We start from the raw sequence: 71,049 nt of genomic DNA, 5'->3' as shown, positions 1-71,049 counted from the left end.
TCCAGCTCCAGACCTGCTCTGCCTCTGCCTTCAGCTCCGCCTCCAGCTCCACACCAGTCTCTGACATCAGCTCCACCTCCAACCCTGACTTCAGCTGTACCTCTGACTCCAGCTCCACACCAGTTTCTGACTTCAGCTCCACCTCTGACTTCAGCTCCACACCAGCTCTGCCTCCAACTCCAGCCCCACACCAGCTTTGCATCTGACTCCTACTTCATCTCCGCCTCTGACTTCAGCTCCACACCAGCTCTACCTCTGACTTCATTTCTGCCTCTGACTCCAGCTCTACACAATCTCTGCCTCTGACTTCAGCCGGGATTTGAACTCAGGTCGCTGGGGTGAGAGTCCAGAGCACTATCCACTATACCATGAAGACTTCACTAGTGTTGCAGGGAAGGAATGTACACTATATGGTTTAATGGAGCATTCTCTGACTCCACCACCAGCTCTGCCTTTGACTTCAGCTCCACCTCTGACTTCAGCACCGCCTCCAGCTCTGCCTCTGACTTCAGCTCCGCCTACAGCTCTGCCTCTGACTTCAGCCCCACTTCCGCCTTTGACTCTGCCTCCAGCTCCAGACCTGCTCTGCCTCTGCCTTCAGCTCCACCTCTGACTCCAGCCCCACACCAGCTTTGCATCTGACTCCAACTTCATCTCCGCCTCTGACTTCAGCTCCACACCAGCTCTACCTCTGACTCCAGCTCTACACCATCTCTGCCTCTGACTTCAGCCCCACTTCCGCCTCCAACTCCGCCGCCAGCTCCACACCAGTTTCTGACTTCAGCTCCACCTCTGACTCCAGCTCCACACCAGTTCTGCATCTGACTTCAACTTCAGTTCCATCTCACACTACAGCTCCTCCTCCAACTCCAGCTCCACACCATCTCTGCCACTTACTTCAGCTCCGCTTCCAATTCCGGCGCCACACCAAATCTGCCTCTGACTTCAGGTCCGCCTCTGACTTCAGCTCCGCCTACAGCTCCAGCTCCGCCTCCAACACCTTTTCCATGATGACATATTTTCTTTGGTCCCACCGGGATTTGAACTCGGGTCGCTGGGGTGAGAGTCCAGAGCACTATCCACTATACCATTAAGACTTCACTAGTGTTGCAGGGAAGGAATGTACACTATATGGTTTAATGGAGCATTCTCTGACTCCACCACCAGCTCTGCCTCTGACTTCAGCTCCACCTCTGACTTCAGCACCGCCTCCAGCTCTGCCTCTGACTTCAGCCCCACTTCCGCCTTTGACTGTGCCTCCAGCTCCAGACCTGTTCTGCCTCTGCCTTCAGCTCCGCCTCCAGCTCCACACCAGTCTCCGACTTCAGCTCCACCTCCAACCCTGACTTCAGCTCTACCTCTGACTCCAGCTCCACACCAGTTTCTGACTTCAGCTCCACCTCTGACTCCAGCCCCACACCAGCTTTGCATCTGACTCCAACTTCATCTCCGCCTCTGACTTTAGCTCCACACCAGCTCTACCTCTGACTTCATTTCTGCCTCTGACTCCACAACTCCAGTTCCATCTCTGACTACAGCTTCTCCTCCAACTCCAGCTCCACACCATCTCTGCCACTGACTTCAGCTCCGCCTCCAATTTCGGCACCACAACAAATCTGCCTCTGACTTCAGCTCCGCCTACAGCTCCAGCTCCAACACCAACGCCTTTTCCATGATGACATATTTTCTTTGGTCCCACCGGGATTTGAACTCGGGTCGCTGGGGTGAGAGTCCAGAGCACTATCCACTATACCATGAAGACTTCACTAGTGTTGCAGGGAAGGAATGTACACTATATGGTTTAATGGAGCATTCTCTGACTCCACCACCAGCTCTGCCTCTGACTTCAGCTCCACCTCTGACTCCAGCACCGCCTCCAGCTCTGCCTCTGACTTCAGCTCCGCCTCCAGCTCTGCCTCTGACTTCAGCCCCACTTCCGCCTTTGACTCTGCCTCCAGCTCCAGACCTGCTCTGCCTCTGCCTTCAGCTCCGCCTCCAGCTCCGCACCAGTCTCCGACTTCAGCTCCACCTCCAACCCTGACTTCAGCTCTACCTCTGACTCCAGCTCCACACCAGTCTCTGACTTCAGCTTCACCTCTGACTTCAGCTCCACACCAGCTCTGCCTCCAACTCCAGCCCCACACCAGCTTTGCATCTGACTCCTACTTCATCTCCGCCTCTGACTTCAGCTCCACACCAGCTCTACCTCTGACTTCATTTCTGCCTCTGACTCCAGCTCTACACCATCTCTGCCTCTGACTTCAGCCGGGATTTGAACTCGGGTCGCTGGGGTGAGAGTCCAGAGCACTATCCACTATACCATGAAGACTTCACTAGTGTTGCAGGGAAGGAATGTACACTATATGGTTTAATGGAGCATTCTCTGACTCCACCACCAGCTCTGCCTCTGACTTGAGCTGCATCTCTGACTTCAGCACCGCCTCCAGCTCTGCCTCTGACTTCAGCTCCGCCTCCAGCTCTGCCTCTGACTTCAGCCCCACTTCCGCCTTTGACTGTGCCTCCAGCTCCAGACCTGCTCTGCCTCTGCCTTCAGCTCCGCCTCCAGCTCCACACCAGTCTCTGACTTCAGCTCCACCTCCAACCCTGACTTCAGCTCTACCTCTGACTCCAGCTCCACACCAGCTTTGCATCTGACTCCAACTTCATCTCCGCCTCTGACTTCAGCTCCACACCAGCTCTACCTCTGACTTCATTTCTGCCTCTGACTCCAGCTCTACACCATCTCTGCCTCTGACTTCAGCCCCACTTCCGCCTCCAACTCCGCCGCCAGCTCCACACCAGTTTCTGACTTCAGCTCCGCCTCTGACTCCAGCTCCACACCAGTTCTGCATCTGACCACAACTTCAGTTCCATCTCTGACTACAGCTTCTCCTCCAACTCCAGCTCCACACCATCTCTGCCACTGACTTCAGCTCCGCCTCCAATTTCGGCACCACACCAAATCTGCCTCTGACTTCAGCTCCGCCTCTGACTTCAGCTCCGCCTACAGCTCCAGCTCCGCCACCAACGCCTTTTCCATGATGACATATTTTCTTTGGTCCCACCGGGATTTGAACTCGGGTCGCTGGGGTGAGAGTCCAGAGCACTACCCACTATACCATGAAGACTTCACTAGTGTTGCAGGGAAGGAATGTACACTATATGGTTTAATGGAGCATTCTCTGACTCCACCACCAGCTCTGCCTTTGACTTCAGCTCCACCTCTGACTTCAGCACCGCCTCCAGCTCTGCCTCTGACTTCAGCTCCGCCTACAGCTCTGCCTCTGACTTCAGCCCCACTTCCGCCTTTGACTCTGCCTCCAGCTCCAGACCTGCTCTGCCTCTGCCTTCAGCTCCGCCTCCAGCTCCACACCAGTCTCCGACCTCAGCTCTACCTCCGACTCCAGCTCCACACCAGTCTCACTTCAGCTCCACCTCTGACTCCAGCCCCACACCAGCTTTGCATCTGACTCCAACTTCATCTCCGCCTCTGACTTCAGCTCCACACCAGCTCTACCTCTGACTCCAGCTCTACACCATCTCTGCCTCTGACTTCAGCCCCACTTCCGCCTCACACTCCGCCGCCAGCTCCACACCAGTTTCTGACTTCAGCTCCACCTCTGACTCCAGCTCCACACCAGTTCTGCATCTGACTTCAACTTCAGTTCCATCTCACACTACAGCTCCTCCTCCAACTCCAGTTCCACACCATCTCTGCCACTGACTTCAGCTCCGCTTCCAATTCCGGCGCCACACCAAATCTGCCTCTGACTTCAGGTCCGCCTCTGACTTCAGCTCCGCCTACAGCTCCAGCTTCGCCTCCAACACCTTTTCTATGATGACATATTTTCTTTGGTCCCACCGGGATTTGAACTCGGGTCGCTGGGGTGAGAGTCCAGAGCACTATCCACTATACCATTAAGACTTCACTAGTGTTGCAGGGAAGGAATGTACACTATATGGTTTAATGGAGCATTCTCTGACTCCACCACCAGCTCTGCCTCTGACTTCAGCTCCACCTCTGACTTCAGCACCGCCTCCAGCTCTGCCTCTGAATTCAGCTCCGCCTCCAGCTCTGCCTCTGACTTCAGCCCCACTTCCGCCTTTGACTGTGCCTCCAGCTCCAGACCTCATCTGCCTCTGCCTTCAGCTCCGCCTCCAGCTCCACACCAGTCTCTGACTTCAGCTCCACCTCCAACCCTGACTTTAGCTCTACCTCTGACTCCAGCTCCTTACCAGTCTCTGACTTCAGCTCCACCCCCACACACGCTTTGCATCTGACTCCAACTTCATCTCCACCTCTGACTTCAGCTCCACACCAGCTCTACCTCTGACTTTATTTCTGCCTCTGACTCCAGCTTTACACCATCTCTGCCTCTGACTTCAGCCCCACTTCCGCCTCCAACTCCGCCGCCAGCTCCACACCAGTTTCTGACTTCAGCTCCACCTCTGACTCCAGCTCCACACCAGTTCTGCATCTGACTTCAACTTCAGTTCCATCTCACACTACAGCTCCTCCTCCAACTCCAGCTCCACACCATCTCTGCCACTTACTTCAGCTCCGCTTCCAATTCCGGCGCCACACCAAATCTGCCTCTGACTTCAGGTCCGCCTCTGACTTCAGCTCCGCCTACAGCTCCAGCTCCGCCTCCAACACCTTTTCCATGATGACATATTTTCTTTGGTCCCACCGGGATTTGAACTCGGGTCGCTGGGGTGAGAGTCCAGAGCACTATCCACTATACCATTAAGACTTCACTAGTGTTGCAGGGAAGGAATGTACACTATATGGTTTAATGGAGCATTCTCTGACTCCACCACCAGCTCTGCCTCTGACTTCAGCTCCACCTCTGACTTCAGCACCGCCTCCAGCTCTGCCTCTGAATTCAGCTCCGCCTCCAGCTCTGCCTCTGACTTCAGCCCCACTTCCGCCTTTGACTGTGCCTCCAGCTCCAGACCTCATCTGCCTCTGCCTTCAGCTCCGCCTCCAGCTCCACATCAGTCTCTGACTTCAGCTCCACCTCCAACCCTGACTTCAGCTCTACCTCTGACTCCAGCTCCACACCAGTCTCTGACTTCAGCTCCACCCCCACACCAGCTTTGCATCTGACTCCAACTTCATCTCCACCTCTGACTTCAGCTCCACACCAGCTCTACCTCTGACTTCATTTCTGCCTCTGACTCCAGCTCTACACCATCTCTGCCTCTGACTTCAGCCCCACTTCCGCCTCCAACTCCGCCGCCAGCTCCACACCAGTTTCTGACTTCAGCTCCACCTCTGACTCCAGCTCCACACCAGTTCTGCATCTGACTTCAACTTCAGTTCCATCTCACACTACAGCTCCTCCTCCAACTCCAGCTCCACACCATCTCTGCCACTTACTTCAGCTCCGCTTCCAATTCCGGCGCCACACCAAATCTGCCTCTGACTTCAGGTCCGCCTCTGACTTCAGCTCCGCCTACAGCTCCAGCTCCGCCTCCAACACCTTTTCCATGATGACATATTTTCTTTGGTCCCACCGGGATTTGAACTCGGGTCGCTGGGGTGAGAGTCCAGAGCACTATCCACTATACCATTAAGACTTCACTAGTGTTGCAGGGAAGGAATGTACACTATATGGTTTAATGGAGCATTCTCTGACTCCACCACCAGCTCTGCCTCTGACTTCAGCTCCACCTCTGACTTCAGCACCGCCTCCAGCTCTGCCTCTGACTTCAGCTCCGCCTCCAGCTCTGCCTCTGACTTCAGCCCCACTTCCGCCTTTGACTGTGCCTCCAGCTCCAGACCTGCTCTGCCTCTGCCTTCAGCTCCGCCTCCAGCTCCACACCAGTCTCTGACTTCAGCTCCACCTCCAACCCTGACTTCAGCTCTACCTCTGACTCCAGCTCCACACCAGTCTCTGACTTCAGCTCCACCTCTGACTCCAGCCCCACACCAGCTTTGCATCTGACTCCAACTTCATCTCCGCCTCTGACTTCAGTTCCACACCAGCTCTACCTATGACTTCATTTCTGCCTCTGACTCCAGCTCTACACCATCTCTGCCTCTGACTTCAGCCCCACTTCCGCCTCCAACTCCGACGCCAGCTCCACACCAGTTTCTGACTTCAGCTCCGCCTCTGACTCCAGCTCCACACCAGTTCTGCATCTGACCACAACTTCAGTTCCATCTCTGACTACAGCTTCTCCTCCAACTCCAGCGCCACACCATCTCTGCCACTGACTTCAGCTCCGCCTTCAATTTCGGCACCACACCAAATCTGCCTCTGACTTCAGCTCCGCCTCTGACTTCAGCTCCGCCTACAGCTCCAGCTCCGCCACCAATGCCTTTTCCATGATGACATATTTTCTTTGGTCCCACCGGGATTTGAACTCGGGTCGCTGGGGTGAGAGTCCAGAGCACTATCCACTATACCATTAAGACTTCACTAGTGTTGCAGGGAAGGAATGTACACTATATGGTTTAATGGAGCATTCTCTGACTCCACCACCAACTCTGCCTCTGACTTCAGCTCCACCTCTGACTTCAGCACCGCCTCCAGCTCTGCCTCTGACTTCAGCTCCGCCTCCAGCTCTGCCTCTGACTTCAGCCCCACTTCCGCCTTTGACTCTGCCTCCAGCTCCAGACTTGCTCTGCCTCTGCCTTCAGCTCCGCCTCCAGCTCCACACCAGTCTCTGACATCAGCTCCACCTCCAACCCTGACTTCAGCTCTACCTCTGACTCCAGCTCCACACCAGTCTCTGACTTCAGCTTCACCTCTGACTTCAGCTCCACACCAGCTCTGCCTCCAACTCCAGCCCCACACCAGCTTTGCATCTGACTCCTACTTCATCTCCGCCTCTGACTTCAGCTCCACACCAGCTCTACCTCTGACTTCATTTCTGCCTCTGACTCCAGCTCTACACCATCTCTGCCTCTGACTTCAGCCGGGATTTGAACTCGGGTCGCTGGGGTGAGAGTCCAGAGCACTATCCACTATACCATGAAGACTTCACTAGTGTTGCAGGGAATGAATGTACACTATATGGTTTAATGGAGCATTCTCTGACTCCACCACCAGCTCTGCCTCTGACTTGAGCTGCACCTCTGACTTCAGCACCGCCTCCAGCTCTGCCTCTGACTTCAGCTCCGCCTCCAGCTCTGCCTCTGACTTCAGCCCCACTTCCGCCTTTGACTGTGCCTCCAGCTCCAGACCTGCTCTGCCTCTGCCTTCAGCTCCGCCTCCAGCTCCACACCAGTCTCTGACTTCAGCTCCACCTCCAACCCTGACTTCAGCTCTACCTCTGACTCCAGCTCCACACCAGTCTCTGACTTCAGCTCCACCTCTGACTCCAGCCCCACACCAGCTTTGCATCTGACTCCAACTTCATCTCCGCCTCTGACTTCAGTTCGACACCAGCTCTACCTATGACTTCATTTCTGCCTCTGACTCCAGCTCTACACCATCTCTGCCTCTGACTTCAGCCCCACTTCCGCCTCCAACTCCGACGCCAGCTCCACACCAGTTTCTGACTTCAGCTCCGCCTCTGACTCCAGCTCCACACCAGTTCTGCATCTGACCACAACTTCAGTTCCATCTCTGACTACAGCTTCTCCTCCAACTCCAGCGCCACACCATCTCTGCCACTGACTTCAGCTCCGCCTTCAATTTCGGCACCACACCAAATCTGCCTCTGACTTCAGCTCCGCCTCTGACTTCAGCTCCGCCTACAGCTCCAGCTCCGCCACCAATGCCTTTTCCATGATGATATATATTCTTTGGTCCCACCGGGATTTGAACTCGGGTCGCTGGGGTGAGAGTCCAGAGCACTATCCACTATACCATGAAGACTTCACTAGTGTTACAGGGAAGGAATGTACACTATATGGTTTAATGGAGCATTCTCTGACTCCACCACCAGCTCTGCCTCTGACTTCAGCTCCACCTCTGACTTCAGCACCGCCTCCAGCTCTGCCTCTGACTTCAGCTCCGCCTCCAGCTCTGCCTCTGACGACTTCAGCCCCACTTCCGCCTTTGACTCTGCCTCCAGCTCCAGACCTGCTCTGCCTCTGCCTTCAACTCCGCCTCCAGCTCCACACCAGTCTCCGACTTCAGCTCCACCTCCAACCCTGACTTCAGCTCTACCTCTGACTCCAGCTCCACACCAGTCTCTGACTTCAGCTCCACCTCTGACTTCAGCTCCACACGAGCTCTGCCTCCAACTCCAGCCCCACACCAGCTTTGCATCTGACTCCTACTTCATCTCCGCTTCTGACTTCAGCTCCACACCAGCTCTACCTCTGACTTCATTTCTGCCTCTGACTCCAGCTCTACACCATCTCTGCCTCTGACTTCAGCCGGGATTTGAACTCGGGTCGCTGGGGTGAGAGTCCAGAGCACTATCCACTATACCATGAAGACTTCACTCGTGTTGCAGGGAAGGAATGTACACTATATGGTTTAATGGAGCATTCTCTGACTCCACCACCAGCTCTGCCTCTGACTTGAGCTGCATCTCTGACTTCAGCACCGCCTCCAGCTCTGCCTCTGACTTCAGCTCCGCCTCCAGCTCTGCCTCTGACTTCAGCCCCACTTCCGCCTTTGACTGTGCCTCCAGCTCCAGACCTGCTCTGCCTCTGCCTTCAGCTCCGCCTCCAGCTCCACACCAGTCTCTGACTTCAGCTCCACCTCCAACCCTGACTTCAGCTCTACCTCTGACTCCAGCTCCACACCAGTCTCTGACTTCAGCTCCACCTCTGACTCCAGCCCCACACCAGCTTTGCATCTGACTCCAACTTCATCTCCGCCTCTGACTTCAGCTCCACACCAGCTCTACCTCTGACTTCATTTCTGCCTCTGACTCCAGCTCTACACCATCTCTGCCTCTGACTTCAGCCCCACTTCCGCCTCCAACTCCGCCGCCAGCTCCACACCAGTTTCTGACTTCAGCTCCGCCTCTGACTCCAGCTCCACACTAGTTCTGCATCTGACCACAACTTCAGTTCCATCTCACACTACAGCTCCTCCTCCAACTCCAGTTCCACACCATCTCTGCCACTTACTTCAGCTCCGCTTCCAATTCCGGCGCCACACCAAATCTGCCTCTGACTTCAGGTCCGCCTCTGACTTCAGCTCCGCCTACAGCTCCAGCTCCGCCTCCAACACCTTTTCCATGATGACATATTTTCTTTGGTCCCACCGGGATTTGAACTCGGGTCGCTGGGGTGAGAGTCCAGAGCACTATCCACTATACCATTAAGACTTCACTAGTGTTGCAGGGAAGGAATGTACACTATATGGTTTAATGGAGCATTCTCTGACTCCACCACCAACTCTGCCTCTGACTTCAGCTCCACCTCTGACTTCAGCACCGCCTCCAGCTCTGCCTCTGACTTCAGCTCCGCCTCCAGCTCTGCCTCTGACTTCAGCCCCACTTCCGCCTTTGACTCTGCCTCCAGCTCCAGACTTGCTCTGCCTCTGCCTTCAGCTCCGCCTCCAGCTCCACACCAGTCTCTGACATCAGTTCCACCTCCAACCCTGACTTCAGCTCTACCTCTGACTCCAGCTCCACACCAGTCTCACTTCAGCTCCACCTCTGACTCCAGCCCCACACCAGCTTTGCATCTGACTCCAACTTCATCTCCGCCTATGACTTCAGCTCCACACCAGCTCTACCTCTGACTTCATTTCTGCCTCTGACTCCAGCTGTACACTATCTCTGCCTCTGACTTCAGCCCCACTTCCGCCTCCAACTCCTCCGCCAGCTCCACACCAGTTTCTGACTTCAGCTCCACCTCTGACTCCAGCTCCACACCAGTTCTGCATCTGACTTCAACTTCAGTTCCATCTCACACTACAGCTCCTCCTCCAACTCCAGTTCCACACCATCTCTGCCACTGACTTCAGCTCCGCTTCCAATTCCGGCGCCACACCAAATCTGCCTCTGACTTCAGGTCCGCCTCTGACTTCAGCTCCGCCTACAGCTCCAGCTCCGCCTCTAACACCTTTTCCATGATGACATATTTTCTTTGGTCCCACCGGGATTTGAACTCGGGTCGCTGGGGTGAGAGTCCAGAGCACTATCCACTATACCATTAAGACTTCACTAGTGTTGCAGGGAAGGAATGTACACTATATGGTTTAATGGATCATTCTCTGACTCCACCACCAGCTCTGCCTCTGACTTCAGCTCCACCTCTGACTCCAGCACCGCCTCCAGCTCTGCCTCTGACTTCAGCTCCGCCTCCAGCTCTGCCTCTGACTTCAGCCCCACTTCCGCCTTTGACTGTGCCTCCAGCTCCAGACCTGCTCTGCCTCTGCCTTCAGCTCCGCCTCCAGCTCCACACCAGTCTCTGACTTCAGCTCCACCTCCAACCCTGACTTCAGCTCTACCTCTGACTCCAGCTCCACACCAGTCTCTGACTTCAGCTCCACCTCTGACTCCAGCCCCACACCAGCTTTGCATCTGACTCCAACTTCATCTCCGCCTCTGACTTCAGTTCCACACCAGCTCTACCTATGACTTCATTTCTGCCTCTGACTCCAGCTCTACACCATCTCTGCCTCTGACTTCAGCCCCACTTCCGCCTCCAACTCCGACGCCAGCTCCACACCAGTTTCTGACTTCAGCTCCGCCTCTGACTCCAGCTCCACACCAGTTCTGCATCTGACCACAACTTCAGTTCCATCTCTGACTACAGCTTCTCCTCCAACTCCAGCGCCACACCATCTCTGCCACTGACTTCAGCTCCGCCTTCAATTTCGGCACCACACCAAATCTGCCTCTGACTTCAGCTCCGCCTCTGACTTCAGCTCCGCCTACAGCTCCAGCTCCGCCACCAATGCCTTTTCCATGATGATATATATTCTTTGGTCCCACCGGGATTTGAACTCGGGTCGCTGGGGTGAGAGTCCAGAGCACTATCCACTATACCATGAAGACTTCACTAGTGTTACAGGGAAGGAATGTACACTATATGGTTTAATGGAGCATTCTCTGACTCCACCACCAGCTCTGCCTCTGACTTCAGCTCCACCTCTGACTCCAGCACCGCCTCCAGCTCTGCCTCTGACTTCAGCTCCGCCTCCAGCTCTGCCTCTGACTTCAGCCCCACTTCCGCATTTGACTCTGCCTCCAGCTCCAGACCTGCTCTGCCTCTGCCTTCAGCTCCGCCTCCAGCTCCACACCAGTCTCTGACTTCAGCTCCACCTCCAACCCTGACTTCAGCTCTACCTCTGACTCCAGCTCCACACCAGTCTCTGACTTCAGCTCCACCTCTGACTCCAGCCCCACACCAGCTTTGCATCTGACTCCAACTTCATCTCCGCCTCTGACTTCAGTTCCACACCAGCTCTACCTATGACTTCATTTCTGCCTCTGACTCCAGCTCTACACAATCTCTGCCTCTGACTTCAGCCGGGATTTGAACTCGGGTCGCTGGGGTGAGAGTCCAGAGCACTATCCACTATACCATGAAGACTTCACTAGTGTTACAGGGAAGGAATGTACACTATATGGTTTAATGGAGCATTCTCTGACTCCACCACCAGCTCTGCCTCTGACTTCAGCTCCACCTCTGACTTCAGCACCGCCTCCAGCTCTGCCTCTGACTTCAGCTCCGCCTCCAGCTCTGCCTCTGACTTCAGCCCCACTTCCGCCTTTGACTCTGCCTCCAGCTCCAGACCTGCTCTGCCTCTGCCTTCAGCTCCGCCTCCAGCTCCACACCAGTCTCCAACTTCAGCTCCACCTCCAACCCTGACTTCAGCTCTACCTCTGACTCCAGCTCCACACCAGTCTCACTTCAGCTCCACCTCTGACTCCAGCCCCACACCAGCTTTGCATCTGACTCCAATTTCATCTCCGCCTCTGACTTCAGCTCCACACCAGCTCTTCCTCTGACTTCATTTCTGCCTCTGACTCCAGCTTTTCACCATCTCTGCCTCTGACTTCAGCCCCACTTCCGCCTCCAACTCTGCCGCCAGCTCCACACCAGTTTCTGACTTCAGCTCCACCTCTGACTCCAGCTCCACACCAGTTCTGCATCTGACCACAACTTCAGTTCCATCTCTGACCACAGCTTCTCCTCCAACTCCAGCTCCACACCATCTCTGCCACTGACTTCAGCTCCGCCTTCAATTTCGGCACCACACCAAATGTGCCTCTGACTTCAGCTCCGCCTCTGACTTCAGCTCCGCCTACAGCTCCAGCTCCGCCACCAACACCTTTTCCATGATGACATATTTTCTTTGGTCCCACCGGGATTTGAACTCGGGTCGCTGGGGTGAGAGTCCAGAGCACTATCCACTATACCATTAAGACTTCACTAGTGTTGCAGGGAAGGAATGTACACTATATGGTTTAATGGAGCATTCTCTGACTCCACCACCAGCTCTGCCTCTGACTTCAGCTCCACCTCTGACTCCAGCACCGCCTCCAGCTCTGCCTCTGACTTCAGCTCCGCCTCCAGCTCTGCCTCTGACTTCAGCCCCACTTCCGCATTTGACTCTGCCTCCAGCTCCAGACCTGCTCTGCCTCTGCCTTCAGCTCCGCCTCCAGCTCCACACCAGTCTCTGACTTCAGCTCCACCTCCAACCCTGACTTCAGCTCTACCTCTGACTCCAGCTCCACACCAGTCTCTGACTTCAGCTCCACCTCTGACTCCAGCCCCACACCAGCTTTGCATCTGACTCCAACTTCATCTCCGCCTCTGACTTCAGTTCCACACCAGCTCTACCTATGACTTCATTTCTGCCTCTGACTCCAGCTCTACACCATCTCTGCCTCTGACTTCAGCCCCACTTCCGCCTCCAACTCCGACGCCAGCTCCACACCAGTTTCTGACTTCAGCTCCGCCTCTGACTCCAGCTCCACACTAGTTCTGCATCTGACCACAACTTCAGTTCCATCTCTGACTACAGCTTCTCCTCCAACTCCAGCGCCACACCATCTCTGCCACTGACTTCAGCTCCGCCTTCAATTTCGGCACCACACCAAATATGCCTCTGACTTCAGCTCCGCCTCTGACTTCAGCTCCGCCTACAGCTCCAGCTCCGCCACCAATGCCTTTTCCATGATGATATATATTCTTTGGTCCCACCGGGATTTGAACTCGGGTCGCTGGGGTGAGAGTCCAGAGCACTATCCACTATACCATGAAGACTTCACTAGTGTTACAGGGAAGGAATGTACACTATATGGTTTAATGGAGCATTCTCTGACTCCACCACCAGCTCTGCCTCTGACTTCAGCTCCACCTCTGACTTCAGCACCGCCTCCAGCTCTGCCTCTGACTTCAGCTCCGCCTCCAGCTCTGCCTCTGACTTCAGCCCCACTTCCGCCTTTGACTCTGCCTCCAGCTCCAGACCTGCTCTGCCTCTGCCTTCAGCTCCGCCTCCAGCTCCACACCAGTCTCCAACTTCAGCTCCACCTCCAACCCTGACTTCAGCTCTACCTCTGACTCCAGCTCCACACCAGTCTCACTTCAGCTCCACCTCTGACTCCAGCCCCACACCAGCTTTGCATCTGACTCCAATTTCATCTCCGCCTCTGACTTCAGCTCCACACCAGCTCTACCTCTGACTTCATTTCTGCCTCTGACTCCAGCTTTTCACCATCTCTGCCTCTGACTTCAGCCCCACTTCCGCCTCCAACTCTGCCGCCAGCTCCACACCAGTTTCTGACTTCAGCTCCACCTCTGACTCCAGCTCCACACCAGTTCTGCATCTGACCACAACTTCAGTTCCATCTCTGACCACAGCTTCTCCTCCAACTCCAGCTCCACACCATCTCTGCCACTGACTTCAGCTCCGCCTTCAATTTCGGCACCACACCAAATGTGCCTCTGACTTCAGCTCCGCCTCTGACTTCAGCTCCGCCTACAGCTCCAGCTCCGCCACCAACACCTTTTCCATGATGACATATTTTCTTTGGTCCCACCGGGATTTGAACTCGGGTCGCTGGGGTGAGAGTCCAGAGCACTATCCACTATACCATTAAGACTTCACTAGTGTTGCAGGGAAGGAATGTACACTATATGGTTTAATGGAGCATTCTCTGACTCCACCACCAGCTCTGCCTCTGACTTCAGCTCCACCTCTGACTTCAGCACCGCCTCCAGCTCTGCCTCTGACTTCAGCTCCGCCTCCAGCTCTGCCTCTGACTTCAGCCCCACTTCCGCATTTGACTCTGCCTCCAGCTCCAGACCTGCTCTGCCTCTGCCTTCAGCTCCGCCTCCAGCTTCACACCAGTCTCTGACATCAGCTCCACCTCCAAACCTGACTTCAGCTCTACCTCTGACTCCAGCTCCACACCAGTCTCTGACTTCAGCTCCACCTCTGACTCCAGCCCCACACCAGCTTTGGATCTGACTCCAACTTCATCTCCGCCTCTGACTTCAGCTCCACACCAGCTCTACCTCTGACTTCATTTCTGCCTCTGACTCCAGCTCTTCACCATCTCTATCTCTGACTTGAGCCCCACTTCCGCCTCCAACTCCGCCGCCAGCGCCACACCAGTTTCTGACTTCAGCTCCGCCTCTGACTCCAGCTCCACACCAGTTCTGCATCTGACCACAACTTCAGTTCCATCTCACACTACAGCTCCTCCTCCAACTCCAGTTCCACACCATCTCTGCCACTGACTTCAGCTCCGCTTCCAATTCCGGCGCCACACCAAATCTGCCTCTGACTTCAGGTCCGCCTCTGACTTTAGCTCCGCCTACAGCTCCAGCTCCGCCTCCAACACCTTTTCCATGATGACATATTTTCTTTGGTCCCACCGGGATTTGAACTCGGGTCGCTGGGGTGAGAGTCCAGAGCACTATCCACTATACCATGAAGACTTCACTAGTGTTGCAGGGAAGGAATGTACACTATATGGTTTAATGGAGCATTCTCTGACTCCACCACCAGCTCTGCCTCTGACTTCAGCTCCACCTCTGACTTCAGCACCGCCTCCAGCTCTGCCTCTGACTTCAGCTCCGCCTCCAGCTCTGCCTCTGACTTCAGCTCCGCCTCCAGCTCTGCCTCTGACTTCAGCCCCACTTCCGCCTTTGACTCTGCCTCCAGCTCCAGACCTGCTCTGCCTCTGCCTTCAGCTCCGCCTCCAGCTCCACACCAGTCTCCGACTTCAGCTCCACCTCCAACCCTGACTTCAGCTCTACCTCTGACTCCAGCTCCACATCAGTCTCACTTCAGCTCCACCTCTGACTCCAGCCCCACACCAGCTTTGCATCTGACTCCAACTTCATCTCCGCCTCTGACTTCAGCTCCACACCAGCTCTACCTCTGACTCCAGCTCTACACCATCTCTGCCTCTGACTTCAGCCCCACTTCCGCCTCCAACTCCGCCGCCAGCTCCACACCAGTTTCTGACTTCAGCTCCACCTCTGACTCCAGCTCCACACCAGTTCTGCATCTGACTTCAACTTCAGTTCCATCTCACACTACAGCTCCTCCTCCAACTCCAGTTCCACACCATCTCTGCCACTTACTTCAGCTCCGCTTCCAATTCCGGCGCCACACCAAATCTGCCTCTGACTTCAGGTCCGCCTCTGACTTCAGCTCCGCCTACAGCTCCAGCTCCGCCTCCAACACCTTTTCCATGATGACATATTTTCTTTGGTCCCACCGGGATTTGAACTCGGGTCGCTGGGGTGAGAGTCCAGAGCACTATCCACTATACCATTAAGACTTCACTAGTGTTGCAGGGAAGGAATGTACACTATATGGTTTAATGGAGCATTCTCTGACTCCACCACCAGCTCTGCCTCTGACTTCAGCTCCACCTCTGACTTCAGCACCGCCTTCAGCTCTGCCTCTGACTTCAGCTCCGCCTCCAGCTCTGCCTCTGACTTCAGCTCTGCCTCCAGCTCTGCCTCTGACTTCAGCCCCACTTCCGCCTTTGACTCTGCCTCCAGCTCCAGACCTGCTCTGCCTCTGCCTTCAGCTCCGCCTCCAGCTCCACACCAGTGTCCGACTTCAGCTCCACCTCCAACCCTGACTTCAGCTCTACCTTTGACTCCAGCTCCACACCAGTCTCACTTCAGCTCCACCTCTGACTCCAGCCCCACACCAACTTTGCATCTGACTCCAACTTCATCTCCGCCTCTGACTTCAGCTCCACACCAGCTCTACCTCTGACTTCTTTTCTGCCTCTGACTCCAGCTCTACACCATCTCTGCCTCTGACTTCAGCCCCACTTCCGCCTCCAACTCCGCCATCAGCTCCACACCAGTTTCTGACTTCAGCTCCACCTCTGACTCCAGCTCCACACCAGTTCTGCATCTGACTTCAACTTCAGTTCCATCTCACACTACAGCTCCTCCTCCAACTCCAGTTCCACACCATCTCTGCCACTGACTTCAGCTCCGCTTCCAATTCCGGCGCCACACCAAATCTGCCTCTGACTTCAGCTCCGCCTCTGACTTCAGCTCCGCCTACAGCTCCAGCTCCGCCACCAACGCCTTTTCCATGATGACATATTTTCTTTGGTCCCACCGGGATTTGAACTCGGGTCGCTGGGGTGAGAGTCCAGAGCACTATCCACTATACCATGAGGACTTCACTAGTGTTGCAGGGAAGGAATGTACACTATATGGTTTAATGGAGCATTCTCTGACTCCACCACCAGCTCTGCCTCTGACTTCAGCTCCACCTCTGACTTCAGCACCGCCTCCAGCTCTGCCTCTGACTTCAGCTCCGCCTCCAGCTCTGCCTCTGACTTCAGCCCCACTTCCGCCTTTGACTCTGCCTCCAGCTCCAGACCTGCTCTGCCTCTGCCTTCAGCTCCGCCTCCAGCTCCACACCAGTGTCCGACTTCAGCTCCACCTCCAACCCTGACTTCAGCTCTACCTTTGCCTCCAGCTCCACACCAGTCTCACTTCAGCTCCACCTCCAACTCCAGTTCCACACCATCTCTGCCACTTACTTCAGCTCCGCTTCCAATTCCGGCGCCACACCAAATCTGCCTCTGACTTCAGGTCCGCCTCTGACTTCAGCTCCGCGTACAGTTCCAGCTCCGCCTCCAACACCTTTTCCATGATGACATATTTTCTTTGGTCCCACCGGGATTTGAACTCGGGTCGCTGGGGTGAGAGTCCAGAGAACTATCCACTATACCATGAAGACTTCACTAGTGTTGCAGGGAAGGAATGTACACTATATGGTTTAATGGAGCATTCTCTGACTCCACCACCAGCTCTGCCTCTGACTTCAGCTCCACCTCTGACTTCAGCACCGCCTCCGGCTCTGCCTCTGACTTCAGCTCCGCCTCTGACTTCAGCCCCACTTCCGCCTTTGACTGTGCCTCCAGCTCCAGACCTCCTCTGCCTCTGCCTTCAGCTCCGCCTCCAGCTCCACACCAGTCTCTGACTTCAGCTCCACCTCCAACCCTGACTTCAGCTCTACCTCTGACTCCAGCTCCACACCAGTCTCTGACTTCAGCTCCACCTCTGACTTCAGCCCCACACCAGCTTTGCATCTGACTCCAACTTCATCTCCACCTCTGACTTCAGATCCACACCAGCTCTACCTCTGACTTCATTTCTGCCTCTGACTCCAGCTCTTCACCATCTCTGCCTCTGACTTCAGCCCCACTTCCGCCTCCAACTCCGCCGCCAGCTCCACACCAGTTTCTGACTTCAGCTCCGCCTCTGACTCCAGCTCCACACCAGTTCTGCATCTGACCACAACTTCAGTTCCATCTCTGACAACAGCTTCTCCTCCAACTCCAGCTCCACACCATCTCTGCCACTGACTTCAGCTCCGCCTTCAATTTCGGCACCACACCAAATCTGCCTCTGACTTCAGCTCCGCCTCTGACTTCAGCTCCGCCTACAGCTCCAGCTCCGCCACCAACGCCTTTTCCATGATGACATATTTTCTTTGGTCCCACCGGGATTTGAACTCGGGTCGCTGGGGTGAGAGTCCAGAGCACTATCCACTATACCATTAAGACTTCACTAGTGTTGCAGGGAAGGAATGTACACTATATGGTTTAATGGAGCATTCTCTGACTCCACCACCAGCTCTGCCTCTGACTTCAGCTCCACTTTTGACTTCAGCACCGCCTCCAGCTCTGCCTCTGACTTCAGCTCCGCCTCCAGCTCTGCCTCTGACTTCAGCCCCACTTCCGCCTTTGACTCTGCCTCCAGCTCCAGACCTGCTCTGCCTCTGCCTTCAGCTCCGCCTCCAGCTCCACACCAGTCTCTGACATCAGCTCCACCTCTAACCCTGACTTCAGCTCTACCTCTGACTCCAGCTCCACACCAGTCCCTGACTTCAGCTCCACCTCTGACTTCAGCTCCACACCAGCTCTGCTTCCAACTCCAGCCCCACACCAGCTTTGCATCTGACTCCTACTTCATCTCCGCCTCTGACTTCAGCTCCATACCAGCTCTACCTCTGACTTAATTTCTGCCTCTGACTCCAGCTCTACACCATCTCTGCCTCTGACTTCAGCCGGGATTTGAACTCGGGTCGCTGGGGTGAGAGTCCAGAGCACTATCCACTATACCATGAAGACTTCACTAGTGTTGCAGGGAAGGAATGTACACTATATGGTTTAATGGAGCATTCTCTGACTCCACCACCAGCTCTGACTTCAGCTCCACCTCTGACTTCAGCACCGCCTCCAGCTCTGCCTCTGACTTCAGCTCCGCCTTCAGCTCTGCTTCTGACTTCAGCCCCACTTCCGCCTTTGACTCTGCCTCCAGCTCCAGACCTGCTCTGCCTCTGCCTTCAGCTCCGCCTCCAGCTCCACACCAGTCTCCGACTTCAGCTCCACCTCCAACCCTGACTTCAGCTCTACCTCTGACTCCAGCTCCACACCAGTCTCACTTCAGCTCCACCTCTGACTCCAGCCCCACACCAGATTTGCATCTGACTCCAACTTCATCTCCGCCTCTGACTTCAGCTCCACACCAGTTCTACCTCTGACTTCATGTCTGCCTCTGACTCCAGCTCTACACCATCTGTGCCTCTGACTTCAGCCCCACTTCCGCCTCCAACTCCGCCGCCAGCTCCACACCAGTTTCTGACTTCAGCTCCGCCTCTGACTCCAGCTCCACACCAGTTCTGCATCTGACCACAACTTCAGTTCCATCTCTGACTACAGCTTCTCCTCCAACTCCAGCTCCACACCATCTCTGCCACTGACTTCAGCTCCGCCTTCAATTTCGGCACCACACCAAATCTGCCTCTGACTTTAGCTCCACCTACAGCTCCAGCTCCGCCACCAACGCCTTTTCCATGATGACATATTTTCTTTGGTCCCACCGGGATTTGAACTCGGGTCGCTGGGGTGAGAGTCCAGAGCACTACCCACTATACCATGAAGACTTCACTAGTGTTGCAGGGAAGGAATGTACACTATATGGTTTAATGGAGCATTCTCTGACTCCACCACCAGCTCTGCCTCTGACTTCAGCTCCACCTCTGACTTCAGCACCGCCTCCAGCTCTGCCTCTGACTTCAGCTCCGCCTCCAGCTCTGCCTCTGACTTCAGCCCCACTTCCGCCTTTGACTCTGCCTCCAGCTCCAGACCTGCTCTGCCTCTGCCTTCAGCTCCGCCTCCAGCACCACACCAGTCTCCGACTTCAGCTCCACCTCCAACCCTGACTTCAGCTCTACCTCTGACTCCAGCTCCACACCAGTTTCACTTCAGCTCCACCTCTGACTCCAGCCCCACACCAGCTTTGCATCTGACTCCAATTTCATCTCCGCCTCTGACTTCAGCTCCACACCAGCTCTACCTCTGACTTCATTTCTGCCTCTGACTCCAGCTCTACACCATCTCTGCCTCTGACTTCAGCCCCACTTCCGCCTCCAACTCCGCCGCCAGCTCCACACCAGTTTCTGACTTCAGCTCCACCTCTGACTCCAGCTCCACACCAGTTCTGCATCTGACTTCAACTTCAGTTCCATCTGACACTACAGCTCCTCTTCCAACTCCAGTTCCACACCATCTCTGCCACTGACTTCAGCTCCGCTTCCACTTCCGGCGCCACACCAAATCTGCCTCTGACTTCAGGTCCGCCTCTGACTTCAGCTCCGCCTACAGCTCCAGCTCCGCCTCCAACACCTTTTCCATGATGACATATTTTCTTTGGTCCCACCGGGATTTGAACTCGGGTCGCTGGGGTGAGAGTCCAGAGCACTATCCACTATACCATTAAGACTTCACTAGTGTTGCAGGGAAGGAATGTACACTATATGGTTTAATGGAGCATTCTCTGAATCCACCACCAGCTCTACCTCTGACTTCAGCTCCACCTCTGACTTCAACACCGCCTCCAGCTCTGCCTCTGACTTCAGCTCCGCCTCCAGCTCTGCCTCTGACTTCAGCCCCACTTCCACCTTTGACTCTGCCTCCAGCTCCAGACCTGCTCTGCCTCTGCCTTCAGCTCCGCCTCCAGCTCCACACCAGTCTCTGACATCAGCTCCACCTCCAACCCTGACTTCAGCTGTACCTCTGACTCCAGCTCCACACCAGTCTCTGACTTCAGCTCCACCTCTGACTTCAGCTCCACACCAGCTCTGCCTCCAACTCCAGCCCCACACCAGCTTTGCATCTGACTCCTACTTCATCTCCGCCTCTGACTTCAGCTCCACACCAGCTCTACCTCTGACTTCATTTCTGCCTCTGACTCCAGCTCTACACCATCTCTGCCTCTGACTTCAGCCGGGATTTGAACTCGGGTCGCTGGGGTGAGAGTCCAGAGCACTATCCACTATACCATGAAGACTTCACTAGTGTTGCAGGGAAGGAATCTACACTATATGGTTTAATGGACCATTCTCTGACTCCACCACCAGCTCTGCCTCTGACTTCAGCTCCACCTCTGACTTCAGCACTGCCTCCAGCTCTGCCTCTGACTTCAGCTCCGCCTCCAGCTCTGCCTCTGACTTCAGCCCCACTTCCGCCTTTGACTCTGCCTCCAGCTCCAGACCTGCTCTGCCTCTGCCTTCAGCTCCGCCTCCAGCTCCACACCAGTCTCTGACAACAGCTCCACCTCCAACCCTGACTTCAGCTCTACCTCTGACTCCAGCTCCACACCAGTCTCTGACTTCAGCTCCACCTCTGACTTCAGCTCCACACCAGCTCTGCCTCCAACTCCAGCTCCAGCCCCACACCAGCTTTGCATCTGACTCCTACTTCATCTCCGCCTCTGACTTCAGCTCCACACCAGCTCTACCTCTGACTTCATTTCTGCCTCTGACTCCAGCTCTACACCATCTCTGCCTCTGACTTCAGCCGGGATTTGAACTCGGGTCGCTGGGGTGAGAGTCCAGAGCACTATCCACTATACCATGAAGACTTCACTAGTGTTGCAGGGAAGGAATGTACACTATATGGTTTAATTGAGCATTCTCTGACTCCACCACCAGCTCTGCCTCTGACTTCAGCTCCACCTCTGACTTCAGCACCGCCTCCTGCTCTGCCTTTGACTTCAGCTCCGCCTCCAGCTCTGCCTCTGACTTCAGCCCCACTTCCGCCTTTGACTCTGCCTCCAGCTCCAGACCTGTTCTGCCTCTGCCTTCAGCTCCGCCTCCAGCTCCACACCAGTCTCCGACTTCAGCTCCACCTCCAACCCTGACTTCAGCTCTACCTCTGACTCCAGCTCCACACCAGTCTCACTTCAGCTCCACCTCTGACTCCAGCCCCACACCAGCTTTGCATCTGACTCCAACTTCATCTCCGCCTCTGACTTCAGCTCCACACCAGCTCTACCTCTGACTTCATTTCTGCCTCTGACTCCAGCTCTACACCATCTCTGCCTCTGACTTCAGCCGGGATTTGAACTCGGGTCGCTGGGGTGAGAGTCCAGAGCACTATCCACTATACCATGAAGACTTCACTAGTGTTGCAGGGAAGGAATGTACACTATATGGTTTAATGGAGCATTCTCTGACTCCACCACCAGCTCTGCCTCTGACTTGAGCTCCACCTCTGACTTCAGCACCGCCTCCAGCTCTGCCTCTGACTTCAGCTCCGCCTCCAGCTCTGCCTCTGACTTCAGCCCCACTTCCGCCTTTGACTGTGCCTCCAGCTCCAGACCTGCTCTGCCTCTGCCTTCAGCTCCGCCTCCAGCTCCACACCAGTCTCTGACTTCAGCTCCACCTCCAACCCTGACTTCAGCTCTACCTCTGACTCCAGCTCCACACCAGTCTCTGACTTCAGCTCCACCTCTGACTCCAGCCCCACACCAGCTTTGCATCTGACTCTAACTTCATCTCCGCCTCTGACTTCAGCTCCACACCAGCTCTACCTCTTACTTCATTTCTGCCTCTGACTCCAGCTCTACACCATCTCTTCCTCTGACTTCAGCCCCACTTCCGCCTCCAAGTCCGCCGCCAGCTCCACACCAGTTTCTGACTTCAGCTCCGCCTCTGACTCCAGCTCCACACCAGTTCTGCATCTGACCACAACTTCAGTTCCATCTCTGACTACAGCTTCTCCTCCAACTCCAGCTCCACACCATCTCTGCCACTGACTTCAGCTCCGCCTTCAATTTCGGCACCACACCAAATCTGCCTCTGACTTCAGCTCCGCCTCTGACTTCAGCTCCGCCTACAGCTCCAGCTCCGCCACCAACGCCTTTTCCATGATGACATATTTTCTTTGGTCCCACCGGGATTTGAACTCGGGTCGCTGGGGTGAGAGTCCAGAGCACTACCCACTATACCATGAAGACTTCACTAGTGTTGCAGGGAAGGAATGTACACTATATGGTTTAATGGAGCATTCTCTGACTCCACCACCAGCTCTGCCTCTGACTTCAGCTCCAACTCTGACTTCAGCACCGCCTCCAGCTCTGCCTCTGACTTCAGCTCCGCCTCCAGCTCTGCCTCTGACTTCAGCCCCACTTCCGCCTTTGACTCTGCCTCCAGCTCCAGACCTGCTCTGCCTCTGCCTTCAGCTCCGCCTCCAGCTCCACACCAGTCTCCGAATTTAGCTCCACCTCCAACCCTGACTTCAGCTGTACCTCTGACTCCAGCTCCACACCAGTTTCACTTCAGCTCCACCTCTGACTCCAGCCCCACACCAGCTCTGCATCTGACTCCAATTTCATCTCCGCCTCTGACTTCAGCTCCACACCAGTTCTACCTCTGACTTCATTTCTGCCTCTGACTCCAGCTTTACACCATCTCTGCCTCTGACTTCAGCCCCACTTCCGCCTCCAACTCCGCCGCCAGCTCCACACCAGTTTCTGACTTCAGCTCCACCTCTGACTCCAGCTCCACACCAGTTCTGCATCTGACTTCAACTTCAGTTCCATCTGACACTACAGCTCCTCCTCCAACTCCAGTTCCACACCTTCTCTGCCACTGACTTCAGCTCCGCTTCCAATTCCGGCGCCAAACCAAATCTGCCTCTGAGTTCAGGTCCGCCTCTGACTTCAGCTCCGCCTACAGTTCCAGCTCCGCCTCCAACACCTTTTCCATGATGACATATTTTCTTTGGTCCCACCGGGATTTGAACTCGGGTCGCTGGGGTGAGAGTCCAGAGCACTATCCACTATACCATTAAGACTTCACTAGTGTTGCAGGGAAGGAATGTACACTATATGGTTTAATGGAGCATTCTCTGACTCCACCACCAGCTCTGCCTCTGACTTCAGCTCCACCTCTGACTTCAGCACCGCCTCCAGCTCTGCCTCTGACTTCAGCTCCGCCTCCAGCTCTGCCTCTGACTTCAGCCCCACTTCCGCCTTTGACTGTGCCTCCAGCTCCAGACCTGCTCTGCCTCTGCCTTCAGCTCCGCCTCCAGCTCCACACCAGTCTCTGACTTCAGCTCCACCTCCAACCCTGACTTCAGCTCTACCTCTGACTCCAGCTCCACACCAGTCTCTGACTTCAGCTCCACCTCTGACTCCAGCCCCACACCAGCTTTGCATCTGACTCCAACTTAATCTCCGCCTCTGACTTCAGCTCCACACCAGCTCTACCTCTTACTTCATTTCTGCCTCTGACTCCAGCTCTACACCATCTCTGCCTCTGAATTCAGCCCCACTTCCGCCTCCAAGTCCGCCGCCAGCTCCACACCAGTTTCTGACTTCAGCTCCGCCTCTGACTCCAGCTCCACACCAGTTCTGCATCTGACCACAACTTCAGTTCCATCTCTGACTACAGCTTCTCCTCCAACTCCAGCTCTACACCATCTCTGCCACTGACTTCAGCTCCGCCTTCAATTTCGGCACCACACCAAATCTAACTCTGACTTCAGCTCCGCCTCTGACTTCAGCTCCGCCTACAGCTCCAGCTCCGCCACCAACGCCTTTTCCATGATGACATATTTTCTTTGGTCCCACCGGGATTTGAACTCGGGTCGCTGGGGTGAGAGTCCAGAGCACTACCCACTATACCATAAAAACTTCACTAGTGTTGCAGGGAAGGAATGTACACTATATGGTTTAATGGAGCATTCTCTGACTCCACCACCAGCTCTGCCTCTGACTTCAGCTCCACCTCTGACTTCAGCACAGCCTCCAGCTCTGCCTCTGACTTCAGCTCCGCCTCCAGCTCTGCCTCTGACTTCAGCCCCACTTCCGCCTTTGACTCTGCCTCCAGCTCCAGACCTGCTCTGCCTCTGCCTTCAGCTCCGCCTCCAGCTCCACACCAGTCTCCGACTTCAGCTCCACCTCCAACCCTGACTTCAGCTCTACCTCTGACTCCAGCTCCACACCAGTCTCTGACTTCAGCTCCACCTCTGACTCCAGCCCCACACCAGCTTTGCATCTGACTCCTACTTCATCTCCGCCTCTGACTTCAGCTCCACACCAGCTCTACCTCTGACTTCATTTCTGCCTCTGACTCCAGCTCTACACCATCTCTGCCTCTGACTTCAGCCGGGATTTGAACTCGGGTCGCTGGGGTGAGAGTCCAGAGCACTATCCACTATACCATGAAGACTTCACTAGTGTTGCAGGGAAGGAATGTACACTATATGGTTTAATGGAGCATTCTCTGACTCCACCACCAGCTCTGCCTCTGACTTGAGCTGCACCTCTGACTTCAGCACCGCCTCCAGCTCTGCCTTTGACTTCAGCTCCGCCTCCAGCTCTGCCTCTGACTTCAGCCCCACTTCCGCCTTTGACTCTGCCTCCAGCTCCAGACCTGCTCTGCCTCTGCCTTTAGCTCCGCCTCCAGCTCCACACCAGTCTCCGACTTCAGCTCCACCTCCAACCCTGACTTCAGCTGTACCTCTGACTCCAGCTCCTCACCAGTTTCACTTCAGCTCCACCTCTGACTCCAACCCCACACCAGCTTTGCATCTGACTCCAATTTCATCTCCGCCTCTGACTTCAGCTCCACACCAGTTCTACCTCAGACTTCATTTCTGCCTCTGACTCCAGCTTTACACCATCTCTGCCTCTGACTTCAGCCCCACTTCCGCCTCCAACTCCGCCGCCAGCTCCACACCAGTTTCTGACTTCAGCTCCACCTCTGACTCCAGCTCCACACCAGTTCTGCATCTGACTACAACTTCAGTTCCATCTGACACTACAGCTCCTCCTCCAACTCCAGTTCCACACCTTCTCTGCCACTGACTTCAGCTCCGCTTCCAATTCCGGCGCCACACCAAATCTGCCTCTGAGTTCAGGTCCGCCTCTGACTTCAGCTCCGCCTACAGCTCCAGCTCCGCCTCCAACACCTTTTCCATGATGACATATTTTCTTTGGTCCCACCGGGATTTGAACTCGGATCGCTGGGGTGAGAGTCCAGAGCACTATCCACTATACCATTAAGACTTCACTAGTGTTGCAGGGAAGGAATGTACACTATATGGTTTAATGGAGCATTCTCTGACTCCACCACCAGCTCTGCCTCTGACTTCAGCTCCACCTCTGACTTCAGCACCGCCTCCAGCTCTACCTCTGACTTCAGCTCCGCCTCCAGCTCTGCCTCTGACTTCAGCCCCACTTCCGCCTTTGACTCTGCCTCCAGCTCCAGACCTGCTCTGCCTCTGCCTTCAGCTCCGCCTCCAGCTCCACACCAGTCTCTGACATCAGCTCCACCTCCAACCCTGACTTCAGCTGTACCTCTGACTCCAGCTCCACACCAGTCTCTGACTTCAGCTCCACCTCTGACTTCAGCTCCACACAAGCTCTGCCTCCAACTCCAGCCCCACACCAGCTTTGCATCTGACTCCTACTTCATCTCCGCCTCTGACTTCAGCTCCACACCAGCTCTACCTCTGACTTCATTTCTGCCTCTGACTCCAGCTCTACACCATCTCTGCCTCTGACTTCAGCCGGGATTTGAACTCGGGTCGCTGGGGTGAGAGTCCATAGCACTATCCACTATACCATGAAGACTTCACTAGTGTTGCAGGGAAGGAATGTACACTATATGGTTTAATGGAGCATTCTCTGACTCCACCACCAGCTCTGCCTCTGACTTCAGCTCCGCCTCCAGCTCTGCCTCTGACTTCAGCTCCGCCTCCAGCTTCACACCAATCTCCGACTTCAGCTCCACCTCCAACCCTGACTTCAGCTCTACCTCTGACTCCAGCTCCACACCAGTCTCTGACTTCAGCTCCACCTCTGACTCCAGCCCCACACCAGCTTTGCATCTGACTCCAACTTCATCTCCGCCTCTGACTTCAGCTCCACACCAGCTCTACCTCTGACTTCATTTCTGCCTCTGACTCCAGCTCTACACCATCTCTGCCTCTGACTTCAGCCCCACTTCCGCCTCACACTCCGCCGCCAGCTCCACACCAGTTTCTGACTTCAGCTCCACCTCCAACCCTGACTTCAGCTGTACCTCTGACTCCAGCTCCACACCAGTCTCTGACTTCAGCTCCGCCTCTGACTCCAGCTCCACACAAGCTCCGCCTCCAACGCCTTTTCCATGATGACATATTTTCTTTGGTCCCACCGGGATTTGAACTCGGGTCGCAGGGGTGAGAGTCCAGAGCACTATCCACTATACCATGAATACTTTACTAGTGTTGCAGGGAAGGAATGTACACTATATGGTTTAATCGAACAGCCTCTGACTCCACTTCCACACCAGCTCTGCCTCTGACTTCAGCTCAGATTCCGACTCCAGGTCCACACCAGCTCTGCCTCTGACTTCAGCTCTGCCTCTGACTCCGACACCAGCTCCGCCTCTGACTCCAGCTGCTCACCAGCGCTGCCTCTGACTTCAGCTCCACCTCCAACCCCACCTCAGCTTTGCATCTGACTCCAACTTCAGCTTCGCCTCCGACTTCAGCTCCACCTCCGATACCAGCTCCACACCTTCTCTGCCTCTGACTTTTGCTTCGCCTCTGATTTCAGCTCCACACCTGCTCCACCTCTGACTTCAGCACCGCCTTCAGCTCTGCATCTGACTTCGGTTCCGCCTCCAACTCCACACCAGTCTCTGACTTCTGCTCCACCTCCGACCCTGACTTCAGCTCCGCCTCTGACTCCAGCTCCACACCAGCTCTGCATCTGACTCCAACTCCTGCTCCACACCATCTCTGCCTCTGATTCCAGCTCCACACCAGATCTGCCTCTGACTTCAGCTCTGCCTCTGACTTCAGCTCCGCCTCCAGCTCCACCTCTGACTTCCGTTCCGCCCCCAACTCCAGCTCCACACCAGCTTCGCCTCCAACGCCTTTTCCATGATGACATATTTTTTTTGGTCCCACCGGGATTTGAACTCGGGTCGCTGGGGTGAGAGTCCAGAGCACTATCCACTATACCATGAAGACTTCACTAGTGTTGCAGGGAGAATGTACACTATATGGTTTAATGGAGCAGTCTCTGACTCCACCACCAGCTCTGCCTCTGACTTCAGCTCCACCTCTGACTTCAGCACCACCTCCAGCTCTTCCTCTGACTCCGACACCAGCTCCGCATCTGACTCCAGCTCCTTCTCCAACTCCAGCTCCACACCATCTCTGCCTCCGGTCCCGGCTCCACACCAGATCTGCCTCTGACTTCAGCTCCGCCTCTGATTTCAGCTCCACACCTGCTCCACCTCTGACTTCAGCACCGCCTCTGACTTCGGTTCCGCCTCCAGCTCCACACCAGTCTCTGACTTCTGCTCCACCTCCGACCCTGACTTCAGCTCCGCCTCTGACTCCAGCTCCACACCAGCTCTTCATCTGACTCCAACTTCTCCTCCAACTCCTGCTCCACACCATCTCTGCCTCTGATTCCAGCTCCACACCAGATCTGCCTCTGACTTCAGCTCTGCCTCTGACTTCAGCTCCGCCTCCAGCTCCGCCTCTGACTTCTGTTCCGCCTCCAACTCCAGCTTCACACCAGCTCCGTCTCCAACGCCTTTTCCATGATGACATTTTTTTTTTGGTCCCACAGGGATTTGAACTCGGGCCGCTGGGGTGACAGTCCAGAGCACTATCCACTATACCATGAAGACTTCACTAGTGTTGCAGGGAAGGAATGTACACTATACTCCAACTTCAGCTCCGCCTCTGACTTCAGCTCCACACTAGTTCTACCTCTGACTCCAGCTCTACACCATCTCTGCCTCTGACTTCAGCCCCACTTCCGCCTCCAGCTCCACACCAGTTTCTGACTCCAGCTCTACCTCCGACCCTGACTTCAGCTCCGCCCCTGATTCCAGCTCCACACCAGTTCTGCATCTGACTTCAACTTCAGCTCCACATCTGACTATAGGTCCTCCAACTCCAGCTCCACACCATCTCTGTCACTGACTTCAACTCCGTCTCCGATTCCGGCGCCATACCAAATCTGCCTCTGACTTCAGCTCCGCCTCTGACTTCAGCTCCGCCTCCAGCTCCAGCTCCGCCTCTGACTCCAGCTCCACACAAGCTCCGCCTCCAACGCCTTTTCCATGATGACATATTTTCTTTGGTCCCACCGGGATTTGAACTCGGGTCGCTGGGGTGAGAGTCCAGAGCACTATCCACTATACCATGAAGACTTCACTAGTGTTGCAGGGAAGGAATGTACACTATATGGTTTAATGGAACAGCCTCTGACTCCACTTCCACACCAGCTCTGCCTCTGACTTCAGCTCAGATTCCGACTCCAGGTCCACACCAGCTCTGCCTCTGACTTCAGCTCTGCCTCTGACTCCAGCTGCTCACCAGCGCTGCCTCTGACTTCAGCTCCACCTCCAACTCCAGCCCCACCTCAGCTTTGCATCTGACTCCAACTTCAGCTCCGCCTCTGACTTCAGGTCCACATCAGCTTCGCCTCCGACTTCAGCTCCACCTCCGATACCAGCTCCACACCAGCTCTGCCTCTGACTTCAACTCCGCCTCTGACTTCCGTTCCGCCTCCAACTCCAGCTCCACACCAGCTCCGTCTCCAACGCCTTTTCCATGATGACATGTTTTTTTTTTGGTCCCACCGGGATTTGAACTCGGGCCGCTGGGGTGAGAGTCCAGAGCACTATCCACTATACCATGAAGACTTCACTAGTGTTGCAGGGAAGGAATGTACACTATACTCCAACTTCAGCTCCGCCTCTGACTTCAGCTCCACACTAGTTCTACCTCTGACTCCAGCTCTACACCATCTCTGCCTCTGACTTCAGCCCCACTTCCGCCTCCAGCTCCACAACAGTTTCTGACTCCAGCTCTACCTCCGACCCTGACTTCAGCTCCCCCTCTGATTCCAGCTCGACACCAGTTCTGCATCTGACTTCAACTTCAGCTCCACATCTGACTACAGGTCCTCCAACTCCGGCTCCAAACAATCTCTGTCACTGACTTCAGCTCCGTCTCCGATTCCGGCGCCATACCAAATCTGCCTCTGACTTCAGCTCCGCCTCTGACTTCAGCTCCGCCTCCAGCTCCAGCTCCGCCTCTGACTCCAGCTCCACACAAGGTCCGCCTCCAACGCCTTTTCCATGATGACATATTTTCTTTGGTCCCACCGGGATTTGAACTCGGGTCGCTGGGGTGAGAGTCCAGAGCACTATCCACTATACCATGAAGACTTCACTAGTGTTGCAGGGAAGGAATGTACACTATATGGTTTAATGGAACAGCCTCTGACTCCACTTCCACACCAGCTCTGCCTCTGACTTCAGCTCAGATTCCGACTCCAGGTCCACACCAGCTCTGCCTCTGACTTCAGCTCTGCCTCTGACTCCGACACCAGCTCCGCCTCTGACTCCAGCTGCTCACCAGCGCTGCCTCTGACTTCAGCTCCACCTCCAACTCCAGCCCCACCTCAGCTTTGCATCTGACTCCAACTTCAGCTCCGCCTCTGACTTCAGGTCCACATCAGCTTCGCCTCCGACTTCAGCTCCACCTCCGATACCAGCTCCACACCAGCTCTGCCTCTGACTTCAGCTCCACCTCTGACTTCAGTGCCGGCTCCAGCTCCAGCTCCACACCATCTCTGCCTCTGACTTTTGCTTCGCCTCTGATTTTAGCTCCACACCTGCTCCACCTTCGACTTTAGCACCGTCTTCAGCTCTGCCTCTGACTTCGGTTCCGCCTCCAGCTCCACACCAGTCTATGACTTCTGCTCCACCTCCGACCCTGACTTCAGCTCCGCCTCTGACTCCAGCTCCACACCAGCTCTGCATCTGACTCCAACTCCTGCTCCACACCATCTCTGCCTCTGATTCCAGCTCCACACCAGATCTGCCTCTGACTTCAGCTCTGACTCCAGCTCCGCCTCTGACTTCCGTTCCGCCCCCAACTCCAGCTCCACACCAGCTTCGCCTCCAACGCCTTTTCCATGATGACGTATTTTTTTTGGTCCCACCGGGATTTGAACTCAGGTTGCTGGGGTGAGAGTCCAGAGCACTATCCACTTTACCATGAAGACTTCACTCGTGTTGCAGGGAGATTGTACACTATATGGTTTAATGGAACAGTCTCTGACTCCACCACCAGCTCTGCCTCTGACTTCAGCTCCACCTCTGACTTCAGCGCCGGCCCCAGCTCCAGCTCCACACCTTCTCTGCCTCTGACTTTTGCTTCGCCTCTGATTTCAGCTCCACACCTGCTCCACCTCTGACTTCAGCACCACCTCCAGCTCCAGCTCTACCTCTGACTCCGACATCAGCTCCGCCTCTGACTCCAGCTTCTCACCAGCTCTGCCTCTGACTTCAGCTCCTCCTCCAACTCCAGCTCCACACCATCTCTGCCTCCGGTCCCGGCTCCACACCAGATCTGCCTCTGACTTCAGCTCCGCCTCTGACTTCCGTTCCGCCTCCAACTCCAGCTCCACACCAGCTCCGTCTCCAACGCCTTTTCCATGATGACATATTTTCTTTGGTCCCACCGGGATTTGAACTCGGGCCGCTGGGGTGAGAGTCCAGAGCACTATCCACTATACCATGAAGACTTCACTAGTGTTGCAGGGAAGGAATGTACACTATACTCCAACTTCAGCTCCGCCTCTGACTTCAGCTCCACACTAGTTCTACCTCTGACTCCAGCTCTACACCATCTCTGCCTCTGACTTCAGCCCCACTTCCGCCTCCAGCTCCGCCTCCAGCTCCGCCTCCAGCTCCACACCAGTTTCTGACTTTAGCTCTACCTCCGACCCTGACTTCAGCTCCGCCTCTGATTCCAGCTCCACACCATCTCTGTCACTGACTTCAGCTCCGCCTCCGATTCCGGCGCCATACCAAATCTGCCTCTGACTTCAGCTCCGCCTCTGACTTCAGCTCCGCCTCCAGCTCCACACCATCTCTGCCTCTGACTTTTGCTTCGCCTCTGATTTCAGCTACACACCTGCTCCACCTCTGACTTCAGCACCGCCTTCAGCTCTTCCTCTGACTTTGGTTCCGCCTCCAACTCCACACCAGTCTCTGACTTCTGGTCCACCTCCGACCCTGACTTCAGCTCCGCCTCTGACTCCAGCTCCACACCAGCTCTGCATCTGACACCAACTTCTCCTCCAACTCCTGCTCCACACCATCTCTGCCTCTGATTCCAGCTCCACACCAGATCTGCCTCTGACTTCAGCTCTGCCTCTGACTTCAGCTCCGCCTCCAGCTCCGCCTCTGACTTCAGCTCCGCCTCCAGCTCCACACCATCTCTGCCTCTGACTTTTGCTTCGCCTCTGATTTCAGCTCCACACCTGCTCCACCTCTGACTTCAGCACCACCTCCAGCTCCAGCTCTACCTCTGACTCCGACATCAGCTCCGCCTCTGACTCCAGCTTCTCACCAGCTCTGCCTCTGACTTCAGCTCCTCCTCCAACTCCAGCTAAATACCATCTCTGTCACTGTTCAGCTCCTCCTACGAATCCGGCGCCATACCAAATCTGCCTCTGACTTCAGCTCCGCCTCCAGCTCCGCCTCTGACTCCAGCTCCACACAAGCTCCGCCTCCAACGCCTTTTCCATGATGACATATTTTCAATGGTCCCACCGGGATTTGAACTCGGGTCGCTGGGGTGAGAGTCCAGAGTACTATCCACTATACCATGAAGACTTCATTAGTGTTGCAGGGAAGGAATGTACACTATATTCCAACTTCAGCTCCGCCTCTGACTTCAGCTCCACACTAGTTCTACATCTGACTTTAGCTCTACACCATCTCTGCCTCTGACTTCAGCCCCACTTCCGCCTCCAGCTCCGCCTCCAGCTCCACACCAGTTTCTGACTTCAGCTCTACCTCCGACCCTGACTTCAGCTCCGCCTCTGATTCCAGCTCCACACCAGTTCTGCATCTGACTTCAACTTCAGCTCCACCTCTGACTACAGCTCCTCCAACTCCAGCTCCACACCATCTCTGTCACTGACTTCAGCTCCGCCTCCGATTCCGGCGCCATACCAAATCTTTCTCTGACTTCAGCTCTGCCTCTGACTCCGACACCAGCTCCGCCTCTGACTCCAGCTGCTCACCAGCGCTGCCTCTGACTTCAGCTCCACCTCCAACTCCCACCAGAGCTGGTGTGGAAGTGGAGTCAGAGGCTGTTCCATTAAACCATATAGTGTACATTCCTTCCCTGCAACACTAGTGAAGTCTTCATGGTATAGTGGATAGCGATCTGGACTCTCACCCCAGCGACCTGAGTTCAAATCCCGGTGGGACCAAAGAAAATATGTCATCATGGAAAAGGCGTTGGAGGCGGAGCTGGTGTGGAGCTGGAGTTTGAGGCGGAACGGAAGTCAGAGCCGGAGCTGGAGCTGGAGGCGGAGCTGAAGTCAGGGGCGGAGCTGAAGTCAGAGGCAGATTTGGTTTGGCGCCGGAATCGGAGGCGGAGCTGAAGTCAGTGGCAGAGATGGTGTGGAGCTGGAGTTGGAGGAGGAGTTGTAGTCAGAGGTGGAGTTGAAGTCAGATGCAGAACTGGTGTGGAGCTGGAGTCAGAGGCGAAGCTGCAGTCAGGGCCGGAGGTGGAGATGAAGTTGAAGTCAGATGTAAAGCTGGTGTGGGGCTGGAGTTGGAGGCAGATCTGGTGTGGAGCTGGAGTCAGAGGCTGAGCTGAAGTCAGTGTTGGAGGTGGAACTGAAGTCAGAGACTGGTGTGGAGCTGGAGACGGAGCTGAAGGCAGAGGCAGAGCAGGTCTGGAGCTGGAGGCAGAGTTGAAGGCGGAAGTGGGGCTGAAGTCAGAGGCAGAGCTGGAGGCGGAGCTGAAGTCAGAGGCATAGCTGGAGGCGGTGCTGAAGTTGGAAGAGGAGCTGTAGTCAGAGGTGGAGCTGAAGCTGGAGTCAGAGGCGGAGCTGGAGTCAGGGTCGGAGGTGGAGATGAAGCTGGAGTCAGATGCAAAGCTGGTGTGGGGCTGGAGTTGGTGGCAGAGCTGGTGTGGAGCTGGAGTCAGAGGTGGAGCTGAAGTCAGAGACTGGTGTGGAGCTGGAGTCTGAGGTGGAGCTTAAGTCAGAGACTGGTGTGGAGCTGGAGACGGAGCTGAAGGCAGAGGCAGAGCAGGTCTGGAGCTGGAGGCAGAGTTGAAGGCGGAAGTGGGGCTGAAGTCAGAGGCAGAGCTGGAGGCGGAGCTGAAGTCAGAGGCAGAGCTGGAGGCGGTGCTGAAGTCAGAGGTGGAGCTGGAGTCGGAGGAGGAGCTATAGTCAGAGGTGGAGCTGAAGCTGGAGTCAGAGGCGGAGCTGGAGTCAGGGTCGGAGGTGGAGATGAAGCTGGAGTCAGATGCAAAGCTGGTGTGGGGCTGGAGTTGGAGGCAGACCTGGTGTGGAGCTGGAGTCAGAGGTGGAGCTGAAGTCAGAGACTGGTGTGGAGCTGGAGTTAGAGGTGGAGCTGAATTCAGGGTTGGAGGTGGAACTGAAGTCAGAGACTGGTGTGGAGCTGGAGACGGAGCTGAAGGCAGAGGCAGAGCAGGTCTGGAGCTGGAGGCAGAGTTGAAGGCGGAAGTGGGCTGAAGTCAGAGGCAGAGCTGGTGTTGAAGTCAGAGACTGCTCCATTAAACCATTTAGTGTATATTCCTTCCCTGCAACACTAGTGAAGTCTTCATGGTATAGTGGATAGTGATCTGGACTCCAACCCCAGCGACCCGAGTTCAAATCCCGGTGGGACCAAAGAAAATATGTCAGCATGGAAAAGGCGTTGGAGGCGGAGCTGGTGTGGAGCTGGAGTTTGAGGCGGAACGGAAGTCAGAGCCGGAGCTGGAGCTGGAGGCGGAGCTGAAGTCAGGGGCGGAGCTGAAGTCAGTGGCAGATTTGGTTTGGCGCCGGAATCGGAGGCGGAGCTGAAGTCAGTGGCAGAGATGGTGTGGAGCTGGAGTTGGAGGAGGAGTTGTAGTCAGAGGTGGAGTTGAAGTCAGATGCAGAACTGGTGTGGAGCTGGAGTCAGAGGCGAAGCTGCAGTCAGGGTCGGAGGTGGAGATGAAGTTGAAGTCAGATGTAAAGCTGGTGTGGGGTTGGAGGCAGATCTGGTGTGGAGCTGGAGTCAGAGGCTGAGCTGAAGTCAGAGACTGGTGTGGAGCTGAAGTCAGGGTTGGAGGTGGAACTGAAGTCAGAGACTGGTGTGGAGCTGGAGACGGAGCTGAAGGCAGAGGCAGAGCAGGTCTGGAGCTGGAGGCAGAGTTGAAGGCGGAAGTGGGGCTGAAGTCAGAGGCAGAGCTGGAGGCGGAGCTGAAGTCAGAGGCAGAGCTGGAGGCGGTGCTGAAGTTGGAAGAGGAGCTGTAGTCAGAGGTGGAGCTGAAGCTGGAGTCAGAAGCGGAGCTGGAGTCAGGGTCGGAGGTGGAGATGAAGCTGGAGTCAGATGCAAAGCTGGTGTGGGGCTGGAGTTGGTGGCAGAGCTGGAGTCAGAGGTGGAGCTGAAGTCAGAGACTGGTGTGGAGCTGGAGTCTGAGGTGGAGGTGGAGCTTAAGTCAGAGACTGGTGTGGAGCTGGAGACGGAGCTGAAGGCAGAGGCAGAGCAGGTCTTGAGCTGGAGGCAGAGTTGAAGGCGGAAGTGGGGCTGAAGTCAGAGGCAGAGCTGGAGGCGGAGCTGGAGGCGGTGCTGAAGTCAGAGGTGGAGCTGGAGTTGGAGGAGGAGGTGAAGCTGGAGTCAGCGGCAGAGCTGGAGTCAGGGTCGGAGGTGGAGATGAAGCTGGAGTCAGATGCAAAGCTGGTGTGGGGCTGGAGTTGGAGGCAGAGCTGGTGTGGAGCTGGAGTCAGAGGTGGAGCTGAAGTCAGAGACTGGTGTGGAGCTGGAGTCTGAGGTGGAGCTAAAGTCAGGGTTGGAGGTGGAGCTGAAGTCAGAGACTGGTGTGGAGCAGGAGACGGAGCTGAAGGCAGAGGCAGAGCAGGTCTGAAGCTGGAGGCAGAGTTGAAGGCGGAAGTAGGGCTGAAGTCAGAGGCAGAGCTGGAGGCGGAGCTGAAGTCAGAGGCAGAGCTGGAGGCGGTGCTGAAGTCAGAGGTGGAGCTGAAGTCAGAGGCAGAGCTGGTGGTGGAGTCAGAGAATGCTCCATTAAACTATATAGTGTACATTCCTTCCCTGCAACACTAGTGAAGTCTTCATGGTATAGTGGATAGTGATCTGGACTCTCACCCCAGCGACCCGAGTTCAAATCCCGGTGGGACCAAAGAAAATATGTCATCGTGGAAAAGGCGTTGGAGGCGGAGCTGGTATGGAGCTGGAGTTGGAGGCGGAACAGAAGTCAGAGCCGGAGCTGGAGCTGGAGGCGGAGCTGAAGTCAGGGGCGGAGCTGAAGTCAGAGGCAGATTTGGTGTGGTGCCGGAATTGGAGGCGGAGCTGAAGTCAGTGGCAGAGATGGTGTGGAGCTGGAGTTGGAGGAGGAGTTGTAGTCAGAGGTGGAGCTGAAGTTGAAGTCAGATGCAGAACTGGTGTGGAACTGGAGTCAGAGGGGGAACTGGAGTCAGGGTCGGAGGTGATGAAGTTGGAGTCAGATGCAAAGCTGGTGTGGGGCTGGAGCTGGAGTCAGAGACTGGTGTGGAGCTGAAGTCAGAGACTGGTGTGGAGCTGGAGTCAGAGGTGGAGCTGAAGTCAGAGACTGGTGTGGAGCTGAAGGCAGAGGCAGAGCAGGTCTGGAGCTGGAGGCAGAGTTGAAGGCGGAAGTGTGGCTGAAGTCAGAGGCGGTGCTGAAGTCAGAGGTGGAGCTGGAGTTGGAGGAGGAGCTGAAGCTGGAGTCAGCGGCAGAGCTGGAGTCAGGGTCGGAGGTGGAGATGAAGCTGGAGTCAGATGCAAAGCTGGTGTGGGGCTGGAGTTGGAGGCAGAGCTGGTGTGGAGCTGGAGTCAGAGGTGGAGCTGAAGTCAGAGACTGGTGTGGAGCTGGAGTCTGAGGTGGAGCTGAAGTCAGGGTTGGAGGTGGAGCTGAAGTCAGAGACTGGTGTGGAGCTGGAGACGGAGCTGAAGGCAGAGGCAGAGCAGGTCTGGAGCTGGAGGCAGAGCTGGAGGGGGAGCTGAAGCCAGAGGCAGAGCTGGAGGCGGTGCTGAAGTCAAAGGTGGAACTGGAGGCGGTGCTGAAGTCAGAGGTGGAGCTGAAGTCAGAGGCAGAGCTGGTGGTGAAGTCAGAGACTGCTCCATTAAACCATATAATGTACATTCCTTCCCTGCAACACTAGTGAAGTCTTCATGGTAGAGTGGATAGTGATCTGGACTCTCACCCCAGCGACCCGAGTTCAAATCCCGGTGGGACCAAAGAAAATATGTCATCATGGAAAAGGCGTTGGAGGCGGAGCTGGTGTGGAGCTGGAGTTGGAGGCGGAACGGAAGTCAGAGCCGGATCTGGAGCTGGAGGCGGAGCTGAAGTCAGGGGCGGAGCTGAAATCAGAGGCAGATTTGGTGTGGCGCCGGAAATGGAGGCGGAGCTGAAGTCAGTGGCAGAGATGGTGTGGAGCTGGAGTTGGACGAGGAGTTGTAGTTAGAAGTGGAGCTGAAATTGAAGTCAGATGCAGAACTAGTGTGAAGCTGGAGTCAGGGGTGGAGCTGGAGTCAGGGTCGGAGGTGGAGATGAAGTTGAAGTCAGATGCAAAGCTGGTGTGGGGCTGGAGTTGGAGGCAGAGCTGGTGTGGAGCTGGAGTCAGAGGTGGAGCTGAAGTCAGAGACTGGTGTGAAGCTGGAGTCAGAGGTGGAGCTGAAGTCAGAGTTGGAGGTGGAGCTGAAGTCAGAGACTGGTGTGGAACTGGAGTTGGAGGCGGAACGGGAGTCAGAGGTGGAGCTGAAGCTGGAGTCAGAGGCGGAGCTGGAGTCGAAGTAGGAGGTGGAGATGAAGCTGGAGTCAGATGCAAAGCTGGTGTGGGGCTGGAGTTGGAGGCAGAGCTGGTGTGGAGCTGGAGTCAGAGGTGGAGCTGAAGTCAGAGACTGGTGTGGAGCTGGAGTCAGAGGTGGAGCTGAAGTCAGGGTTGGAGGTAGAGCTGAAGTCAGAGACTGGTGTGGAGCTGGAGACGGAGCTGAAGGCAGAGGCAGGTCTGGAGCTGGAGGCAGAGTTGAAGGCGGAAGTGGGGCTGAAGTCAGAGGCAGAGCTGGAGGCGGAGCTGAAGTCAGTGGCAGAGCTGAAGTCAGAGGTGGAGCTGAAGTCAGAGGCAGAGCTGGTGGTGAAGTCAGAGACTGCTCCATTAAACCATATAGTGTACATTCCTTCCCTGCAACACTAGTGAAGTCTTCATGGAATAGTGGATAGTGCTCTGGACTCTCACCCCAGCGACCCGAGTTCAAATCCCGGTGGGACCAAAAAAAATATGTCATCATGGAAAAGGTGTTGGAGGCGGAGCTGGTGTGGAGCTGGAGTTGGAGGCGGAACCGAAGTTAGAGCCGGAGCTGGGGCTGGAGGCGGAGCTGAAGTCAGGGGCGGAGCTGAAGTCAGAGGCAGATTTGGTGTGGCGCCGGAATCGGAGGCGGAGCTGAAGTCAGTGGCAGAGATGGTGTGGAGCTGGAGTTCGAGGAGGAGTTGAAGTCAGATGCAGAACTGGTGTGGAGCTGGAGTCAGAGGCGGAGCTGGAGTCAGGGTCGGAGGTGGAGATGAAGTTGGAGTCAGATGCAAAGCTGGTGTGGGGCTGGAGCTGGAGTCAGAGGTGGAGCTGAAGTCAGAGACTGGTGTGGAGCTGGAGTTAGAGGTGGAGCTGAAGTCAGGGTTGGAGGTGGAGCTGAAGTCAGGGGCGGAGCTGAAGTCAGAGGCAGATTTGGTGTGGTGCCGGAATTGGAGGCGGAGCTGAAGTCAGTGGCAGAGATGGTGTGGAGCTGGAGTTGGAGGAGGAGTTGTAGTCAGAGGTGGAGCTGAAGTTGAAGTCAGATGCAGAACTGGTGTGGAACTGGAGTCAGAGGGGGAACTGGAGTCAGGGTCGGAGGTGATGAAGTTGGAGTCAGATGCAAAGCTGGTGTGGGGCTGGAGCTGGAGTCAGAGACTGGTGTGGAGCTGGAGTCAGAGGTGGAGCTGAAGTCAGAGACTGGTGTGGAGCTGGAGACGGAGCTGAAGGCAGAGGCAGAGAAGGTCTGGAGCTGGAGGCAGAGTTGAAGGCGGAAGTGTGGCTGAAGTCAGAGGCGGTGCTGAAGTCAGAGGTGGAGCTGGAGTTGGAGGAGGAGCTGAAGCTGGAGTCAGCGGCAGAGCTGGAGTCAGGGTCGGAGGTGGAGATGAAGCTGGAGTCAGATGCAAAGCTGGTGTGGGGCTGGAGTTGGAGGCAGAGCTGGTGTGGAGCTGGAGTCAGAGGTGGAGCTGAAGTCAGAGACTGGTGTGGAGCTGGAGTCTGAGGTGGAGCTGAAGTCAGGGTTGGAGGTGGAGCTGAAGTCAGAGACTGGTGTGGAGCTGGAGACGGAGCTGAAGGCAGAGGCAGAGCAGGTCTGGAGCTGGAGGCAGAGCTGGAGGGGGAGCTGAAGCCAGAGGCAGAGCTGGAGGCGGTGCTGAAGTCAAAGGTGGAACTGGAGGCGGTGCTGAAGTCAGAGGTGGAGCTGAAGTCAGAGGCAGAGCTGGTGGTGAAGTCAGAGACTGCTCCATTAAACCATATAATGTACATTCCTTCCCTGCAACACTAGTGAAGTCTTCATGGTAGAGTGGATAGTGATCTGGACTCTCACCCCAGCGACCCGAGTTCAAATCCCGGTGGGACCAAAGAAAATATGTCATCATGGAAAAGGCGTTGGAGGCGGAGCTGGTGTGGAGCTGGAGATGGAGGCGGAACGGAAGTCAGAGCCGGATCTGGAGCTGGAGGCGGAGCTGAAGTCAGGGGCGGAGCTGAAATCAGAGGCAGATTTGGTGTGGCGCCGGAAATGGAGGCGGAGCTGAAGTCAGTGGCAGAGATGGTGTGGAGCTGGAGTTGGACGAGGAGTTGTAGTTAGAAGTGGAGCTGAAATTGAAGTCAGATGCAGAACTAGTGTGAAGCTGGAGTCAGGGGTGGAGCTGGAGTCAGGGTCGGAGGTGGAGATGAAGTTGAAGTCAGATGCAAAGCTGGTGTGGGGCTGGAGTTGGAGGCAGAGCTGGTGTGGAGCTGGAGTCAGAGGTGGAGCTGAAGTCAGAGACTGGTGTGAAGCTGGAGTCAGAGGTGGAGCTGAAGTCAGAGTTGGAGGTGGAGCTGAAGTCAGAGACTGGTGTGGAACTGGAGTTGGAGGCGGAACGGGAGTCAGAGGTGGAGCTGAAGCTGGAGTCAGAGGCGGAGCTGGAGTCGAAGTAGGAGGTGGAGATGAAGCTGGAGTCAGATGCAAAGCTGGTGTGGGGCTGGAGTTGGAGGCAGAGCTGGTGTGGAGCTGGAGTCAGAGGTGGAGCTGAAGTCAGAGACTGGTGTGGAGCTGGAGTCAGAGGTGGAGCTGAAGTCAGGGTTGGAGGTAGAGCTGAAGTCAGAGACTGGTGTGGAGCTGGAGACGGAGCTGAAGGCAGAGGCAGGTCTGGAGCTGGAGGCAGAGTTGAAGGCGGAAGTGGGGCTGAAGTCAGAGGCAGAGCTGGAGGCGGAGCTGAAGTCAGTGGCAGAGCTGAAGTCAGAGGTGGAGCTGAAGTCAGAGGCAGAGCTGGTGGTGAAGTCAGAGACTGCTCCATTAAACCATATAGTGTACAGCTGGGGCTGGAGGCGGAGCTGAAGTCAGGGGCGGAGCTGAAGTCAGAGGCAGATTTGGTGTGGCGCCACTTCCAAACTTCCAGCCACGGAGCATGCTGGCACTTGCACACTTCCAGCCACGGAGGTGGCTGGCACTTGCACACTTCCAGCCATGGAGCATGCTGGCACATCCACACTTCCAGCCACGGAGCATGCTGGCACTTCCACACTTCCAGCCACGGAGCATGCTGGCACTTGCACACTTCCAGCCACGGAGGTGGCTGGCACTTGCACACTTCCAGCCACGGAGCATGCTGTTTTCGTCATTCGAGGCCGGCTGCAGAACCGGCGCGGGTCGGACGCACAAGCCCGGCAGAGCCGTGGGAACTTAGAAAATATTCCCCAAGTTGGTGGGGACTTCCAGGCGAAGACTGACATTTTTCATCATCCGGGTTCGACCCGGGAACCGGCGTTGGACGGACGCCGTAGCCACGCAGAGCCGGTGGCACTTAGAAACTTTTCGCCAAGTTGGCTGTGAGCTCCAGGCGGAGACCGTTCATTTTCATCATTCGAGGCCGGCTGCAGAACCGGCGCGGGTCGGACGCACAAGCCCGGCAGAGCCGTGGGCACTTAGAAAATATTCGCCAAGTTGGCTGTGAGCTCCAGGCGGAGACCGACATTTTTTATCTTTCGGGTTCGACCCGGGAACCGGCGTTGGGCAGACGCCGTAGCCACGCAGAGCCGGTGGCACTTAGAAAATATTCGCCAAGTTGGTGGGGACTTCCAGGCGAAGACCGACATTTTTCATCATCCGGGTTCGACCCGGGAACCGGCGTAGGTCGGACGCCGTAGCCACGCAGAGACGGTGGCACTTAGAAACTTTTCGCAAAGTTGGCTTTGAACTCCAGGCGGACACCGACATTTTTCGTCATTTGAGGCCGGCTGCAGAACCGGCGCGGGTCGGACGCACAAGCCCGGCAGAGCCGTGGGCACTTAGAAAATATTCGCCAAGTTGGTGGAGACTTCCAGGCGAAGACCGACATTTTTCATCATCCGGGTTCGACCCGGGAACCGACGTTGGATGGACACCGTAGCCACGCAGAGCTGGTGGCACTTAGAAACTTTTCGCCAAGTTGGCTGTGAGCTCCAGGCGGAGACCGACATTTTTCGTCATTCGAGGCCGGCCGCAGAACCGGCGCGGGTCGGACGCACAAGCCCGGCAGAGCCGTGGGCACTTAAAAAATATTCGCCAAGTTGGCTGTGAGCTCCAGGCGGAGACCGACATTTTTCGTCATCCGGGTTCGACCCGGGAACCGGCGTTGGGCAGAAGCCGTAGCCACGCAGAGCCGGTGGCACTTAGAAAATATTCGCCAAGTTGGTGGGGACTTCCAGGCGAAGACCGACATTTTTCATCATCCGGGTTCGACCCGGGAACCAGCGTTGGACGGACGCCGTAGCCACGCAGAGCCGGTGGCACTTAGAAACTTTTCGCCAATTTGGCTGTGAGCTCCAGGCGGTCACCGTTCGTTTTCGTCATTCGAGGCCGGCTGCAGAACCGGCGCGGGTCGGACGCACAAGCCCGGCAGAGCCGTGGGCACTTAGAAAATATTTGCCAAGTTGGTGGGGACTTCCAAGCTAGGACCGACATTTTTCATCATCCGGGTTCGACCCGGGAACCGGCGTTGGACGGACACCGTAGCCACGCAGAGCCGGTGGCACTTGGAAAATATTCGCCAAGTTGGTGGGGACTTCCAGGCGAAGACCGACATTTTTCATCATCCGGGTTCGACCCGGGAACCGGCGTTGGACGGACGCCGTGACCACGCAGAGCCGGTGGCACTTAGAAAATATTCACCAAGTTGGCTGTGAGCTCCAGGCGGAGACAGACATTTTTCGTCATCCGGGTTCGACCCGGGAACCGGCGTTGGACGGACGCCGTAGCCCAGCAGAGCCGGTGGCACTTAGAAACTTTTCGCCAAGTTGGCTGTGAGCTCCAGGCGGACACCGTTCGTTTTCGTCATTCGAGGCCGGCTGCAGAACCGGCGCGGGTCGGACGCACAAGCCCGGCAGAGCCGTGGGCACTTAGAAAATAGTCGCCAAGTTGGTGGGGACTTCCAGGCGAAGACCAACATTTTTCATCATCCGGGTTCGACCCGGGAACCGGCGTTGGACGGACGCCGTAGTCGCGGAGAGCCCGTGGCACTTAGAAACTTTTCGCCAAGTTGGCTGTGAGCTCCAGGCGGAGACCGACATTTTTCGGCATTCGGGGCCGGCTGCGGAACCGGCGCGGGTCGGACGCACAAGCACGGCAGAGCCGTAGGCACTTAGAAAATCGCCAAGTTGGCTGTGAGCTCCAGGCGGAGACCGACATTTTTCGTCATCCGGGTTCGACCCGGGAACCGCCGTTGGGCAGAAGCCGTAGCTACGCAGAGCCGGTGGCACTTAGAAAATATTTGCCAAGTTGGTGGGGACTTCCAGGCGAAGACCGACATTTTTCATCATCCGGGTTCGACCCGGGAACCGGCGTTGGACGGACGCCGTAGCCGCGCAGAGCCGGTGGCACTTAGAAACTTTTCGCCAAGTTGGCTGTGAGCTCCAGGCGGAGACCGACATTTTTCGGCATTCGGGGCCGGCTGCGGAACCGGCGCGGGTCGGACGCACAAGCCCGGCAGAGCCGTAGGCACTTAGAAAATATTCGCCAAGTTGGCTGTGAGGTCCAGGGGGAGACCGACATTTTTCGTCATCCAGGTTCGACCCGGGAACCGCCGTTGGGCAGAAGCCATAGCCACGCAGAGCCGGTGGAACTTAGAAAATATTCGCCAAGTTGGTGGGGACTTCCAGGCGAAGACCGACATTTTTCATCATCCGGGTTCGACCCGGGAACCGGCGTTGGACGGACGCCGTAGCCACGCAGAGCCGGTGGCACTTAGAAACTTTTCGCCAAGTTGGCTGTGAGCTCCAGGCGGAGACCGACATTTTTCGGCATTCGGGGCCGGCTGCGGAACCGGCGCGGGTCGGACGCACAAGCCCGGCAGACCTGTGGGCACTTAGAAAATATTCGCCAAGTTGGCTGTGAGCTCCAGGCGGAGACCGACATTTTTCGTCATCCGGGTTCGACCCGGGAACCGGCGTTGGGCAGAAGCCGTAGCCACGCAGAGCCGGTGGCACTTAGAAAATATTCGCCAAGTTGGTGGGGACTTCCAGGCGAAGACCGACATTTTTCATCATCCGGGTTCGACCCGGGAACCGGCGTAGGACGGACGCCGTAGCCGCGCAGAGCCGGTGGCACTTAGAAACTTTTCGCCAAGTTGGCTGTGAGCTCCAGGCGGAGACCGACATTTTTCGGCATTCGCGGCCGGCTGCGGGGCCGGCTGCGGAACCGGCGCGGGTCGGACGCACAAGCCCGGCAGAGCCGTAGGCACTTAGAAAATATTCGCCAAGTTGGCTGTGAGGTCCAGGCGGAGACCGACATTTTTCGTCATCCAGGTTCGACCCGGGAACCGCCGTTGGGCAGAAGCCATAGCCACGCAGAGCCGGTGGAACTTAGAAAATATTCGCCAAGTTGGTGGGGACTTCCAGGCGAAGACCGACATTTTTCATCATCCGGGTTCGACCCGGGAACCGGCGTTGGACGGACGCCGTAGCCACGCAGAGCCGGTGGCACTTAGAAACTTTTCGCCAAGTTGGCTGTGAGCTCCAGGCGGAGACCGACATTTTTCGGCATTCGGGGCCGGCTGCGGAACCGGCGCGCGTCAGACGCACAAGCCCGGCAGAGCCGTGGGCACTTAGAAAATATTCGCCAAGTTGGCTGTGAGCTCCAGGCGGAGACCGACATTTTTCGTCATCCGGGTTCGACCCGGGAACCGGCGTTGGGCAGAAGCCGTAGCCACGCAGAGCCGGTGGCACTTAGAAAATATTCGCCAAGTTGGTGGGGACTTCCAGGCGAAGACCGACATTTTTCATCATCCAGGTTCGACCCGGGAACCGGCGTTGGACGGACGCCGTAGCCACGCAGAGCCGGTGGCACTTAGAAACTTTTCGTCAAGTTGGCTGTGAGCTCCAGGCGGAGACCGTTCGTTTTCGTCATTCGAGGCCGGCTGCAGAACCGGCGCGGGTCGGACGCACAAGCCCGGCAGAGCCGTGGGCACTTAGAAAATATTCGCCAAGTTGGTGGGAACTTCCAGGCGAAGACCGACATTTTTCATCATCTGGGTTCGACCCGGGAACCGGCGTTGGACGGACGCCGTAGCCACGCAGAGCTGGTGGCACTTAGAAACTTTTCGCCAAGTTGGCTGTGAACTCAAGGCGGAGACCGACATTTTTCGTCATTCGAGGCCGGCTGCAGAACCGGCGCAGGTCGGACGCACAAGCCCGGCAGAGCCGTGGGCACTTAGAAAATATTCGCCAAGTTGGTGGGGACTTCCAGTCGAAGACCGACATTTTTCATCATCCAGGTTCGACCCGGGAACCGGCGTTGGACGGACGCCGTAGCCATGCAGAGACGGTGGCACTTAGAAAATAATCGCCAAGTTGGCTGTGAGCTCCAGGCGGAGACCGACATTTTTCGTCATCCGGGTTTGACCTGGGAACCGGCGTTGGGCAGACGCCGTAGCCACGCAGAGCCGGTGGCACTTAGAAACTTTTCGCCAAGTTGGCTGTGAGCTCCAGGCCTGTGTTTAAGGAGGCGGCCGTCCTCCACTTGGTCTGTGTTTAGGGCGAAACTTGGTCTGTGTTTAAGGAGCCGGCCCTCACCCTCCTTCCTTGGATGGACAAAGTTCGCAGTTGACACTTGGTCATTTTTCGGCCTGTGTTTAAGGAGGCGGCCGTCCTCCACCTTGTCTGTGTTTAGAGCGAAACTTGGTCTGTGTTTAAGGAGCCGGCCCTCACGCTCTTTCCTTGGATGGACAAAGTTCGCAGTTGACACTCTGTCATTTTTCGGCCCGTGTTTAAGGAGGCGGGCGTTACGCTCCATCCTTGGATGGACAAAGTTTGCAGTTGACACTTGGTCATTTTTCGGCCTGTGTTTAAGGAGGCGGCCGTCCTCCACTTCCTTGCATGCACCACATTCGCAAACTATCATTTCGTTTCTTCGCAGAGGTCTTCGCGCACCGGGAACGCACGCTCGCGCGGCGGCCGCGCCGCCTGATTGCGACCCGCAGTGGGAAGGAACCGTCCGCCCGACGTCAGCAAGCCGAGGCCGATGGGGGCCCTACCAAGACGAGTCATGAGTGCCAGTCGGTCAGTTAAGTGAGGGGGTACTCGGAGGCCTGCCGGGAGCAGACGGGCGACCGGGGATGGGGGGCGTACGCGGGCGGGCGCCGGGAGAAGACGGCCCGTCCGGGGCGAAACTCGGCCTGTGTTTAAGGAGCCGGCCCTCACGCTCCTTCCTTGGATGGACAACATTCGCAGTTGACACTTGGTCATTTTTCGGCCCGTGTTTAAGGAGGCGGCCGTCACGCTCCAACCTTGGATGTACAACATTTGCAGTTGACACTTGGTCATTTTTCGGCCCGTGTTTAAGGAGGCGGCCGTCACGCTCCATCCTTGGATGCACCCCATTTGCAGTTGACACTTGGTCATTTTTTCAGCCCGTGTTTAAGGAGGCGGTCGTCACGCTCCATCCTTGGATGTATAACATTCGCAGTTGACACTTTGTCATTTTTCGGCCTGTGTTTAAGGAGGCGGCCGTCCTCCATGGAGCTTTCCTTGGATGCGGAGCGTTCGCTCTCGGCCTGTGTTTAAGGAGGCGGCCGTCCTCCACAGAGCTTTTCTTGGATGCGGAGCATTCGCTCTCGGCCTGTGTTTAAGGAGGCGGCCGTCCTCCACGGAGCTTTCCTTGGATGTGGAGCATTCGCTCTCGGCCTGTGTTTAAGGAGGCGGCCGTCCTCCACTTCCTTGGAGGCACCACATTCGCAGGTGACACTTTGTCATTTTTTCGCAGAGGTGGCATTTTGTTATTTTTTCGGAGAGGCAACACTTTGCCATTTTTACCGAGAGGTGACACTGTCATTTTTTCGAGATGTGGCACTTTGTCATTTTTTCGAGATGTGGCACTTTGTCATTTTTTCAAAAGGTGACAGTGGTTTTTTCAAGAGGTGACAGTCATTTTTTCGAGAGGTGGCACTTAGTCACTTTTTCGCCAAAGTGACACTTTGCCAATTTTTCGAAGTGCCCACCTCCAGCGCGTGCCACGGCGCTTTCCAGGTCGCTATCAAACATTCAGGCTGTCGTGGACGGGGTTTTCACCGCCGTAGAGGAGACCAGCCCCATCTCCTCCATACTCGTTCTGGTGGTGTTTTGGAAAACGGGGGGAAATTCGATGAGTACACTGACTAGTGGGACCATTTTATTGTACTCTGGCGCACCTTAAGACCAAAAAATGTACTGCACCCCATCCCCTGGTATCTCGAGTAGAACTTAGAAAAATTGGGAGAGAGGCTGATTTTGCGCTATTTGAGGTTGACCGCCGAACCGGCGTTGGGCGGACGCCATAGCCACGCAGAGCCGGTGGCACTTAGAAAATATTCGCCGAGTTGGCGGGGACCTCCAGGCGGAGACCGTTATTTTTTGTCATTCGAGGCCGGCTGCAGAACCGGCGCTGGGCGGACGCCTTAGCCACGCAGAGCCGGTGGCACTTAGAAAATATTCGCCGAGTTGGCTGGGAGCTCCGGGCGGAGACAGACATTTTTCGTCATCCGGGTTCGACCCGGGAACCGGCGTTGGGCAGACGCCATAGCCACGCAGGGCCGGTGGCACTTAGAAAATATTCGCCGAGTTGGCGGGGACCTCCAGGCGGAGACCGTTATTTTTTGTCATTCGAGGTCGGCTGCAGAACCGGCGCTGGGCGGACGCCCTAGCCACGCAGAGCCGTTGGCACTTAGAAAATATTCGCCCAGTTGGCTGGGCGCTCCGGGCGGAAACCGACATTTTTCGTCATCCGGGTTCGACCCGGGAACCGGCGTTGGGCGGACGCCATAGCCACGCAGAGCCGGTGGCACTTAGAAAATATTCGCCGTGTTGGCTGGGAGCTCCGGGCGGAGACAGAGTTTTCGTCATCCGGGTTCGACCCGGGAACTGGCATTGGGCGGACGCCATAGCCACGCAGAGCCGGTGGCACTTAGAAAATATTCGCCAAAAGTTTGTCATGACCTCCAGACGGAGACCGGCAGTTTTCGCCATTCGGGGCCGACAGGGGAACCAGCGCGGAGCGGACACATTTGCTCGGAAGAGCCGGTGGCACTTAGAAAATATTATGTGTCTCGTGAGCTCCAGGGGCAGACCGACATGTTTCGTCATGCGTGGCCGACAGGGGAACCAGCGCGGAAAGGACTTTTGTTGCGCTGGCATGGCTGTGAGGGGTCCGCCCCCATACTCGTTCTGATTGTGTTTTGGAAAACAGGGGTAAAGTTAATGAGTACACTAACTATGGGGACCAACACATTGTACTCTGGCGCACCTAAAGACCAAAGTTGGTACTGCACCCCTGTGACTGGTGGCCGAGTTGGCTGGGAGCTCCGGGCGGAGACCGACATTTTTCGTCATCCGGGTTCGACCCGGGAACCGGCGTTGGGCGGACGCCATAGCCACGCAGAGCCGGTGGCACTTAGAAAATATTCGCCGAGTTGGCGGGGACCTCCAGGCGGAGACCGTTATTTTTCGTCATTCGAGGCCGGCTGCAGAACCGGCGCTGGTCGGACGCCGAAGCTCGGCAGGGCCGGTGGCACTTAGAGACCTATTCTGAATTACACCTAACACAACTTTAGATCTATTGAATGAATAAATGAATGAAGTCGTTTAAATAATGATTTTGGTTAAATACTAGGTATATACAGAAATACTACAGCACAAAATGGGCAGAGTTTACTTATGTGAAAAGGAGTGGGAAGAGGATTTATTGAATTTATTTAATCTATTTTAATTCCCAGGAAAATTTGGATTTGCTCTAAATCCTGATTTAACCAAAGGATGGTGCCAAATTTTCACATACGTCTTAATAGAACATATTAAACACTTAGTTAAGTTGATAGAAGTTGTTAATAAGAGCGAGTGGAGTAACATGAAACCTTGTTTGAAAAGGAGTGGGAAGACCTATTTAATTTATTTAATGGGAAAAAGTAAGACTTATTTAGCTTATTTAATCTATTTTTATTCCCAGGCAAAATTGGATGTGCTGCAATTCAAAATTTCACCACATGATGGTGCCAAATCTTGACTATAGTTCTGATAGGACGTACTAAACGCTTAGTTAAATTGATAGAAGTTGGTCATATGAGCGAGTGGAGTAACGAGATCTATTCTGAATTACACATAGCGCACACAACTTTGGATCTTTTGAATGAGACCTGAGGACGTATTAAACGCTTAGTTAAATTGATAGAAGTTGATAAGAGCGAGTAGAGTAACACGAGATATGTTCTGAATTACACATAGGTACACACAACTTTGGATCTTTTGAATGGATGAATATTTGATAATGATAATTTAAATTATGACGTATAAATACTAGGTATAAACAGAAAATCTACTACACAAAATAGACAGAGTTTACTTGTTTGAAAAGGAGTGGGAAAAATACTTATTTAATTTATTTTGACATGAGATTTGTTGTGAATTACACAACACAACTTTGGATCGTTTGAATAAATAAATGAATGAGTAAAGTCATTTAAATTTTGATTTTGTATAAATACTAGGCATAGGCGCAAAAACTACTACACAAAAAGGGCAGGCTTTACTTGTTTGAAAAGGAATGGGAAGACGACCTACTTAATTTATTTAATGGGAACAAGTAAGACTTATTTAATTTATTTCATCTATTTTTGTTCTCAGGCAAATTTGGATTTGCTACCATTCCATATTAATGAGAAGGACACTAGGAGTTAATTGCAAGTTGCAATACTGTTGGTGGATCAAACACGGCTGTCTGCAGCCAGTGGAAGTTTTAATAGGAGGTGTTTAACATAAATAGAGGAAGAAAGGGGTACTCACTTGAGAAATCTTCGCCAATGTCCAACCATTGTGGCTCCTGGTGAATGATGCGAGCCTCCAACTGATTTGTATTTTTATTCTTCTTACAGTGGAAAACACAGCCAACAAACACCGTGGAATGTAAAGGAATAAAATAGAAGATTAGCATTTAGCCTGACCCAACATTCACAGATACAACTACGTTTCAGCTAGGGTTAGCTACACAGCTACACATTGCTATTGCTATGTGAACGCTAGCTACATCGACAAGTTTAGTCAAACTACAAAAAAGTAAATCTCTTTAAACACAATGAGTCGTATTTACCGTGTACGCTCTAGACGTTCCAGTTATAAGCAGAAAATAAAGATATTTCGGGCATTAGTGGCAGGCAGCAGACGCCGAATTCGACGTAACCCACCCCCCCCCTACCGCGCGCCCACGGATTTGAATCTAGGCGGAAGTTCCGCCTAGTGACGTAATTTCCGCGGCACGTGACTGGGGACGTAATATTATCTAAAAGGGTAAATTAGAGTTAAATAAAGTTCTTTTTTAAACAACGCAATCATTTACAGCCGTTGACCAGGAAAATTTGTCAAAATTTGGGCATTTGTGGCTGGCAGCAGACGCCGAATTCGACGTCTCGCGATGACGTCACCCAGCCCCACCTTTTTCTCCAAATGAACCCAAAATGGTACCGTTCGTTTGTGCTTTGTTTGTGCTGGTTTGTGCAGCAAAAATTTTCGTTTGTGCTGCTTGTTTTTTTTAGTTATTACACATTTAATTTATAGCGATGATGTCACCGTATGTCGTCGCGAATGTCAATCTCTTTGAATGCTCCCGATGCAAGACGAATACAAGGTAAATATGTTCTTAGCCTTTTTTTTTCTTTTTAGCTTACAGAAAACTTTCACTGCGGGAAATGGCTTTTAGTGATTTTAGTGTTATCGTGCTCATTGATTAATTTTCTTGTTATCAATAAGCCTATATGATAATTTATTTCAATTACATCTGACGTGAAAAAGGTTCACCGCAACCTAAATTACCTGGTGAGTCTATGTCTGTTCCAAAACATTAATTAATGCAACAATTAATACATGTATGTGAAGTTGATGACAGCGAGAAAAATAAACTTGAAAACGTGAAAAAATAACTTTATTTTTCAAAGGGAACCTTATCAACACTTTTTTTTTCAACAAATCAAACAATGCATCACTGCACTGTGTAGAACACAGCATGTGGGAAGATCTTAGTATTTACTGATGCTGCTTTCACTCCACTTCCCAGGTCATTATAGATCTCCCAGGCATATGCAGTCCTCCTGCAGTATGCCACATAATGCCCAAGAGAATCCTGGGTCGGTCCTGGTTCAAAGCCAATGACTGCTCTCAAAGTAAAAGTATTTTCTTTTAGCTCCAGACTGGAGGGAAATTCAAGTAAGGTAACTTCCTTGCAACTGCTACCAAGGTCAGTGTCAAACCACACAGACTCTCCCAGTTTGTAGCTGTGAGTAACATTACCTGAACACACAACCTTGTCTGTACTGTTGTCCTGTGTTTTGAATGAAGACGGACACTGGGAAGGATTTTCAATTGGCCTGAGGCAGAGAGAGTCCGAAAGGCTGAGTTCCTTTTCAGCAGCAGTCTGAAGATGAGCCATGCCGCAGGTCTGCAGGACAGCAATGTTTACACAAACAAGTGAAACTTGCCTTATTACTTGTTGGCCTAATTTGCAGTACTGTGAGGAGCATTGTCTTATCAAATAAACACTTGGGATATTCCTCATTGCGCTCTCAATTACAGTGGAGACGTGGCATTGTGCATCAGTTTGGAGAGCACCAGAGGTCAGGAGGACAGGTTTGAATATTTCTCCCAGCAGTTCTGCCCTCAGTGAGTATACCTGTGGGTTCACACCCTGTGTTGTGATGGTTTTCACCAGGTGGAGGAATTGGTTCCCACGTTCATAGTTCAGAACAGTCTTTTCAAATATAGAACTTTCACAGAAAGAACAGCATAAGCATTGACAGACAGCATCAAATGCACAAGTATTGAGCACAGACACTTTTGATGTGCGAAGTTTAACAGGCTGTTGATGGTTCCCGTTTTTCAACAATGGTACCTTGACTTTTTTCCAGCCCACTTGTGTATCAATATGCAGCCATTCAGGACAAGGAGAGAGATATGAAGTTGTCTTTCTTTTTTTCGGTGGGACCGCTAAACCTCTCCAGTTTTCAACTGCATTGTCATCCATTGGAAGACTGTGAGTAGATGCATCTGGCTCCCCTCCAGTATGAGATTTTTTTTCCCTTTTGTTTACTACTTCAGTTTGAGAAGTAGTGCAGACATTGTCAGGCTCTTTGACAGTCGTGGCATCACACGCATCTTTTTCACTTTTTTGTTTTGCACAGCAAATCCGCATGTTTCACTCAATGAAGGAAAGATGACGAGCAACAAACCGGTCCACACGAATGGGTAGGCTTTCATGCTTGAAAAGGCCTTTTTTTATGTTTTTGAACTCTGCTTCAACAGCCGCGGAACTTGCAGTGATGCTGGTGCTTTTAAAGAGAGAGACCATTATTGCTGTCCAGAGTGGCAAGTAACTTCCAAGTCTTGTTATGTGGGGAATGATCTCAGGGAGGAAGTGGATGTTGTCCCGATCCCCATCAGCCATGGCAAGTGACCTGCTCTCCTCACATATTTCTGTCACCCACTGTCGGACATTAGTCTGGATGTGCTGATTTAATGCATCACCTGGTTCTTGTCCCTCAACGTCCTCATTCTCGACAAATTCTTCTGCAATTTGCGCTCTCAAGTATTTCTTGGACTTTTCTGATGGGATAGGGGCTCCAGAATTGTCATTACCCTCTGTCTCACTCAGTGCCACAATGGTGATAGTACGAAGAAGTTCTTTTGCATGTTGCAAACATTGTGACTTAAGAAGCTGTGCTATTGACCTGACAAAGAAATCCTTAGCACGAGGTATTTTGTTTTTCAGGCAGTCCCATCGGCAGATCATCTTAATACAGTGTGCTACATCTACCCTGACAAAACATGGGGGTAGATGTCCAGGTTGATTCCCACATGAAATGGTAAAGCACTCATTGATGTAGCTCTTCAGGTCAGGATGAGGGGTAAAAGCTTTGACGAGAGCTCCAAGAATCGCCAGAGAAAAGTCACTCACTGCTTCTTTAGGAACAGATGCACCTGCATGGATCCACTCCTTCAGCCACTGTGTGATAGCATTAACATCATGCTTCTCTGACAGCATCTGCACAACTGGGACACTGGAACTGGTATGCCCTGTCATAACACCCTGATACAGCGGACTTTGACTTTGATGTGGCCAGACGTGCCATTCGGTCTCATCAGTTTTTTAACTATTGAGCCAGTTGCATCAACACATAATATTGGGTGAGATTTCTTTAAGCTCTTGTACACATGCATTTGTGTTTGACTCCAATGGTGACAGAAAAACTTGTCAAGTCCAATGTCTTTGATGCTGTCACTGTGAGGTGAACTATATTTCAACATCTGCAATGAGAAAATTGGATTTTTGTCACCTAATGCCAAATCATTTTTCTCTTGCTTTGCCTTGCGCAGGGTGGCCAAATTTGGCAGGTGGCTTGGCTCAGAGTCTCCGAAGTCCATCAGTTTATTTGCCTGTGATGCTCGCCATACATGTGGTTCAATCCTGCCCTCACAAAGTTCCTTGGCTACCTGCTCACGCAACTGTCCAGATAGAAACCGCTTTGAGCTACCAGTGTGAAGGGAGTCATTACGGTTCTTAATGAAACAGTTCAATATTATTGGGCTGTTAATTTCTGGCTCTCCGCCACAATTAATGTTGAGAAGGCCATGACACTCCTTGCAGTATCCTCTGATTTCAATATAATTATTTGAGACCGATGGATAGACCTTGGCTCTTTTAAAAACAAATGTGCAAGGAATTTTGACTGTTTTCCAGATGTGTTCATTTATGATGTGGGTCTAGGTGCCAGGCTTGAAAATGGTATAGTTTCTTTTTTTGGGTTCGACGGTTCTTATCTTTGTATTCAGCCTTTTTCGGAATAAATTCCATCCACTTGTCAAAAGGAATATGAAGCTGAAATGGCAGTTCAGGACCTGATTCCGAGCTTGCTTCACTGCTAGTTTCAGGATCAGGTTCATCATGACTGAATCCCAGAGCTGACCAGATATTGTGTCGGTTTGTTTTTACAAAGGTGTACAGAGCCTTTGCAGACATCTTTTCCAACTGGTCACTCAGATCTGTCCACACAGTAGCGCTTGGAGTGGCTATGTTGGCATTTTCAAATATGGCCTCTTGATGAGCAGAGAACTGTAACAATTAAATCATTGTCTACTGCTGGTTGTTTTGGCATCTAGTTGAAGGACAAATAAATATAATCAGGATTCATTGCTTGAATAATTAAAATTACACATGCGCGTTAATTATAATTGCTATGCATGGATGGAAAAATGATATAAAGGGAAATTTATTTTGACATCAAAAATAAAGGGAAATGTGCTTTCAGCGGTTTGCAAACATATTTTTTAAGGTTGTGTGAAACATAATCATATCAATATAATATCTAGTGTTGGAGTGCTTGTGTGGATTGGTGGGGGGTGAGGAATGTGCAGGCACACTGCATGAACTTGTTTTCTGCGAAGTGTAGCAAAACAGGCCCAGACGAGGAGTACCGGACGATAACACCTCAAGGTCGGTGAGGAACGAGAACAAAGAACAACACCACGTCCAGGTGGTCGGGCTTCGAGAGGAAAATCCCCAACTCCTGACCACAGTGATGACACCTCGACGGGGAGGAGATGACCATCGACCAATCATCACACAATATTTTGCATGCTTTAATATTCATATTGTGTTTCTTTAAAACTGGGCAACCCGGAAGAATGTGTCGTCTTTTGGTGGTCACAAAAACGCACGAGTTTTAGTGTGAGGGACCCGGGACCCAGGCCTGTATTAGTGCGCTTTGTTAGGAATAAACAATTGGTCAATTTGGTCTGATTGATCTACTGGTCTTCTCTTTGACAGAACGAACTCGCAAAATTGTTAGGTGCGCCAGTGTGTGGATTGGGACATAGAAACTTGTGTTAAGTGTTGATCGCAATTTGGAGTCAGATCAATAGCTAAAATCCGTATCCTAACAATTTCTTGGTGACCCCGACGTGATGTCAAGAGAAGGGTAATTGACAACTCGTGGTATGTATCCAGGACACCGGACAGCGTCTGGGACGCTGTCTCTCGGTCGGCGAACCGTTTGGAATAAAGTGCACAACGTTGAGCTGGTACAACGTCTCCTCAACCCTGAGCGCTCGTCACTGATAAGGTAAGCAGAATACCTGTTACTATAAGTCGAAATTCTGCAAATTGAAAGAGGAAATTTAAGAGGAGACTGTTGTTCAGATCAAATAAAGTGTGCAAGAGATACATATGGCGAATAAGTTTGGAATTTACGTGTGTGACGTGTACGGTAAAGTCAGGGATTTACGCGTATTACGAATAGGTCCGGGACCTAGCTTAGTCGTGGCGGACAAGGGTACGTTGACGAGCGTATTCAAATAGCCAGGTTTTTTTGAGATCCTGGGAGAAGTGAAGCCTCCCGAAAACATCCGGTGGTAACAGTTCCTTCTGTGAGAGATCAGACCGCTAAAATATCCAAAATGAATCAAATTGGGGTGTGTGTGTGTGTGTGTGTGTGTGTGTGTGTGTGTGTGTGTGTGTGTGTGTGTGTGTGTGTGTGTGTGTGTGTGTGTGTGTGTGTGTGTGTGTGTGTGTGTGTGTGTGTGTGTGTGTGTGTGTGTGTGTGATGAGAGGAGTGCGTGTGCTGAGAGGAATGAATGGAGTGAGATAGTGTGTGTGATGAGAGGTGTGTGTGCGCTGAGAGGAATGAATGGAGTGAGATTGAAAGAATGTATGCAATGTGGTAGCGCAAATTGTGAGTGGCATTGACAGAAAGAAAGTGGCAAAGGAGCGTGTGAGACACCGAAAAGTCTTTGCGAAATTGGAAGCTGACAAATTGTTTCAGGGTTTTTCAACAATTTGGGACATGGAACGTCTCTCACGGCAATTGCAGCAAAAAGAGAGTCAGGTGCTGAAAGGAAAGCTCTCCTTAGAAGACGAGCAGAAAGGGGCCGGCTGGCGTAAGCGCAAGGTGCTCGAGAAGCACATTCGGGAGAGAGAGGAAGAGCGACGCTCTTTGCACAATATGGCAACAGCTGCAACAGCTTTGTTTGCCACTCAGAAGAAACTGCCCGTAGAAAGTGTTGTTAATGTGAGAAAAGCGGAGGAGGTAGAGAAAGCGGTGAAAATAGATAAGAAAGGAGTTGAATACAAGGGCATTTATCCATCTTTGCATGATGTAACACCCCCGAGTGCCCCCACACTCGGAGTGACTGCTGTTGGACCGCCGCCATACGGCGACCCCGGAGTGATGGCTCCAGTGGTGACGTTGGGTGGCCGACTGGTAGTGGATGTCGAAGGCGAAGGCGAAAGGGCGGATCAAAGTATTGTACAACTGATTGAACAAGCAGTAAATAGAGAGAGGCGACGGATCAGGGAGGAGGAAACGTCCCGCGTGGACACTTCCACCCCCGCTCCGAGCCCTCAAACGTCCAACATAACGAAAGGAGTAGGTGGGCATAGACAAGGGCAGAGAACGAGGAGCTAAAGAAGAAAGTTGATCAAGTTGATGAGCAGCGTAGACAGGAAACGCAGATGTTAAAATGGGTAACGGAGAAAATAAGACAAGACGCGAAGAGCGAGTGGAGACAAAAAGAGCATTCACAGCGGGACGGCAGCGGAGGTGAGGAGGAAGATGATGTTGTGATGCAACAGCTCAGTGGCCTAGTAGTAGAGTGTCCGCCCTGAGACTGGAAGGTTGTGGGTTCAAACCCCGGCCGGGTCATACCAAAGACTATAAAAATGGAACCCATTGCCTCCCTGCTTGGCACTCAGCATTAAGGGTTGGAATTGGGGGGTTACATCACCAAAATGATTCCCGAGCGCGGCGCCGCTGCTGCTCACTGCTCCCCTCTCCCCCAGGGGATGGATCAAAATCACATGGGGATGGGTTAAATGCAGAGGACAGAGCCCTTTGAGACTGCTTGTGATTTAGGGCTATATAAACTTGACTTGATTGATTGATTGATGCAACAGAGGAAAATGTTGGAGTACGCGAATCTGAATGGTAGAAAAAAGGGCGGGCAGGGAGAGAGACAGACACGGAGAGAATATAATTTGCGGAGTGGTCATGAACAGATGATACAAGCAGAGGTGCAGAAAAATGAGTTGATGTGTCCGCTGGTGACCACAGCGGACGGTCAGCGTTACGAGCCCATGGTGCTCCGTGATGTGACTGCGATGATGGAAAAGATGCCCCCACTACACAGAAGAGGCAAGGTGTGGCTGAACAAGTTTTTGGCTCTAATGAGTGGACAGAGTTGTACACTTGGTGACATGCGACAGATGTTGGCAGGAGCATGCTACCTAGTGCAATTGCAGGCGATTGAGGAAGCAGCAGGCACAGCGAGACTGGGGAGGGAGGTGCCCTTGCCACAAGTAGCAGCGCCCCTGTTTGAAAACATTAAAATGACTTTCCCACAACCCACCGATCTGGCCCCCACTATGTTTCCTTATGATGTGAAAATGTCACCTGCCCAACATTATGTAACGTGTGGAGAGTTGGATTGAAACCACAGGTCGCCATCCGGCTCTCACGCACGAGGCAGAGGTGCTCTTCCGGACGGCGCTGGTGGATGGACTTCCGCCAGATGTGAAGAAGCAGCTAATGTCAGACCCTGACATTCTGGTTTGTGCCGAGGAACGATTTAAACGTCATCTTTTGCATCACTGCAGAATGTTCACTGAGTCACAAGCTAAAGTTGATAACGAGACAGACGCATTATTCAAACAGTTGTTGAAATTACAGTTGGCAAAAATGCATGGTGAAGCTAAACAGTCTAAATCACAGAAAAAGGAAATGCAAATGTCACAGGCTCCTCAGGTGGTGGGGCGCGGAAGGGGCCAGTTCCGGGGCGGATACAGAGGCCGGGGAGGGAGTGCACCTGCTTACCCGGGGAGGGCAACATACAAAAACCATTCGCCCAACGCATGCTTCATCTGCGGCGAAACCGATCACTGGGCAAGAGAATGCCCGCAGTATCGACCGCACGGAGCTGCCCGCCCAGCCGGAGGCCCGCCACGTCAACCCGAGGCGCCGATGCAACAAGCAGGAACAGCTCCCTCTGGTGGACGGCCCTGGCAACAGCCACAAGCACACGGAGGTCAGTACTATCAACATGATGATCTCTGGTGTGGACAATTCGAATAGGGATGCCCGGGGAGCCAGAGAAGCAGCGGCCCGGCGGAGCCAGTGCTTCATGTGACAGTGGAGGGAAAACCTGTGCAGATGCTGGTGGACACAGGAGCAACGTATTCATCAATAAACACTGCCCTTCCTGTATCCTCACTGTCGAAGAAAACAACAACTTTAGTCGGCTTCTCGGGAAAACCACAAACTCTGCCTTTTACCAAACCACTTGAAACTGTGATCACCCGGACGGGGTGTAGACTGTGGCACAAATACATCCATTCCACAGACACTCCGATCAATTTGATGGGGAAGGACTTGTTGTCAGCCGTTGAAGCCAGAATTCTGTGTGGGCCAGAGGGAGTGATTATTCAATTTCCAGATGGCGTCAGCATCCAGTGCTCACAACAAATACAACAACATGGTCAGTGGCTGATGGCGCTCCTACCGACAGAAGCAGAAACTGCAACCATCTACTGGGCCAGGCTGGAGCCAGAGACCCCTGCTGGTGGTGGTGTGTTCTCGACCTACCTACTGTGGAAACCCTAGATCTGCTCACTGACGCCATACCACCCACCTGTTGATCCTTTGCATTGCACTCTATATTATGACCGAAAAAGTGATGATGTATATCGGGATTTGTTTGAAGAAGTTGAAGGGCACATGTGGGATTTAACTTCATCATGCATTTTGATTGGTAAAGAGGGAGTTGCAGCTGCAACTGAACTGACACATGAACAAATGCAGTGGTTCAAAATGACAGAAAAAGGGGTGCCACACATTTCCCTAGCTCTTGCCCCAGGACACGAGGCCAGACAATTGGGTTCAATGGTCAAGCGGTTGTTGCAACAGACCGATTGGCGGGAAACTCACATTCCTAATTTATACTGGTCTAGGTCTCAGCATGCATACCAAATTAAACAACCCATGTCAGATACAGGATTGCTGGAGATGACGATAGTGTCCCGCACACACGGTAGGGAATTAACTGACCATGAGGACGCTGAAGTAATGCTGGCGGCCTTGCCCGACACACTTTGGTCCCAGGGTCCATTTGATGTCGGATTTTGTCACTCGGTGGCCCCTATTGATCTCCAAATGGATGAGACGCAGCTTATCAAACGGCCTCAATATCGTTGGCCAGAAGAAGCGGACCAAGGCATGGAAGACACTCTGTGTGGCCTCTGGGACGCAGGGGTGTTGGAAGTGTCGTGTTCCGAATGGAACACCCCGCTGAGGCCAGTGCGGAAAGCAGATGGGAGAACATGGCGCATGGCACATGATCTGAGAGCAGTAAAGGATGTCACTATCACTCCTGTTCTTCCTGTGCCGGACCCGCACCGGATCCTAGCGTCATTGAATCCTGCCTACCAGTGGTTCACAGTGATTGATTTGGCCAATGCTTTCTTTTGTCTTCCGCTTTCCCCCTCAGTGCGGCACGTGTTCGCATTCACCTACAATGGGATAAAATTGCAATACACTCGCATGCCGCAGGGATTCAAAAACTCGCCAGGTTTGTTCAATCAGGTTCTCAAGGGACTCCTCGAACCATGCCAAATGCCGGATAAAACTTTGTTGTTGCAGTATGTTGACGATTTGTTGATTGCAGCGAAGGATGAGCAGGCGTGTCTTGCAGGAACAAATCAAGTGTTGTTGTGGTTAGGAGAGAAAGGATTCAAGGTGTCAAGGAAGAAACTGCAATGCTGTCGCCAACAGGTCACTAGTGGCCTCGCCATGTCGCCTGAGCATAGAAACTCCATCCTCCGCCATCCACGTCCCACCACTGTGCAGGAGATGCTATCATTCCTGGGGTTGTGCGGCTATAGCAGACACTACATACCCTGCTTTGCCGACAAAACCGGTGTCCTCCGAACCCTGATCCGTGAACAGGGAGCCAGGAATGTCAAGGCTTGCCTGGTTTGGCCACCGGAGGCTGCCGAGGTCTTTGTATCACTGGTGCAGGAGCTGGCCTCTGCTGCGGCTTTGGCCACTCCTGATTACACTCTGCCCTTCCATTTAGATGTCTCCATTTCAGGAAAAGTTGTGGTGATCGAGGTGATCATTGATTTCACCGACATGAATACAAGAGTGAATGGTAAACGCTTTTTGCTTGTGTTGGTTGAAGCTTACTCAGTCTGGCCTGAGGCATATCCGTGCTCGAAAGAAGATTCTGCTGCTGTGATCAAGGCTTTGATCACCCATTGCATCCCCACAATTGGTTTTCCGGCCCTGATCCGCTCTGACAATGGTACACACTTTAACAACAAAGCCTTGGCCAAGGTGGAATCAATTTTGGGTTTGAAGCATCGATTTGGCTGTGTCTACCATCCTCAGAGCCAGGGCAAAGTTGAACGAATGAACCGGACGTTGAAGGAAAAAACTGGCCAAAATTATTGCTCAAATGAGAATGAATTGGCTCCAAGCGATTCCGCTTGCCTTGTTGTCTGTGCGGCAATCTGTTAACAGGCACCCTGGATTTGCATCGTTTGAATTGATGACAGGTCGTCTAATGCCGGGACCAGCGACAACGCTCGTCCCGCCGGAGGATGTTACGGTACCCAATTTGTCTCATGCAGCATACTGGTCCTATTTGTCTGCTTTGGTGTCCAGTGTTTCTGCACAGATTGGAGAGAAAACCGCTGCAGCTGTGGCGGAGGAAGGCGTGTCGGTGGATAAACAGCTCACACCGTACGTGTACGTCCGAGTCGTCTCCAGAAAGTGGACGGAGCCCAGGTGGAAGGGCCCCTTTCGTGTCTTGGCCAGGACGTCTCACGCGGCCCAGCTCGACTTCAAAGGACGCCGGTGGTATCACTACTCACACCTACGTCCGGCTCCAGAGTTTGTTCTGTCAGGATGAAGGTATTCCTGTTTGGCCGTGTCCCGGAACCGGCCAAGAGGGGGGAGACAGAAAGAGAAGGAGCAGCAATACGGAAAAGTAAAGGGGAGGGCTCGAAAGGTTTTTCGGATTTTTCAGAATTAATTTTAGTAGTGGTATTTTTATTAAGTTGTCTTTTTGTGTGGACAATTGGACGACAATTAAAGAGACCATCCAGCAGAAAAAGTCCCAGATTCAAATTTCACCCACCTATAGACAATATTGATGCAGAGGAAAAGTAGTTTATGAAGCTGAGGTGAACACAACAGAAGAGCTCTCACGAGAGGAAACGTAAGTCACGTTGTTTAATAGGACAGAGACAAACCAAACGTTACAGGACAAATTGGGAAAGTACCAGAGATGGGTGTGGAGGAAGCAAATTGAACAGGTAAAGGAAGTATTGGATTTAGCCCCACCAGACAGAAAAGGGACATGTATTCACCAATGTAAAGAGGATGGACAGTTTGTAGTTGCTTCATGTCATGGACAAAAGAAGTTAACATATGGAGAAATGTGGTTGTTTTATTTTATTTATGGTTTTTCAATACTTAGGGAATGAGTTTGGTTTGTCCTCGGTTGAGAGGGCATTGGAGAGTCACGGCATACAATTATTCACAAAAAAAGAAAGCCCGTTTTTGACAATCATGTGACTCAACAAAATATGACATGTTTAAAGTTAAAGGGAACTGGCATAAGTATTGGGACAATAGATTCCACATGGTGCAAATTCAATTTGTCACTGACTGTAACCTCCCCTCTCTCTCGTGCAGACATCTGGTTGTGGTGTGGTGATGACAAATTATATGATCGCTTGCCAAAGAATGCATCAGGTATCTGTGCCCTTGTGTCTTTGATAATGTGTTCTGATTAATGTTTTGTTTGCGTATTACTGAACCAGGCAAAATGCACCTGTTTTGATCCCTCTCGACAGGCGGCCATTTTGCCGCATGCTGTCGACTGGCTTAGCTTCAGAAAAGTAGTGAGGCGCGATTGGTTGTAATCTGAGACCTAAAATTGTGGGCTTGACTACCTCTTGAAATATAATTTAGGGCCTGGACATACAAACACTCATTTGGGAGAAGTTAGCTGTCTCTCCATAAGCATAAATGGTCATTTCAAACGTTATGGCTGACTGACCGACCGCCCGACCGACCGACCGACCGACCGACCGACTGACTGACTGTCTGACTGTCTGACTGACTACCTGACTGACTGACTGACTGACTGTCTGACTGACTACCTGACTGACTGACTGACTGACTGACTGACTGACTGACTGACTGGACGACACCTACCCACCCACTCCCACACCTTCACCCAGGGCCGGATTATGGGGGTTCTGTGCCCCGGGGCTAGGAAGGCTCATGATAAGACTCTGAATTGGCCCAGGGGCCCTCTGACTACTGTCCCCCCTGTTCCAATTCATACCACCCCTCTCTCATGGTTTTCTACAGATATGCCTTATCACAGTGTAAGTAGTCATAAGCTCCCTCTGACATCGCAATCGGCATCTGCATCGCTTTGGGCCTCCATGGGCCCCCGGCCCGTTTGTAATATGGCCCCAACTGCATCACTACTTTAAGAGCAGCACAGTAAAAGTCATATTTTTCCCTCCCGCTCTGTGTTATGGAGTCAAAGCGGTGTGAGATAATGCCAGATTTAGCATTCAGACATCAAGTGCCCTCATTCTCATTTGCGCTATGATCTGGCTGTCTGCTATTAGCGCGCTTGCTCCATTTTGCTGCTCTTATTTGTCTATTTATTGTTTATTTATTTGGGTTATTTGCTTATTACTTATTCGTTGCACTTGTATGTTCGTTTTTACTCTTTGTGCTATTTGATGTGAGTGTTGTGTACTGTGTCTAATCACCGTGGGACGGTGGGAAACGTAATTTCGATCTCTTTGTGTGCCTTGGCATGTGGAGAAATTGACAATAAAGTGGACTTTGACTTTTCTGTGGGAGTAGAAAGTCAACAAAGAAGTTGGTACAGAGCTGCGACCTGCTGGACCTTGATTGAAAGCACACCAAGTGGGTGAGACCAGACTGTTTTTTGGCTGTGAAGATGCATTATTTTTAACAATGGAAAAGTACTTCACTCCCCTCCCTGAAGGACATTTACACCTCCCATCTCACCCGCAAGGTGACCACGATTGTGTGTGATGTGAGTCACCCCGCTCACACTTTGTTTGATCTACTGCCCTCTGGGAAGAGGTACAGAAGCCTGCGCTCCCGCACCACCAGACTCACCAACAGCTTCTTACTCCAGGCTGTAGGATCCTGAAGTCTCTCCCCTCTCCACCCTCGGCTGCATAACGTCCTGGCCTGCCTTTTGGGCGACAAAAAGTGAACGCGCCTGTAGGTGCAGTATGATTGATACAGTTCATAGTAAATTTTAGTTCATTGTAGGAAATGTATATAATCTCAATGGTGGTTTGATCATTTAATTGCTTTTAAAAACAAGGTAATTGAAGGTATGATTCTTGCTATTATCATTATTTGCAAAAACATTCATGATTCATTGTTTGGTGGCATAAGTTCAGTGACTGCGCCTGTATCTAGTGCAGTGGTTCTTAACCTTGTCACTCAATCACTCAAAAACATCACTTAAGACAACGAAATGGGTTATCCTAAAGTTTGGACAATTTTATTTAAGAGTTTTTGAAAGTAGGATGCTTCTGTAATACACATTCCTTATGCTGAGATAGGATGTGCAAACCAAGTTAAGAAACACTGTTCTGTAGTAGACTTTTCCTCAATATGGTCTTAAAGTGCCATTGCCACGGCAACTAGACAAATAGGATTCTCAAGTTAGGACTTTTCTGTAATACGCCTCCTGCATTACATCAAGGATATATACTCAGATGATATGCTGCAACTAGATATACTAACTGAATAAATTACAATAATTAATTCATTCATATTGCTTGTGCTCACGAGGGTCGCGGCATTTTGTTTTATAAGAGCATTTTTTTTTTTTTTTTGCATGACACCTTGACGCAACACGTATGAAACGTACGACTACTACAATCGATTACAAGGGGTCAAAAGAGGTGACGTCATATTCTCGTCGGGGGCCGACCCAACAATTTTAATCACCCTTTTGGGCTTTTCGTTCTGCCTTAAGGACGAACGAATACTCAGCACGGCAACTTCAAAACACCTACTACGTCAGTTTTTCATTTGACTGACGACTAATTGTTACTGCGGGTCTAGTATCTAGTAAGCGAACTTTCAAACAAACTACCGACATTGTAACGAGACGTGGCCCTTTGAGGACGCAAGACGAAACCGCCATCACATGACTACATGACGTCATAAGCAGGCATCCGTGAGTGACCTTCTGTGCGACCGCCACAACGTGTTTGTCTCTCGTAGCGAAGAGGAACCACATAGACGGCAGTTTCATTCAACGAATTATAAACTACTGGCAAGTACAACACAACACATTTAAATTTGATGCGCTGAAGGTATGTTAACAATTATATTTAAAACCGTGGGGAGTGAACGCAAACTGCCCCAGTGACGTTAGGGCACATTTTAATATATTTTTTTTCTCAGTGGTTTAATGTTATCTTATGCTCCTGTAAACACACTTAGAGTTTTTTATTCGGGTGGACAATTTTTAAGTGTGGTGAGTTGTTTAGATTGTGTCCTAACTCCTTCAAGCATCCTTGAGAGCTGGTTGGGGTTGACTTGAGGTCACCGTGAAACTGATCTTGTGGTATCATTCACGTTTTGGACGAAAACAAAAAACACTACAAGGTATTGGAATACAATGTCAAGTCTTGGACTGAAAGTATTTGAAATATTCGGCCTGCCATGTTAACGATCATCCTTGAGAGCCAACCGCCGTGCTCGGCAGCCAGCCATCTTTTTTGTTTTCGTCGCTTTTTATTTACCCTACAAAACTAAAAACAAAATGCGAGGTAGACCTCACCCCCGGTAGTGGTTCACAGATTAAAAATTACGTCAAAAGTATTCATTCCGCCCCACAACGACCAGGAGGCTAATGCTGAGTAGCATAGCAGCTAACGCCGGTCAAGTAGGGGCTAAAGCTAAGCTAACGGACTTGACACTTTTGGGCCTCAACAACCTTGAGTTGGAAGTCCCATTTTGACGAGTCGGGTGGTCACCTAACTCGTAGATTGGAAACATGTAAAAGGAGAATGCGTAGTGGTGGTTGCACTGGTTTTACCTTCGACGTCCTTCATCCAGTACTGCAGAGGACAGACGAGGAAGGAAGGATAGCATGTCATTGATCAAACCCATTCATTCATGTGCTCTTCATCCTCAGTTTACAACCTTGCGGACAATAAAGGTGTGCACCCTTTTGGCTTGTATTAACTCCTTAGGAAGCCCTGGGGTTGGGGGTGTCACTCTATGTTTGCCATATTGGACAAATGTGCAATACTGAAAGGATCTCAAAACCTCTGACACGCCTGAGCTCAGTGGCAGCGTGCACTTTCTTTGCGCCTTTTTCTGTCTATAGCCTTCATGCAGCAGAATGTGGTGAATGTCCTCTTGTCCGTTCCGTCTCATTCCAGCTGACTATGGGCGACGTGGCCAAAGGCAAGAACACGTTTGTGAAGAAGTGTGCGCAGTGCCACACTGTTGAGGAGGGTGGCAAGCACAAGGTTGGGCCCAACCTGTGGGGTCTCTTTGGCCGCAAGACGGGCCAGGCGCCGGGGTTCTCGTACACAGACGCCAATAAGAGCAAAGGTTGGTCCTTCTGTGCTGAATTGACAACTTTTATGCAATAGGTCTACTGTCAACTTTTATTAAATGAATAAAAAGTTAGATTAAAATCAATTACACAATCTTCCCTACCTTTTAGTTGCATTTGATGTGGCTTCTTACAGATGTAAAAAGTGACACCACTTCCCGTGTGTCGCTGTCTTCAAAGACGTTAGGGAAGCTGGCTATTTGTGTTGAAAATGGCCTACTTGATGACATGATACCCAATTTCAATTTGTATCAGGAATCGTGTGGGGCGAGGACACCTTGATGGTGTACCTGGAGAACCCCAAGAAATACATCCCGGGCACCAAGATGATCTTCGCCGGCATCAAGAAGAAGGGGGAGCGCCAGGACCTTATTGCTTACCTCAAATCGGCGACATCATGAAGGCCGCGACTTTCTGTTTTATCCTATGCTCTTGATTCACACGCATAAAAAAAAAAAGAATTGTTGAGTCATTTGTACAGATGCTGATGAGAAGGGAGAGAGACGCTTGTGTGATTTCTCATTGGCACTCGTACATGTGGCCAACGCCTTATGTGGAAATATACATTTCAAAAGATTGAGATCATTTGGTCATCACCATCATTGCTGTAAAGTCAACACTTGGTTTTAGATTTCCAAAAATGTCCCGTTAGCGTCTAAAATGCAGCCCCTCTTCTTTGCCAAGGTCGCAAATCATTCAAAGTTAGGTGCGCCGAAACACAGAATAAAAAAAAAAACGTGCGCACGCAGAAGGAAAGATACTGGTTTGTTATTTTTACCTGGTTTCACAGGACCGAAAGAGTCTTTTAACTTATTTTACTGCCACTTTACTGTATGTCAAATGTTGACCAGGGGCTGTATGTACATTTATGATTATGTTCTCAAGGATTATCTATTAAACAAAAAACTTCGTCTGATCAAGACTTGCCTCGTGTCTCTTTTTAGTTAGGCGAGACTGTTGATTGATGAAGCCAGTGTCATTTGTATTTCTTTTTCACGGTGTCCCTGGCGATATGCACTGCTTACTGACATGTCTGTGAACATAGGGAATAGCCAAAAAGTGACTTTTTCTGCTATATTTAGCAAATGTTGTGACCCATCTGCAAAAAGACTCCAGTGGTGCCCATTTACATGTTGCACGCCAAGGAAGTTAGCGAGGTAAAGTTTGTGATTATAAGTTGCAGATGAATTTGCCAAAGTCGCTATTATAAAATGTTTACAACAGTCGATGATCATGTTAATGCTGAAAAAAACGCTTGAGGGGCCCTTGGCGGCGAGGCATTAGCAAGTGTATCCACTCATTTTTTCGGGGCTTCCACCGTTATTCACACAAATGCTTTTTTGCATTGTTTCACTACCTGAGCTAATAGTGATTTATTTTTCTTTTGGGGGAAAAAATATTTCATTTAGAATTTTCGCCATTTGCAGTTGGTTGGGCTCATGTATGTATGTACATTAGAAAATGTTGATTTGAATCATCCATTTTCTGAACCGCTTTGTCCCCACGGGGGTCGCAGGCGTGCTGGAGCCTATCCCAGCCGTCATCGGGCAGTAGGCGGGGGACACCCTGAACCGGTTGCCAGCCAATCGCAGGGCACAGAGAGACGAACAACCATTCGCTCTCATACTTAGGGACAATTTAGAGTCTTCAATCGGCCTACCAAGCATGTTTTGGGGATGTGGGAGGAAACCGGCGTGCCCGGAGAAAACCCACGCGGACCCGAGGAGAACATGTAAACTCCACACAGGGAGGGCCGGTGGACTCGAACCCACACCCTCCTAACTGTGAGGCGGACTTGCTACCCAGCGCGCCACGAGTCGGCCCCCCTGACTGTTATATAATGCAAATATTTAAGTGTTGCTTGGCATCGGATTCACTTCACGGACATTTAAGGCAGGTTCATAGACATTTATGCCGAGGTTCCATTCCAGAATAAACGTAATTTACAAATTTTAATTTGTTTCCATTTCTCTCATATCAGAAACAAAGCCTGGCATTTGAACAGGGGTGAGTAGACTTTTTATAGGCACCGTTGACATGGGCTTTTTGTTCTTTTTCACGCTCTTGGTCTTAATCTGCCCTTTGTGTGCCCTGCTTGATGGTAAGCAAAGACCAAACAAGCTATTTAATTTCCTTTCACCACTTTTGTGGCCCAAGTGAGTCTGTCGCCACGGTGACCAATTTGCACATGCAAACGTTCCAACGGTCAGACAACTTCTTTTCTTCTTTTCACATCTTTTGACTTGTGAAGGCCAAGTTAATTTCTGCTACTTTTAGTTTGAATTATTGTGTTGTTGTTTATCAACGTTGACCAGATCTGTTTTATAATATCTCAATTTATATTTATTTTAGAATTCAAATAATATATTCAGGTGTTTTGACGGGATTCTTTTTTTTTTTTATATTTCTTGAAATTAATTTACATCAAGGCAATTTGACCAAATTGCTTTTTTAAAATGCATTTTTGGTTTTATATAAAAAAAAAACACTACTTAACTATTCAATGTCATGTTTTCTTTCTTTCAAAACCATTTTTGAATTTCATTTGAAAGTGTAATAAAAAAAATTTTTTGACTGAATCTGTTAGTTACATCATACATTGTTTTTGACTGGACTGTATTTGACATTTTTCTCAATTTTATTTTCCTTTTATATAATTCTCTTAAAAACTATGTTTTCCCTCAACATTTCTTGTCAGAACATTTGCTTTTATTTAAATTTAGAAGAAATCAAAAGTATTTTTATCTACTCACCATGTGATTATGAAGCCCTCATGTTTGCAGGGTTTGATGTTAAGTGAACTCCGAACAACAACAACAATTGTTAGCGTAAGCAGAGTCAGAAAGAGTTCAGGGGTGTTCTGATGCTGCTTAAAAGAAAAAATGTTCCAAAGATGTGTGACGCCAATTAGCAGGCAGGAGTTGCATTCCTCGTAAAGATGACTGAGAGAAACATGCGATCGAGTGCTTCTTCCCCCAGTGGATGGAAACGTGTCAAATTTGTCAGTGGGTTGATGTAGGAAGGGCCACTGAACATTGTTACCATTGTGACACCTTTCATGAAATGCTAATTGTGGCAACAAGTCAGGAGACAATTCATTGGGTACATCTACCATCTATGTCAAAAGGTCTAACATTACAAATGTAATTTTTTATTGTCACTTTCTTTGAACAATATTGTAAGTCTATGACTGTTACTTTCATAAGGCCTTGTATCCATCCTGCTTTTCGTGGTCCACAACCCAACCACTGAGAGGGTGCTCATTCGTGCCCTCTGAAAATCCAGCAAAATGGTAAAAGTTAGCTTGATGGAGCTAGCGACATACTCTCCTCAACCTCGTAAATTAAAATTTTCTTTCATAGACTTTTTTTCTCATAGAAGCCTTTACGTTCCGTTTCAACCACCACACTACCTTCTTCAGACCTCTTTTTACTGATTTTGAGAAGCATAAAATGTGTTGAAATGTTACCAGCAGCGCCTGGACACAGACATGACCTGGTTATGTGTAGTCATTTCATGATAGCCATCTCCAAATGTATTCCATTTGCAAAATGAGTGACCCCAAGACACTATTTGAGGCCTTTGAAAAGCTACATCATCACAAACTTGCACAAAGCTAACATCTTCAGTGCTTTGTAAACGTGCCGCCTATTGACTGATCCCCATAGCCCTCACCCTCTCTGGCCCATATTGATCAGTGCAGCATTCATCGTCATGGTAACCTCAGGCATCATGATGATGATGATGCAGGGGAAAGAGGGAAGGCAGAAACCAAAAAAGAGCAGCCAATCAGACGATAGCAAACTTTGCTGAGTCACACCGAAGACTTCCCTCTCCTCTATTGTCAGATGGACAGAACACAAGCTTGCCGGCCATTTTTGTAGTTCTCCTCAGGACAGGCTGCTTTTATTTATCAGTGTGTTTCTCATGCACGTTGTCTCCTGTACTCATGCTGAAACTACTTTCACTCTCAATCTTCTCTTAACTCTACTATGATTAATATGGAATCAATACTCACCTGGCAGCCATTTTAATGGTTCTCCACACAAACGTCGCCTGGATGATTTGAACTGTTAAATAACATCAGTGAGTTTTAGATGTTCTCAATATTTTGCCTGAGTAGCTTTAAATGTCAATTTGGTTTTCCATCATCTACGTACAATTCTGATTCTGAAGATACACGTACGTTTCTGACTACTGATGTAAGAATCTCTTGGTAGCCATTTTTGTAGTTTTCTCTACTCTGCCCCACAAATGAGCCCGTTTTAGTACAGGGTTCACTGGTTGCCTCTGCTTCAGCTGCAAACACACATTTATAAGCATTTCTACTGAGGCAAGAATTAGCTGGTGGCCATTTCTGTAGTTTTCTTCACTTCCAATGCTCTCCTTTCAAAAGCACATTAAGAACATAACTAGAATTGTGTTTTTTCACCTTTGTAATATTGCTAAGATTTGCCTGGTCCTCTCGACCGATGATGCGGAAACTATTATACACGAGTTTATTACGTTGCTCCTGGACTACTGTAACACATTATTCTTTGTTCTTCCTAAATCCAGTATCAAAAGACAGTTAGTACAAAATACTGCTGCAAGGCCGCTCTCACAGACAAGAAAATTTGATCACATTACCCCAATACAGTAATCCCTCATTTATCGCGGGTAATTGGTTCCAAAAACCACCCGCGCTAATTGAAATCCGCGAAGTACGGTCATCAACAAGAAGTACTGGGCAGGCAAACGACTTAGCGGAAAGATGCTAATTCGCGATCGTGCTAACACGCGAAAACGGACTTCTAAAGGAATGTAAACGAACACTTAGAGCAATACTACATTGTCCTAAAGGTTAGACACATGTCTCCTCAACTTAGAAGTTTTATTTTGACTTTTAAATTGTTTTTTAATTTGGAAAAGAAATCCGCGACTTAGTGAAGCTGTGATAAACAAAATGCAAAGTAGCGAGGGATCACTGTATTAGCCAACTTACATTGGCTCCCAGTCCATTTAAGATGTGACTTCAAGGTTCTTCTATTAACCTATAAATCATTGCATGGCTTGGCCCCCTCATATCTCGGTGACCTATGTCCTTATGTTCTGTCTCGTAAACTCCGCTCGCAAAACGCTAGTCTTTTAGTGACCCCGAAGGCCCCAAAAATGTCTGCAGGGTATAGAGCATTTTCTATTAGGGCTCCAGGGCTTCGGAATGCCCTTACCAATGGATATTAGAACTGCTACCTCAGTAGAAACATTTGCAGCTTTTCGCTTTGAATTGGACATCCACTTTTTCTTTGATTTTTTATATTATGTATTTTATGTGCCCTTTCTGCATCCATTGCAGCCTGGTGATCCTGAAAGGGGGATCCTCCCATCTGTGGTCCCTTCTCAAAATTTCTCATTTTTTCCCTAGTAAGGGTTTTTTGAGTTTTTCCTTGCCCTCTTGGGAATTTAAGATTGGGGGATGCTTTGAGAATAATTGTCAATTTGTTTTGTATATGTGAAGCCCTTTGACACTGCTTGTGATTTAGGGCTATATAAATAAACTTGACTTAAACCTGACTCCTATCAACCACATACACCCAAAAGATCGCTTTGAATTGACTAATTTGTAAATTGTCTCTGTACATTTTCTAGTTTTTACTTAACTAGCTGCACCATATCATGTGATTGCTTACAAGATATATTTCACTTTTGATTGACATCATGATTTATTACGATTAAACTCCTAATAATGTTAAAAATTCTAAACTTCACTTATTGGAAAGCCCTCTAAGTATGATGCAGTGCAGTTCGGTTTGCTGCCACCTCAAGATTTGTGACCAGCTTATGATTTTTTTTTTTCTTAAGAAAAAAAAGAGTCAAGTGAGGAC

General features: G+C 52.1%; 1 protein-coding gene across 32 annotated transcripts; it reads left to right on the top strand.

Moving 5' to 3' along the window:
- The first annotated feature begins 49,941 nt into the window (after positions 1-49,941).
- On the top strand, positions 49,942-66,105 carry LOC147038906 (cytochrome c). Of its 32 annotated transcripts, none has more exons than XR_015063583.1 (12): positions 49,942-50,120; positions 50,547-50,726; positions 50,828-50,925; positions 51,062-51,148; positions 51,394-51,518; positions 51,667-51,934; positions 52,258-52,669; positions 52,859-61,290; positions 62,386-62,490; positions 62,573-62,623; positions 62,729-62,817; positions 65,007-65,020. XR_015063583.1 is itself a non-coding variant. In XM_085904875.1 (11 exons), the coding sequence occupies exons 10-11, from the start codon at positions 65,013-65,015 to the stop codon at positions 65,584-65,586; spliced, it is 315 nt and encodes a 104-aa protein (XP_085761001.1). In that variant the 5' UTR covers positions 49,959-50,120; positions 50,547-50,726; positions 50,828-50,925; positions 51,062-51,148; positions 51,394-51,518; positions 51,667-51,934; positions 52,258-52,669; positions 52,859-61,290; positions 62,386-62,817; positions 65,007-65,012; the 3' UTR covers positions 65,587-66,105. The 32 variants fall into 32 exon arrangements, 9 of the variants coding, with proteins under 9 accessions (XP_085761001.1, XP_085761002.1, XP_085761004.1 ...); XR_015063586.1 differs by having other exon boundaries at positions 62,386-62,494; XR_015063581.1 differs by having other exon boundaries at positions 52,859-60,390; positions 61,231-61,290; positions 62,428-62,490; positions 62,603-62,817; positions 65,007-65,018.
- Positions 66,106-71,049: the final 4,944 nt, after the last annotated feature.

The sequence above is a fragment of the Syngnathus leptorhynchus genome, unplaced genomic scaffold, assembly GCF_054491065.1.
Source record: "Syngnathus leptorhynchus isolate UIUO unplaced genomic scaffold, UIUO_Slep HiC_scaffold_27, whole genome shotgun sequence".
Classification (NCBI taxonomy): domain Eukaryota; kingdom Metazoa; phylum Chordata; class Actinopteri; order Syngnathiformes; family Syngnathidae; genus Syngnathus; species Syngnathus leptorhynchus.
This window is presented reverse-complemented; position numbering and strand designations above follow the sequence as displayed.

Excerpts from the sequence above, each read along its gene's own strand:
- LOC147038906 (XM_085904875.1), top strand. The coding sequence starts at position 65,013 with ATGGGCGACGTGGCCAAAGGCAAGAACACGTTTGTGAAGAAGTGTGCG. Across the intron at positions 65,182-65,440 it reads AGACGCCAATAAGAGCAAAG|GAATCGTGTGGGGCGAGGAC; the intron begins GTTGGTCCTTCT and ends AATTTGTATCAG.